The 72089-nt window shown below is 41.5% G+C and overlaps 1 long non-coding RNA gene and 1 pseudogene across 1 annotated transcript; one reads left to right on the forward strand and one right to left on the reverse strand.

Moving 5' to 3' along the window:
- Nucleotides 1–9908: 9908 nt before the first annotated feature.
- On the reverse strand, nt 9909–40457 carry LOC102915471 (serine/threonine-protein kinase PLK1-like; annotated as a pseudogene).
- Nucleotides 40458–47737: 7280 nt separating this feature from the next.
- Nucleotides 47738–68903, forward strand: LOC143270509 (uncharacterized). Its single transcript, XR_013047690.1, has 3 exons — nt 47738–48132; nt 52387–52516; nt 68576–68903. It is a non-coding gene; the product is annotated as an uncharacterized LOC143270509 (long non-coding RNA).
- Nucleotides 68904–72089: the final 3186 nt, after the last annotated feature.

The raw sequence follows: 72089 nt of genomic DNA on the forward strand, positions 1-72089 counted from the left end.
CAAATTGGGAGCTGTCTGGGAGAAAGACTCTGAAGAAACAGAAGTGACAGATTTCTCCCCAGAAAATGCATGATGTGTGAAAAGCTGCTAGAATTTGAGGCAGATTGGGGTGGGGGTGGGGGAATCCCTACTTCCAAAGGCAGCTATCAGAGGTACAGAGCTGCAGACAGATACCTGAAGCTCTGCATCTGGGGGGCGGGGAGGAACAAGCAAAATGAGAATAAAATCAGTGGGAGAAAATCTCTCTGAAAGAGCTATGGAAAAGCTGTTGTACATGATCTTGTTTTTCACTGACTATCAGTGCTGGCTAATGAGGCAGGTGCGGTTCTGATCTGGGGCCAGTGTCAAATGAAGGAGAGATACCTGTTAAAGCCAGCTGAGGAAAGACCAGAAACCTCCCAGTGTCCCATAATTGAAAATGTAAGATGCTTGTTCAAATCTCCCGTTGCAAAAGGAAAAAATTTTGTTCAAACCTCCCGGGCAAGAATTTGTAAGCAAGTCTGGTAAAAGAGAACCAGTTGACTCTCAAACCCCAAAAGAACTATGGGAAATGACTGATATAAGGGACTGATATTATTATGGACTGATAGAAGGGAAATGCATTCTGGGAAAAGTAGTTTTTCTGCTAAAGATGGCGACTTTGTCCTGAAACACTTTTGTCAGGTTGAAAATATGTTCATGGTAAACTTAAAATACAGCTTTTAAAAGAATAAGGAAAGTCGTCTAAGAGTTTAAGTGTCAGTTCCAATGAAAAATTGAAAGGATACGGAACTAGGTGCTTCGCGGTTTGGGGCTCGGTTGATAAAATGCCTTATTTACCCTAATAGCTGTGCAAAGTTTTTAAGGTAGTTGGATGACAAAAAGCTACCTTTAAGAGCAAACAAGCCACTTTAAAATCCTTAGGAAAACAATAGAAAGCAGTTTATACACTGAACATTGTTTTAGATATGAAGAAACTTATGGGAAAATAAAGTTCTTTGCCTTTTAAACCAACAGCCTTCAATGAGTAATTCCTTTGCAAATCTAGTAAGGAGACAAGGAAACAGCCATTCAAAAAATGACTGCTTTAGAGACGGGAAACTTCAGAAAAGCTGTCTTAAAAAAATAGTTGTTTCACCTGAAGTTCCTTATAAGAAATCAATGCTAAATATCACAACGGATAATATCAGGAGTTAAAGCTAATGAAGTGAAAATACTAAGTCCTGAAAATGCTTTTTCTCAAAGTAAGCTAATGAAGGATATGTTTCATGAAAGAACATCTATGTTCTTGACTCCTTTGAATAGTAACAGTTTTGGTGAAAATATTGGAACTGACAACAATCAAGTCAAAATGTTTCAACAAATTCAAGATGCTATTCACAAAAGAAAGCTGCTATGCTTTGTGGGCCATATTAGAGCTCACTCCAATCTTCCTGGTCCTTTAGCTGAGGGGTAATGCAATGGCTGAGCATTATCCCAAGTGGAAATGGCTCAACAGTCACATGCTCTTCATCAAAATAGCGAAAGCTTAAGAGAAAGCAATTCAATCTCACCAAAGAAGCAGCTTGTTAAATAGTTAAACGATGTGGGGGTATGTCCAAAATATTTTCCTGTCCCTCACTTAGGGGTAAACCCTCAAGGTCTTCTTCCCAATCATCTATGGCAAATGGATGTTACTCATATTGTAGAATTGGCAAATTAAGATATGTACATGTGATCATTGACACTTATTCAGGATTTTTAATGGCTAGTGCACAACCTGGGGAAGCTACAAAACATGTAATTATGCACTGCTTGAAGTGTTTTTTGTATATGGGTATACCAAAAAATTATTAAAACCAATAATGTTTCTGGATATAGTAGTAAGGCATTTCAACAGTTTTGTACCCAATGGGAAATCGTACATAGAACAGGTATTCCCTATAATCCTCAGGGACAAGGTATTGTAGAAAGCACTCATAGCAGTCTTAAAATACAACTTCAAAAAATAAAAGGAAGAAATTTACTCTCAATCTCCACATAATGTATTAAATCATGCTCTTTTTGTTCTGAATTTTTTGAATATGGATGTCTATGAACAGCCTGCCACATATAGATTTTGGCACAGTGGCACCCAAGTGACTTTTGCTCAAGTGAAATGGAAAGATTCCCTGCTCAGGATTATGGAAGGGTCCCAATCCTGTTTTAATATGGGGGTCAAGGACATGTTTGTTTGTTTTTTGTTTGTTTTTTCACAAGAGGAGAATGAAGCTCAGTGGTTACCTGAGACTCTGGTAAGGAGCGTGGAACTAAGGAAGGTCAGCTCCAATGACGTTCCTTTAAAGGAACCAGAATGAAAGTGGCTTGATTAGTGTTTCTGAGGTTTTGTCACTGGTTAATGCAAACAGTGAGGAAATAGAGTTTCCAGCTGGGCTGCTTTTGGCTTTACTAGCTCTTTTAGAGGAATACTTTATATCACCTAATAGATGTGCAGTGTTTGGCGAAGAGCTTTACAGCAACTAAATACGGTAATTTCACTCAGCGTGAAGTGAAGTTTTTCAGTAGAGCAAACCAAAAGCACTGCTGTAATAGAAACATTTATCTGAATTGAAGCACTTAGGGGAGCTATTATGAATTTGGGTGAAGGGACAGCCTCTAGTTACGAACCATCTACCACGGTGCATCTCTGCCAGTTCCGGAAAGGCAGAGAGAACTCAACTTTAGGGTGTGGCTTCACCTCCCCCAACCCTAGAATGTTACGATCCCATAGCAACAAGTATCACAACTCTATAAGGACTACACTCAGTAAATCCCAGTGCTGTATAGCAAAGCTGACTATAAACTCTAAACTTTAGAAATGATGTACATACTTCCTGTCTAGTTAAGAGAATCTTTCTGATACAGATAGTGATGATAAGAGTAAAAAGTAGAAAAAGATGAAAATAAGATATGTGAGTTTGTAGAAATTATTCTGTCTTGTTAGATCTGTGTTAAGAAATCTTTGGGTGTTTGCTAATTTATATATATGCTAATGGTAGCCCTATATAAGTTTGTAAAATAGGTCCATAGAGTTCCTTTAAGAATATAAGCTTGCAAAAAATATCTAAGGTAGTCTTAAGACATGTAGTAATAACCTTGTAAGAAGTAAAGATACTAGTTGTAAATGTAAGTTTAAATAAGAAATAAGATAAGAAGTGTAAAAGAAGTAATAAGAAATATATTTGCTAAAGTAGTTCAATAGTTTCCTTAAGGAGTATAAATAAGTAGATGTTAATACGTTATATGTGAGTTTGTAAAATGTAAAGGTTGAATGTGAGTCTAAATGCTTTGCAAGGCAAAAAAATAATGTTATATGTGAGTTTGTAAAGTGTAAATGTTAAGTGTGAATCTATTCTTAATGTATATGGTGAAAGAACCTGAGACACAGAAGGTTAGTGTCCTAGTAGACTGCAAATTAGGCAGTCTGAATAGTTTTAAATGCTCCAGAAGCCGCTAAGAAGCTAAGAATGGCAGATGCCAGAACCAGCACAACAAGGAATCCACAGCTGAGATCCGTGAAGAATCAACGCAACACAGAAAAACCTGAGCTAACATCAAAAAACGGTGCTGTTTAAACTATTACTGTAACTAAAAAGATCTCCAGCTTGAGAATGAAAGTTGCAGATATGCTTGTTTTAACTAAAATTGTTAACTGCAAAAAGTTTTGGTTGTAAAACATCTCTTCATATTTGGAAGTGAAAGTCTGATGCCAGAATTTACTTTTTTGAACTTTTTGAACTTAAAATGAGATAAAACTACAGAAAGATTTTTGTTATGGATTTCTTCATATTTGGAAGACTTGTACCAGAATTATTTGAATTTAGAGACTTAATGAAATGAACAATAGATTTCAATGCAATGGGACAATTTTGAGTTTACTTATAATAATGACCTAGAAACAGTTTTCTGCAACTGGGTTAAAAATGGAACTATTTAAATGAAGAAATTTATTGTTTCTACCTTGACTCAAGATGCAGTTTTGTGTATGCATATATGCTGGTGATTCATGTACTGTTCTGTGTTAAAAATGCAATTGTTTTGTGGAACTGTTTATGTAAAAATGGAATTACGTACAGAACTGGTTTTGTGTTACAAATGGAACTGTTTAAATGGAAAAGTTTGGTTTTTCTAACTAGGCTTGAGATTTTGCTTAAAAAATTATAAAGAAAAGTGAGAGTTAATATTCCTTAGTTTAATTTAAAAAATTGTTTGAGTGGATTAATGTCATGTTTTGATTAGTAAGAAATGCAAATGGGGTATACTAAGAGACTACTTTTAAAGTGTAAAGATTTTTATTAAGAAACTGCTTTTGGATGTTTTGCTAAATATTTTCAAAGTGTTAATGGTTAGATTGAAAATATTGCTTTTCAATATGGGTTTGTAGGAACTGTATAAGTTTGGGTTCCTCTAACTAGGTTTGAGATTTTGTTTAAAAAATTATAAAGAAAAGGAGGAATTATGAGATTGAATTATGTTTGCAGAAACCTATTGGTATTAATGCACCCTGGTTTTGTGGAGTTAAGGAAGTTTGATGTGAGTACAACGAAGTTTTTCCTATGTTCTGTTAGCAAGAAAATTCAAATGATTGAGTTAAAGTAAGACGGAGAAAACTGTTAACTATATATAGCACCATACTATGTATAGCAATATTTATGTTAACCTGTTAATGGTAATGATAAAGCTAAGGGATTCTTTAAGTTTGTAGTCGCCTTAAGAGTTTTTGGTTTAGAAAGGGCTTGAGGCAGCTAAGACTGCTATAGTCAACTTGGACCTAATTCAAAAGAGAAATGCCATCTTTATCACCCTCTACTCCCATACTGGGAGGTGTAACAGCTATGGAGATTGCTGTAAGCCATTAATAGTTATTTTTTATATATTAAGAAAGGGGGACCTGTGGGAGCCCGTTTTCGGGTTCCTCGTGGCTTTACCCAGCAGGTCCGCATAGAGGATAATTAGGACCATGGACTTGAGTGCAGGTGTCTGAGATGGTCTGCTCTTGGCTGAGCTGGGGGAGGAGGTCATTTGCTCCATCCCTTGGCATCTCTATAAAAACCCTGGGGCAGAGACAGTAGGGGTCATTGGAAAAGGTTCCAGGCCCTCTCGAGGCTATCCTTTATTTTCTATCTGTTTATCTCAGCAAGATTCTCTGCAAATAAATCCTTCTCTCTAATATTTCCTGCTGCTCACACTCAAGAAAACTCTGGGGAGCTGTGGGGTTGGTGGGAAAATGCCCCCACACTCTTCCACACACCTCTTTCTCTTATGTATTCTTACATACCTATAATAAACCTCCAAACTTAGGAGTAGTCATGTCTCCTTCCTTCCTATCATCCTTCCTTCCCTGCCTCCCTCTTTCTTTCACAGAGGATCTGGATTTCATTCTCAGGACCCTCATGTCAACTCAGAACCACCTACACTTTTAGATACTCATGGTCTAATGTGCCCTGCTCATCTCCACAGAGATGCATGTAAGCAAACACTCATCCATATTAAATAATCATAACATATCTATATAATTAAGAAAAAAGGAGGATGGGAAACCAGAAGGATCAAAGTGGCCAAAACTGAATAACCACTAACATATAAGCCGTAGTATCCCATTGCTTCATCATTCACACTGAAAATGTAGTGTCCAACACCTAGAAAATTTGGTAGTCAGGGGTGTCTAACAACAGCAATTGCTACTGGTCAACATTTGGAGTACATGGCTTGGTACACACACACGCACACACACACACACACACACACACACACACACACACACACACACACACATTTTAAAAGAATATATCAAAAAAGGTTTGTTGGGCCCTGATCCCCATTCTTTGGGTAGCTGTTGCCTTGCTTGCTGACCTTGATCAGATGACCTCCCTATGCTAATTCCCTGCCCCTTTCCTTCCTCCTGAAGAGCTCCTGGAGGTTCCTTGTTTGTGTATCCTGCATATTTGGTGTAAACAGCTAGGATGCAAATATGTAAAACATCTGTAGGGAACTTCTGCCCTCTAGGGTTCTCCCATTGTGCTATAAGCCTTTATTTAAGGCCTCTTCCCTCCTTCAATAAACAGCATTGGCATTCTACTGTGACGAATGACCTGCTGTCTTGTCTCTGTTTTTAATACTCAGCCCATCGCTCGGACATGGTGAACGGGTGGTAATACAGGTACTTCAAAGATTGAGTTACAATAGTATAACAGTTATCTGAAAGCCTAAGATTCTGGTAACTTGAGGCTGGGTACCTCAGCAGATATAGTTGTCCCACAGTGGCTGTCTCCCATTTGGAGAGACCCACAACCCAGTGGTTGCTCAGTGCATGAATCTGGACCTCAGGCAGCATCAGCTGTGCCCTGTGCATTCTCAGGACGTACACATTCTAATAAGTGGTTTCTAACCATGTGTTCTCTACTGTGTGGTGATGTTTTGGTACTATCCCTATTGGGCCTTGCCCATCCTTCAGGCTTGACTTCCCCAGAAGGAGCTCCGGTTCTGTTTTAGAAGAGTCACATAAAATCTTTTTATCAAATATTAAGATGAAGGGAGGTGATATGATGGTACCTGTGTGTTCAGCACTGGGCAGACACTTACCACAGAGTTACAGCCCCAAGCACTCAGGAGGCAAAGGCAGACAGATCTCTGAGTTCAAGGCCACCCTGGTCTACAGATTGAGTTCCAGGACAGCCAGGCTGTTACACAGAGAAACCCTGTCTCAAAAAAACAAAAAACAAAAAAACCCTTATGTTTTATACTGAGGACAGTAATAGATTTGACTGTTTGGCTTTGGACCTGTACCCTTCCAAGTCTGCACACTTAGGGACAGCCATGCTGAAGGTGTAATAGTGAGGTGCAGATTGCTTTGGAAACCTTGGCCTAATGTGTTTACCAGTTCATGCCCTATGTAGCTAGGCGATATCATATAAGCCAGTAGGGCTGAATTGTCAGGAAGGCAGGTCTTCAGGGGAGAGATGTGATAACCAAAGCCACTGAGACAGAAATCCCTGAATTATAGATCTGTGAGCCATGTGTTTTATTTACTTGTTTTATGTGTCCAAGTGTTTTGCCTAATGTGTGTCTGTGTGCCATGTGCATGCTTGGTGCCCTTCAAGTCCAGAATAATGCCCCTGGTAATGGAGTTACAGGCAGTTATGAGCCACCAGGAACTGAACCTGGATCTTCTGCAAGAGCAGCCAGTGCTCTTAGCCACTGAGCCATCTCCAGCCCCCCCCATTAGCTCTATTATAATTGAGATTTAATTATTTTTGTCTTCTACATTTGATGTAACAGTGATTTAACTAATGTTAGTGTGATGGTGTATAAACACACATGCAGGCAACACTTTGTACACATAAAATAAATTTTCTTTTTCCTTCTTATTTTTTTTTAAAGAAAAACAGGAAGACCAGGAGCAGAATGCCATCCTGGATGCACAGGTGTGTCTGAGCATGCTCCTGAAGCCAGGGGTACATGAGGGAGCAAGGATCGGGGTGTCACCTCTTGCATTCTGCCCCCTCTGCTTAGGCTTCTGATGTTAGCATAGACTGTGTACGGACACCTGTGTCTGCCACAAAGTGTGCAGAATCCTTGGCACCTGCCAGCTGATGGCAGCAATATTAACTGCCATCCCACCCTGGTGCCTAGCACAGCAACAGTATCCCATCAAGGGCAGATCAGAGGGGATCCTGTTACCTGGATGAGATGGCTAAATCAGCCTCCAACCTTGTGACTTTTCTGTGGCCAGGAAACCTGAGGCTGGAGGCTGCCCGCACCCTGTTGGCTGCATTCTCAATCTGCGAAGGAATGCTGGGGCAATTTTTTAAAGCTAAGCACATGGCTTCCATGACGATCCACTTAACACAAATGCCAGTGTAACCATTCCCATCTCCCGAGTGCCAGGATTAAAGGCACGTGTTACTTCCACCTGGCAAGAGCCTCCAAAACATGCATAAACCTGCATTCAGATTGTTAGCTCAGCCTACAGAGCAAATTAGAGTGTTTGATGATTGGGTGTCTTTCAAGGATTTGAAACCTATGGGTCTCAAACTGAATATTCCCAATTCATAAGTGCTTGCATGTATGGATATCTGACAATTTTCTCTCAAGTTTCATAAAATCTAGTGAAATTATACAGAAACTTGCTGGAGTTGAGTGACTTCATTATAAAGCTTATTTCTGAAAAAGTTTTATTTGTATTTCATAATTGTTTTCTTGGAGTTTTTTTTTTTTGTTGTTGTTGTTCTTTTTTTGAGACAGGGTTTCTCTGTAGTTTTGGTTGTCATGGAACTCACTCTATAGACCAGGCTGGCCTCAAACCCACAGAGATATGCCTCCCTCTGCTTCCTGAGTACTGGGATTAAAGGGGTGTGCCACAGCCTGACTGGGAAAGTAATTCTGTTGGTAGGGTTCTTGCCTAGTAAAAACGATGCCCTGGGTTCTATTCCCAGCACTGCACTGAATCTCACATGGTGGTGCATGTCTGTACTTTAGAACATGAGAACCGGAGGCAGGAGGATCAGTAGGTGCTGCTATGATATTAGTTCACTTTCCCACATTCTTAACTTTAGCTGAACACTGACACTTTGTCCTACCTAGCTCATTAGGTAAGAACAGGGGAGAACCAGCATCTTTTTTTTCTGCGTAGCTTGAATTCAGGATCTACCTGCCTCTCCTTCCTGAGTGCCACAATTACAGACTACCTACCCAGCTACAATCATGTGAAGCATAGTGAAGGTTAACAAGTCATTTTCTAAGCCCGACATTATGCTTGTAACCCTGGCACTCAGGAGGTTGAAGTGGGAAGGTAGAGAATTCAAGGCCAACCTAAACTAGGGAGTAAGACGCCATGTCAACAAAATCATTTTCACGTCATGGTTTCTCAACAGGGGTGGCACTGATTCAGAGAAGAAAACTGTCAGGGAAAGGGTGGGTGGTGCCCTGTATCCTGTGCCTTGTTACACTGCTTGTATGCATGCTTAGCAGAATCCCTGGCCTCACAGGTTGACAGAGGTAGTTTCTTCCCAAGGCAAGCCAGCCAAAATGCCTCCAGACTTTGCCTACTGTCCTCTCAGCTGCAGATCAGCCCCTGATGGAGACTGCCTTGGGGAAGAGGGAGTGGGTTATCCCCTGGTAATAGATGAGCAGGCTTGGAGGGGCCTCTTCCTGAGAGGAAGGGACCCATTGGGATATCCCCACAGCCCATTTCTCTGCCCACATCTCTGAAAAGGTTCCAATGTTAAAAGGGGATATCAGTGCAAAGCCTGCTCCATGCCATGAATAAATTGTGTTCTAGAGCCTGGGTGGGACATGGATCAGGGATGGCCTGCCATAACTGAGTCAGTGTCCTTGTCCTGCCCAACCCAAGAAGCACCACTACATGGAGCTTCCAACTGAGGTACAGCAGGCTCTGGGCCAACTCCCTGCTGGCTACATCCTTCACTTCACACACTCCTTCCCCAGGCTGCTGCTACACACTCACCATGCCAAAAGGGCCTGAGCTTTGAGAGCTTTTTCCTGCCCTACTAGTCACCAGCTTTGGTTGCTGGGAGGTCCTGCCAGATGTCAAAGACCTGAGACAACCAGGTGCCCCAAAGGTGGACCAAGGAGTTAAGCCTGTGGCTCAACCTTGTCTAGGGAGCATCAAAATTTTGGACAGCATCAAAATATTGGACAGCAGTTTAGCAGCCTGAGGCTGTTGGGACAGAGAAATACTCTGGGTTCAGAGTACTCACAAAAATACAGGATAAGAAAAGATATGCATATATATTGAATAAATATAAAGCAAAGGAAACAACAGTCTCAAATTCAATAGAAATTCACCTATACAAGTTAAACTGTAGGCTGAGGGCAGGGGAAGAGGTTATAAACTCAGATCCAGACATATGCAAAAATAACTTACACAGCAACCCCTTCCCTACCCAGCCTCATGGACAGGGGACACTGAACAGCAGTCCCGGAAACCCAGCAATGCAGTCCCAGGCAGAGCTTGCAGAGTAAAGGGGCACCAGCCCAAATGACAGAGTCCTAGGAGTCATCCTCCATCTGTTGCAGGTAGACTTTGAGCTCAGCAGCCTGTCTACCATGGTGTGGGCATAGCATAGCTGTCTACCCAGTTCCTCGCAGCAGCCATATTCCTCCAGAAGGCTCAGGCAGTATGTGTGGAAGTCCCCGTTCTTGTTGATGTAGGTCACAGCTGCCATCAGGGGACACAGGATAAGTTTGCTGTGGTCCTTGGAGGGAAGAAGGGAGTGAGGGAAGAGCTAGCTGGTGCCCGAGGTTGAGGCAAAGCGGAGGAAGACCCCCCACCAGGTGAAAGGACAGCACTTCCACCCCACCCAGCCACCTCAAATACAGGCCCCAACAGACCTGGAAGAAACCAATCTGTATAGTGCCGTTGCTGAGGTGCAGGGTGATGGTGTGTCTTGTGCGGAGCCATTTTTTCAGGTAGGGCAGCCGGGCCAGCTCATCACCTTCCTGGGCTGTGGTGTTGGCCCCTGCCTTCTGCAGGTTTTCATTCATGTAACTTCGGAAATGCTGGAGGAGAGGGATCTGGTTCGAAAGTTGGGGCAGGGATTCCAGAATAAGGGCCTGACCCCAAGGCAGTCCCCATACCCTGCCACACTGCCCCTCAGCAGCCAGTTCCCACCTTCTTCATCAAGGAGTCAGGGTGGGAGCTCATGGTGGGGTGAGACTCCATACCATCACGGTCTATGTACTGGAGGCTGTCGCCATCATTGTAGAGGACGAGGCATGCTGAGTCATTAAAGAGTGCCCCTGTATTGTTGTCAGGGAGACAATATTCTAATGGCAGGGGGAGGGCTATCTTAGAAAGGCAGGAGGAGGTGGACAAAGGCTGGGAAGAGCTCAGTAGTAGAGCGCTTGCATGCATAAGTTAGTAACATAGACACACAATTACAGACATCACTCAGTCATTCACTCAAAAGCTACCATGGCCACACCATCCTCTGCCCATCCCACATTCTGGAGACACCTACCAAGTCCATATTTCATTCATTGGTCTACCCACAGGCTGACCCAGAAAATGGGGATGCATGCAGGATCCTCAGCCTCCTCTGGGATAGAAACACAGCACTGGTTAGGCCAGCCCCTTCTCCTATCTTTTCAGATAGCCCTCCGCAGAGCTGGGGGCGGGGCACCCCATGAAGCCTGGGGAGGGCTCTGAAGGCACAAACCCAGGCACCCAAATGGAAAAATTGCAGCCCAGGACATCAAGTCGCAATGCGTTAAGTGGGCCCCTTTACTGTGTCCCAGGAACTGTGGTAGGTATGGATAGGAAAAGAAACCCGAGGCTTCTGGAAGGACCCATGTATAACCCACAAGGATGAAGAGTGATCAAAGTCTCTCAGCTGCTCTGTCATTAACATCAGGGCTGGTGAAAAGCCTAGTGCCCCATATTAAAGTGGTGAAGACACTGAGCAGACCCAACCATTCCTGCAACGCTAGAACCAACTCAGTGTACACGAGTCCCAACTGCAGATACATGGATGTGTTGGGAAGAAATGTTACGGAGAGTTAAGTCAGGTTAGGAAGTGCTGGCAGTGGGGGTCAGGGTGGTGACAGTGGGCACAAAAGCCCTGAGGCTGGAGCTGACCTGAGTCTCTTGAGGACCAAGGGATTAATTCCCTGGGCAGAAAGGAGACAGAAGATGCAGCTGTGCAGAGGTGACCTATCAGTCACCTACAGAGTGAGATGGGGCAGAAATAGGCAGAAGGCATACCAGGAGGGCCTTGGGTGTCAGGCTAACTCATCTGGATGTTGATCTCCAGGAAATGGGTGCTGCTTGATGACTGAGATGCCCTGCCTTCTCCAGATGGGAAGCCCCTGCTGGACTCACCTTACCTCACCTCCTTCCCTCTGAGGGCTTGGAGGCATTGACCCTGGTCAGCAGCTGCAGCATGTCACCAAGGTGGCTCTTGATGGCATCACTTGTCCCCCCAACCACTGGCTCCTCCTTTTCCCAGGGATGGTCAGGCAAGGGTCTCTCTACACCTGAGAAGGTGACATGGCCATTAGCCAGGCACAAAACCACTGGAGGGAGCACAGGCTGTCTGCCACAGCCAGCACTCTTCCCACAGTCCCATTAGCTCTCACTGCTGTTGGGAACTGAGTCAGGACCGGGTTGGTGTGTCAGGTACATGGTGCTTACTGAGAGGCCACAAAGCTTCAGGTGCTCAGGCCTCTGCTCCAACAGCCTGTCTCTCCAGGACAGCAGCTGTTGCTGTCCCTTAGGGAGGGAACCTGGAGGCACAAATTCAAGCAAAGAATGAAGGGCACCTTGTGCATCCAGGAAGTCAGGAGGATGGGTGAAGCGCAGTGTAAGCCTTTTGCTTTGAGTGCCTACAGATAACAGTCTAATGAAAGCCACACTGAATCATTAGTTGGCCTATGGTGACCGGAGCTGTGCTGGTCACTGATGCTGTCTTTATTATTGAACGATTCACTTCCCCAAAGCAGCATGTATCAGTTCTCCCATGAAACAGGACATTCCCTAAAGTTTCAACTAAAAACAACAGCAACAAAAATCCCACCATGCTGCACTAAGAATTTAAGTGTGAAATAAAAATTTAAAACTAGCTAAAAGGGGGCTGGAGAGATGGCTCAGCCACTAAGAACTCTGGGTATTCTTGTCAAGACCCTGGCTTTGGTCCCCAGCATTCTCATGGAGGCTCACAACCACCTGTAACTCTAGTTCCAAGGAATCCAAGACAATCTTCTGGCCTCTGTGGTCTCCAGGCATTCATGTGGTGCACATTCATATATGCATGCAAAATACCCATTCATAGGAAAAACAAAATGAGTGTTTAGAATATGTAAAATCACACCTGTCCAAATATAACTATTGGAAATGGAGGAGGACTACCCCAGGATCACATAACACATGATACAATTTTCTACATTTGGATAATCTGGAAAATGTCTATAATATATCTTCATTTATTGCTACTTACTAAAAACAAAGAATCCTTAAAGTAGCAGTATTTTAATACCTCCCATAGGATAGGAATCCACAAGTCCAGCACTACAGGAAAGGGTCACAGAAAAGGGGGCTCAGCAATAGTTCAGTTAATAGAGATCTTGTATAGTGTGAAGCCATGAATTAAGATTCTCAGCTCCTTATAAACTGGCCATGGTGGCCCACACCTGTAATCCTAGCACTCGGGAGACAGAGGCACAAGGAACAGAAGTTCAAAGTCATCCTTGGCTACTGGGAATTCTAAGCAGACTGGGCCACATGAGACACTGTCTCAAAAATTAAAAGGGAAAAATAAAAATTACAGTAATAATTACTATACCAAGACCCACATGTGCATGCCAAAATTGATGGCCAATAGTTTTTCAAACAACTTCCTGTAAGATACTTGTCAATTACGGAAGAAACAGTATCTGTAGCAGAGACAGCCTTGTCTCCCTGACACACTGAAAAGAGCACATCCTCTCTGCAGAATTCCTGCTCAGAATGTAGAATCTTCCCTAAATCATGAGGAAGCAACAAATCCAACAGGAAACACACTCCTCAGCAACCTCTGAGCATGTCAAGGTCACAAGACACAAGGAAAAGCCCAGAGACTGTCACAGGCTGGAGGAAACTAAGAAGCTGAGGTCTCTAAATGCCATGTGCAGTACTGACTTGCATCCTGATACAGAACAAGGTGATGTTAGTGGCGAATCTGATTGACAGGAGGACTGGAATTTGTTGACAGGATTATCTGGTGGTTAACGTTTTTGTTTTGGTAATTATTCCATGGTAGAGATGTGCTGAAGTGGAGGAACCTGGGGGAGGATGCTGGGGAATGGTACATGGGAAGTCAGCCCTATTTTGTTTATAATATTTTTGTATAGCCCTAAAAAATTTCAAAATAAACCAAGTCATTGAGTCAGGGGTGAGGCACACATTTGTAACCCCAGCATTTGGGAGTTCAAGGCTAGCCTGAACAACATGAGACTGTCTCAAAGCACCAAAACCAAAACTAAATCATTGCAAGTCATTTGCCTAAAAATGTAAATCTAATTGAAACAGATGAACTGAGAATTTTATATTACATTGGAAGTATATCCACACAGAGAAACAAAGTCTTTCAAGCTACTTCTCAAAGACTACAACCCTTAATGAAATATATTAAGGTCAAATAAAACTGCAAGAAAAAAATAGTAATTCTAAAAACAGTGGCACACTCCTATGAGCCCAGCACGGGAGGGGGGGTGGGGGGAAGAAGGGGCAGTGAGGCCAGAGATTTCAAACCTGAGGCCACTCTTGCCTTTTTAGTCTGTTTCAATAAAAAGGAAGGAAGGAAGGAAGGAAGGAAAGGAGGGAGGGAGGGAGGGAGGGAGGGAGGGAGGGAGGGAGGGAGGGAGGGAGGAAGGAAGGAGTGAGTTAAAAAACAAAACAAAAGAATGCTACCAGGTGAGGTGGCACACATCTTTGATCCCAGCACTTGGAAGACAGAAGCAGGTTGATCTCTGTGTGTTGGAGGCCAGCTTGAGATACATAGTAAGATCTTGTCTCAAAAAAAAAAAAGAAAAGAAAAGAAAAGAAAAACAGAAAAAAAAAATTGGGAAGATGTATGGGATTAGATTAATGCTGAGTGTCCTGAAGGTTGTGCTGGTGTCTGTCATGTGTTTTTTCCAGAAATATACACAGAAGCATTAGCAGCAGAAGAAAGCTCACTCTCAATTGGTTAAGAAAGAGAAACATATAGAGGACTAATGATAAAAACATCAAAAGAAATGTAAACAGACCAGGAAAAGAGGGTCAGAAGCTTCCTGTTCATTCTTCTATTTAATCCTTTGTTTTCTTTTTCAGACAGGGTTTCTCTAACAGCTCTGGCTGTCCTGGTACTTGCTCTGTGGACCAGGCAGGCCTCGAACTCACAGATGTACTTTAGTTCAAGTGTAAAATGGCAGACTGCTGGAGTTGGCTGTAGTGCCATTTCAAAAGTGAGATGTGCTGACAAACCTGTAATCCAGAGCCCTAGGCAGGAGGACTGACTCCAGAGCAGCCTGGTGACAATGAGAGACCTTCTCCTGACAGACAAAGCACAAGCCCTCAAAGGGGTGAAGGTACACAGTGAACAATGGTGGCTGAGAATAAGAACTGAGGACAGGTGCCGTGTTATACTCCATGTCTATACCTGACAAGTTCCAGCATTCTCAACAGAACATGCAAGAGAGATGATAGGGACTTCTAAATGTAATAAAAATAGAATTTCCTGGGCATGGTGTTCAGTCCATTTTCTCCTTATCCAGTGCAATTGGTTGATTCAGTCTGTTTTTCCTGCCAAGGCCAAAGGTCAGAAGAGCCCAGGACTAGACCTCAAGGATAGGACCCAACTCTGGGGGCAGAGTAAGGTGCATGTACCCTGAAATGCACCCTAGAAATCTGGGCTCTCTGGGGTCTACCCTACCAAGACCAAGCTTCACCTTTCTCGAGGACTTGCTGGGATCCAGGCTGCTGGGAGCTACTGAAAACCTTGGTGTGATGGGGAGGCAGGTGATGGGGAGATGCACAGGGATATAGCCAAACGTGAAGAACTCATCATTGAGCAACTCGTGAATGGTGGGGTGGGCAGTGGTTTCTGTCTGAAGCATCTTCTAGATGAGGGAGGCAGCCACGGGATTGATTTGCTGGAGGGGAGAGGCAGAGCCTAAGTGAGATGAGACAGAAATCCCACCTGACATGCGGCTGCTCCAGTCTCAAATATGCCACAGCTCAGTGGCCATAAGTTCTACCAGGTCCTCCAGCCTCAGCTTTAGCAAGGACCAATGTCACCCTGCTGGTGAGAAGGATCATTTCCTGACACTTGGCACTCAATATTAACTGGGGACCATTTCGTCAGCTTGCCCTTGCAAAACACATTTTGTTATTTACCACCAGAGGGGCTTCCAGGTCCCCCAGACGTGTGTTTAAATCCTAGTTCTGCTTCCAGGATTCCAGCTCTGACAAATAGCCTGGGCTTCCTGGGCCCACCAAGGCATATCTGTAGAATGGGGGAGGAGAACCACACCTGGGGCCCCACCAGGTGGGACACCTGGTGTATGGGATAAAACCTAGAACAGGCCTGTCAGTCAGAGCATTAACTCTAGGCTTCTTATGTCCCAGGAATGCAGTCTTGTATATTAATTCATTTGGCCCTCACAAAAACTCCTAAAAGACTCTCTCCCCCTATATAGTTTGAACTGAGACAGGATCTCACTACATTGCTGAGTGTAGCCTGGAACTTGTGATCCCCCTGCCTCAGCCTTACAAAAGTCAAGGCTACTCCAGGAGTTCCCCAGCTCTGGGCTGCAGTAAGAGAGGACTCCCCAAGGACCCCAGAGGCCACTGCTATCCACCACAGGCCTCTGTGATAGGACTTCTGCCTACCATCAGCCTTTAGGCTGATCTAATTCTCCCATCAGTACTCATCAGTGCTTCCATAGCTTTATTGAAAGTCAACCAGGGACTGAATTAAACCCAGGTTCAGAACTGAGATTCCACAGTCCTAACAAGTCCTCGGGTGTTGATATTTTGGGTCTGTGCATGCTTTTAGTAAGCAGCAAAGAGCTGGAGGAAGAAGTGAAGAAACTTTCTGGTCCATTCTCTGGATCATAAGTCCAAGCTACAGGAGGAATCCTACAGCCTACACCAGATTGGTAGGGAAATAGGACTTCATGTGGGCAGCCTGCTCGCTGAAATAGCCTTTGTATAAGGGGCACTCCAAAATGACCCTTTGCCAGAAAGTTTCCGGTGTGGGCGCCCCAGCCTTGCAGCAGAAACACCCACTTTATCCCGACAGAGCTCCAAAATCACAAACACAAAGTCACTGTCCTCGAAAACGCTGTGGAAGCCTAAGACGTGTTGATGTGTGAGGCTGCGGCGAATGGAAACCTCTGTAGACATCTTCTTCTGGATCAGCAAAAACTTAGGCACGACCTTGCCTGTGAACACCTCCTTAGTGTCTGGGTCTGAGATTTCGAAGCATTTGGCAAAGCCTCCTTTACTCAGAAAGCGGCCCCTTACATACTGGTGCCTGCTGAGTGGGTCCAATAAGCCCTCCGGAATCTCAACAGTGGGGCAGCCACTGGGACACTGGGAACTGCATCTCCCTGGACCCTGGTTTTCTGGAGGTGGGCTGGTGCTCAAGCCAGCTTTCCAGCTTTGGCCTCTGAGGAGGATGCTGGGAAACACCAGCCTTGGATTATATTTCCTTGAAAACTAGGGTTTCCTGAGAGAAACCTGTGGTAGCTGGCTCACCTCCTCCTGTGCTGGACACAGACCCTTCATGCTGGGGAAATGGGCACACTGCCATCTGGACTTACTGCAGAGCTCCTACATCTGCTGTCTCAGGCCATGCCTGAAAGTCGCCACCCTGTGTCTCCTGGTGTAAGGAGCTCATCACTTTAAATAGGACAGACATGGGAAAGGGACTCTAGGAGAACTTGAAATATGCAGCACTTAAGCTAAACCTACTGTGCATCCCTCTCTCCATGGCTCCTCCCTCTTCCATCCTCTCCAGATTCCTCCCTTAGCCATCTTTAGTGCTGCCTCTGAAATCTCTGGTTCTCATCTTCTGCTCAACTATGTCACTTTATTTAGAAGCAGGTTTGTACTGTGGCACTGGTGATTTTAAATTCAGACTTTTAAATTTTCACACCTATACAGTGAAACAAGATAATGTGCCAATTGCAAAGGACAGGTGACAGTATTAAATACAAAATTAGTGTGGTAGCTTAGCCTGATGGGGTCTTGCCCTGAAGTCACCACTCCCCTTATTCCATTTATCAGCAGTCTTTTCTTTAAACATTTTATCTCCTTGAGCCCTGGACTTGGCTCCAACATTACATTTCCGGGTGTTCCTTATCTCTTCAAACTATATGTTTTATTTTTCCTTGCTCATCTTGCTCCTGCACATCTGCTTAAGACTGGCCACTAATAACCACCAAACACACTCTTGGAAAACAATTCAGACTGACTTGAAATCTCCTCCCCCAAGGCTGTTAATTCAAAAGTCTTCAGTTCAGTTTCAGACCGATTTCAGGACAAGGGCAAAAGAAGCCACATTCTTTTCCAAAACATCACAAGAATGGTCTACAGACCTCTTACCCTCTGAAACTTTTTTGAGCTGGGCTTCCATAGTTCAAATCATCCTGAGCACTGTCTTCCACGCTTCCACTAGGATGACCCATTAAGCTCCACCTAAAGTATCCAACCATTTTTCTAGTCCAATGTCCCAAAGTCTTCCACATTCATCCATCAAACATCATGGTCAGGCCTGTCACAGCAATACACCAGTCCCTGGCACCAGTTTCTATCTTAGTCACTGTTCTATTGCTGTGAAGAGACACCATGACCAAGGCAGCTTTTATAAAAGAAAGTATTTAATTGGGGGTTTGTTTACAGTTTCAGAGGTTTAGTTCATTATCATCATGGCAGGAAGCATGCTGGCATGCAGGCATGCTCTGGAGCAGTAGCTGAGAGCTATATCATGATCAGTGGGCAGAGAGAGACCCTGGGCTTGGCATAGGCTTTTGAAATCTCAAAGTCCATTGTCAGTGGCACACTTCCTCCAAAAGGCCTCACCTCCTAGTTCTTTTAATCCTTTCAAATAGTGTCACTTATTCCCTGGTGACTAAGCATTCAAATATATGAGCCTATGGGAGCCATTTTTATTCAAACCACAACACAAGTAATGTGTAACTCAGGTCTTTGTGCTTGGAAGGTGTGATGGCTGATCTTGGCTGTCCTTATAGATTGCTGGTTGACGGGGCAAAGGGAAGCACACTGTGGGCAGTACATTCCCTAGGCAGGTGGGCCTGTATGTATAAATAGATGGCTAAGCAGAAGCCACCAGCGGGTAAGCCACTAGGCAGAATTTCTTCATGGTTTCTGCCTCAAGCTCTTGCTTTGAGTTCCTGCCTCAGTTTCCCTTGATGATGGACTAAACTTTAAGCTTCAATAAACCCTTTCCTTACTGGTTGCTTTTGGTCAGGGTGTTTATCGTAGCAAAAGAAAAAGAAGCAAACACACAAAGCAATGACTTTACTCACTGAGCCATCCCCAGCCAGAGTAGTGGGTTCTGAGGGGAGGCTTCTCGATCTTCAGCACAAAAAACTGAAAGTTAAAATTTTTTCATTTTATTTTTTATGTTTATGAATACTTTGCCTGCTTGCATGTCTGTGCACCATGTGTGTGTTTTGTCTGTGGAGTTCAAAAGAGGGTGTCAGATCTCCTGGACCCCAGTAGGAAGGATGGCCATGTGTATCTATAACCCCAGTTTGGGGAGGAGGTGGAGACAGACAGACTATGGCAGCCTGCTGGCCAGCCAGCCTAGCAGAAGTGGTGAACTTCTACTTAGTCAGACCCTGTCTCAAGGCACAAAGGTGGATCCTGATAGACAAGCCATATGACATCCTACTCTGGTCTCTGAATGCATGTGCATAGGTGCACACACCTGCACATTCATGTGTTTGTGTGCCAACATACCATGCATACATATGTATACAACACACACACACACACACACACACACACACACACACACACACACGTGTGTGTGTGAGGATGAGCAAAGAGTCCCCATTTTTAACTCTTTGTGTGGCTTTCAATGAGATATAATTTCACATGATAATTTTTTATTATGTAACAAAACCCTCCAGAACTTAATGGCTTAAAACATCAAACTATTTATTTGGATATATGTTTGTGATAGTGTTTTAACTTGTGCAGGAGCACATGTCCATGTGAGTATGCATGCATATGTATGAATGCATGCATGAGGGAGTCACAGAACCTTTTGTAGTGTTCCTCAGGTGCTGTCCATGCTCCTCCTATTCTGAGACAGAGTCTCTCTGCTCAGAACTCACCATGTAGGCCGGACTGGTTGACCAGCGAGATCCCAGGATGCATTTGTCTCTGCCTCTTCAGTGCTGGATTAGTCTTGCACTAACAACATCCTCGGGTCTTTTCACATGGGTTCTGGGGCTAAAACTCAGGTCCTTGTGTTTGCAAGGTAAGGACTTTACCAACATGGTTCTCTCCCTGCCACTGTTTCTTTTTAAAAATACTCTTAGCTGATACTTAAAATGTAAAAATTGTCTTTTTAATGTAGTACTGTGTTATATTCAATGCATGTATCCATTGCATAATTTAAGTCAGGTTAAACATACCTGTCTCCTCAAACATTTATTTATTTATGGTGAAAACCTGCCAGTTTTTTTTCACCATACACTCCCAGTCTCCTGGAATTCACTGTTTAGATCAGCCTGACTCTGAACTCACTGAGATTTCCCTGATTTGGCCTCTCGAATACAAAGATTAATAGTATTCAGCACCTTGACTGGCCCTTCGAGCTTTTATTTTTATTAGTATTTTTTTTAATTTTATAATTTAATTTAATTTTACATATCAGCCACGGATTCCCTTGTTCTCCCCCCTCCCGCCCTGCCTCCCCCCCAGCTCACTCCACATTCCCATCTCCTCCAGGGAAAAGACTCCCCTGGGAATTGAGTTCAGTCCCCTCCCCTGGGAATTGAATCCAGTCCCCTCCTCCCAGGCTGAGCCAAGTGTCCCTGCATAGGCCCAGGTTCCAAACAGCCAGCTCATGCACTGAGGATATGTCCTGGTCCCAGTGCCTGGATGCCTCCCAAACAGATTAAGCTAATCAACTGTCTCACTTATCCAGAGGGCCTGATCAAGTTGGGGGCTCCTCAGCTATTGGTTCATAGTTCATGTGTTTCCATTCATTTGGCTATTTATCCCTGTGCTTTTTCCAACCTTGGTCTCAACAATTCTCGCTCATACAAACCCTCCTCTTTCTTGCCAATTGGACTCGTGGAGCTCCACCTGGGGCTTGGCCATGGATCTCTGCATCCAGTTCCCTCAGTCATTGGATGAAGTTTCTAGCATGACAATTAGGGTGTTTTGCCATCCTGTCACCAGAGTAGGTCAGTTCAGGCTTTCTCTCGACCATTGCCAGTAGTCTATTGTGGAGGTATTGTAGAAGGAACCTTAAAAGTTCTTATTAATAAAATCAAACCTGAGGCGAGTTATTGGGGTCCATGCTGGTAGATCAGAGAGACAGAACAAGCCACAGCTAACCTCACCTGGTCAACTTCTCAGCTGGTATTGTTTCCTCAGACTGGAAGCTTCTGTGTCCTCATCCCAATGGCTCTCAGCTGAACTGCTGCTGGAAGGCCTGAAGCTTAACCAGCCACATGCTTATCCAGCCAAATGCTTAACCAGCCAAAAGCTTAACCAGCCAAAAGCTTCTAGTTTCTGGTCCTCACACCTCATATGTCTTTCTGCTTTCTACCACCACTCCCTGGGATTAAAGGCTGGCTTTCTGGGATTAAAGGCATGTGTCACCATGCTTGGCTATTTCCAATGTGGCCTTGAACTCACAGAGATCCAGAGGGATTTCTATCTCTCAAATGCTAGGATTAAAGGTGTGAATGCCACCATTTTCTAGCCTTTGTATTTAGTGACTGTCTGTTCTCTGACCCCAGATAAATTTATTAGAGTACACAATATTTTGGGGAACACAATACCACCACATTTCCTCTCTTTTTGTCTAAAATTAAAGAAAGCTTATAACTAATACAAGAAAAACTATCCAATAAGTATATACAATATATACAGCCAAAAATTACATTAATGATGTCTCGTCCATTAACATTTGACAGATTCAGATAAAAACTCCATTATATATATTAACAATGTCCAGTCCAGTAACATCTGATAAACTCAGACCAAAAAATTTTCATTACTTAACTTATTTAAAACAAGTAGTTCCTTTTTAAAAGTAGATTCCATAATCTCCCTTTTTATCTTATCATATCCATATTCTCTTTTTTTCTTTTCATAATACATTCAGTAGTCTACCTTTTGTCATTTTTATATCTTCCCCTCTTTCTTCAGTGTAGATTCAGTGATCTACCTATTTATCCTATTATTTCTTTATCTTTTTTCTCAGAGTAGATTCGATGATCTATCTCATATCTATATTCTCTTTTTCTTTTTGCTTTCTAGGGGTGAAGATATCTTTAGGGAATCTTGAAAAGAAAATTTTTGCGTTAATCATCAAGTCCTGTATTGTTTGTCCAGTCTCTGCATAATAGGAAAGTTCAGGGCTTGTTTCAAGTCCTTGTTTGAGTAGTCTGTCAAGCTGGATCATCTCAACTAGTCCTCTCAAAATTGTTCTGACCAGTTTGTAGTCCAAAGTCGATTTTTCCATGGTGTTAATCGGCTTAATGGCTTTATCATAGTCCATGTGGAATCATCATTGTAGGATCCTGTCATCTTTTTGAAGATTTCAAAGTCACTGTTAGGCATGGTCATGGTTTCCTGCAGACTTTTTTTTTTTTGCCTCCTCTGTGGTTTGAAGCAATCACAGTGTGATAAATGTCTGTCTCTCGGAACCATGAACATTCTTCCCTTGAACAGAAAATCTTCACAACAATTTTTCTCCCCACCATTTGTCTTGCCAAACTTTTCCAAACTGACCTTTGCCGATGCTTTCTTGTAACACGATGGTCCTGGCAATTCTTCTCTGAACCAGCAGCGGTAAACCCTTCGTCCCAGGTAGCAGCATCACCGCAGTCACCAACATGATGAGAAGGAGCTGGCAACGTGGAGCATTAGCCACTGCTTCCATGGTCCCACCACTGTTTGTGGCTCAGTCCCGGCCAAAGCTTCTCCCAAGCCTCCTAGGCTGGCCTCAAACTCGGGATCCTACTGCCTCTGTCTCCTTCAGAAAATTCTACCAGCGTGCGCCGCCACCACCACTGGCTGAGTGTAGTTTGGGCTTGAGCTGGGGCTCACAAGGTCACAGGCAAACAGTTTTTTCATGAATTCGTAACACAAACGTTGGGCGCCAGATGTAGCATGAACCTTCAAAGTTCTTATTAATAAAATCAAACCTGAGGCGAGTTATTGGGGTCCATGCTGGTAGATCAGAGAGACAGAACAAGCCACAGCTAACCTCACCTGGTCAACTTCTCAGCTGGTATTGTTTCCTCAGACTGGAAGCTTCTGTGTCCTCATCCCAATGGCTCTCAGCTGAACTGCTGCTGGAAGGCCTGAAGCTTAACCAGCCACATGCTTATCCAGCCAAATGCTTAACCAGCCAAAAGCTTAACCAGCCAAAAGCTTCTAGTTTCTGGTCCTCACACCTCATATGTCTTTCTGCTTTCTACCACCACTCCCTGGGATTAAAGGCTGGCTTTCTGGGATTAAAGGCGTGTGTCATCATGCTTGGCTATTTCCAATGTGGCCTTGAACTCACAGAGATCCAGAGGGATTTCTATCTCTCAAATGCTAGGATTAAAGGTGTGAGTGCCACCATTTTCTAGCCTTTGTATTTAGTGACTGTCTGTTCTCTGACCCCAGATAAATTTATTAGAGTACACAATATTTTGGGGAACACAATACCACCACAAGGTATCTTTGTAGATTTCTGTGGACCTCTCTATCACTTTGCTTCTTCCTATTCTTATGTGGCCTTCGTTTATCATGGTCTCTTATTCCTTGTTCTCCCTATCTGTTCTTGATCCAGCTGGGATCTCCCGCTCCCCTAAGCTCTCTTTCCCTCGACCCTTGCCCTTCATTACCCCCCCTCTCACGTCCAGGTTGTTCATGTAGATCTCATCCATTTCTCTGTCATTGGGAGATCCCTGTGTTTTTTTGGGGGAGTGTACTGTTTTCTAGGTAGCCTCCCTGGAGTTGTGAGTAGCAGTCTAGTCATCTTTGTTTTGCATCTAGTATCCTCCTATGAGTGAGTACATACCATGTTTGTCTTTCTTAGTCTGGGTTACATCACTCAGGATGATTTTTTTCTAGATCCATCCATTTGACTGCAAATCACAGGATGTCATTGTTTTTCTCTGCTGAGTAGTATTCCATTGTGTATATGCACCACATTTTATTTATCCATTCTTCAGTTGAAGGGCATCTAGGTTGTTTCCAGGTTCTGGCTATTACAAACAATGCTGCTATGAACATAGCTGAGCAAGGGCTTTTGTGGTATGATTGAGCATTCCTTGGGTGTATGCCCAAGAGTGGTATAGCTGGGTCTTGAGGGAGAATGATTTCCAATTTTCTAAGAAAGGGCCATATTGATTTCCAAAGTGGTTGTACAAGCTTGCATTCCCAACAGCAGTGGAGTAGAGTACCCCCAGCTCCACATCCTCTCCAGCATAAAGTGTCTTCAGTGTTTTTGATCTTAGCCATTCTGACAGGTGTGAGATGGTATCTCAGAGTCATTTTGATTTGCATTTCCCTGATGACTAGGGGTGTTGAGCAATTCCTTAGATGTCTTTCAGCCATTTGAGCTTCCTCTGTTTAGTTTGAGAATTCTCTGTTTAGTTCAATAGCCCATTTCTTAATTGGACTGTTGGGCATTTTGATGTCTCATTTCTTGAGTTCTTTATATGTTCTGGATAGCAGTCCTCTGTCAGATGTGGGGTTGGTGAAGACCTTTTCCCATTCTGTAGGCTGTCACTTTGCCTTGTTGGCCATATCCTTTGGTCTACAAAAGCTTCTCAGTTTCAAGAGGTCCCATTGATAGATTGTTCCTCTCAGTATCTTTGCTACTGGTGTTATATTTAGGAAGTGATCCCCTATGCCAATTCGTTCAAGACTACTTCCTACTTTCTCTACTATTAGGTTCAGAGTCGCAGGATTTATGTTGAGGTCTATGATCCACTTGGACTTAAGTTTTGTGCATGTTGACAGATATGGATCTATTTGCAGCCTTCTACATGTTGATATCCAGTTGTGCCAGCATCACTTGTTGAAGATACTTTCTTTTTTCCATTGTACAGTTTTGCCTTCTTTGTCGAAAATCATATGTTCATAGGTGTGCGGATTAATGTAGGGTCTTCAGTTTGATTCGAGTGGTCCACATGTCGGTTTTTATGCCAGTACTTGAAGTGCTGATTGGATTCTGCCTTGAATTGTTTGGGAAACACCCATATCTGGAGCTTGTACATTTTATACAGTTGCAAACAAACAAGGAAAGGCAAGTTACATGTCAAATAATTTAAGTAAATTGGTTCAAAGTCCTTATAATTCAGTTCAAAAATTGGAATTATATGCTATTCTGTTGGTATTAATGGATTTTTCTGAACCTCTCAACATAGTTACTAGCTCTCAGTATGTTGAAAGAGTGGTATTACATATTGAGACTGCAGAATTTATCCCTGATGAGTCATAAATAACTTTGTTACAACATATATACTACAGGATATAATCAGGGATAGGAAGCATTCTTCATATATAACACACATTCAATCCCATATGAGTCTCCCAGGCCCTCTAGCATAAGGAAATGATGAGATCAATAAACTATTGATAGGAAATGTGCTGCAGAAAGAGGAAATTCTATGATCATGTTAGGTTTGTGTAATTTATTTCAATAATTTTTGTCAATATAAGTAAATACAAATTATCACTTAATTGAAAATATATTGAAGTATAACACTGTAAAGGATAGATTGTTCACTTTATTCCAACAAAGTAGATGGGCAATACCAATCTGGAATGGTTAATTGAAAGCATTTGGGAATTTTCGCTATTGAGCAATGATTTACTTGAGTCTGAAAAATCAAAGGAAATGTGGGCAAATGCCAGAGAGCTGGTGCAGAGAATTGGCTTGAAGTAAAAGGGGAACCTGAGCAGAAACCCACAAGTACTTTTGTTCCTAGTAGATATGAATCATTGTATGACATGTCCAGAAAGTCATATGCAAACACAGAGCATAACCACTGCCTCCAGAAAGCAGTAACATGAAGAACCTTTGGGAAAGACACTCACCTACTTGGTCCTGGGTGTCTCTTCACTAACAGCTGGTGTTCTAGTGTTTTTGTGAAGTACCACCACACTCCCATTGTCAAGGCCAACAATCAGGTTCTCACTTACATCCTGATCATCACTCTGACCTTCTGTTTTCTCTGTCCATTGCTCTTCATTGGCCGTCCTAACACAGCCACCTGTATCCTGCAGCAGAGCACATTTGTAGTTCTGTTCATGGTGGCTCTCTCCACAGTCTTGGCCAAAACTATTACTGTGGTTCTGGCTTTCAAGATAACTGTTGTAGGGAGACTGATAAGGTGGATAATGGTATCAAGAGCACCTAACTTCATAATTCCCATCTGCACCATTATCCAACTTGTGCTCTGTGGAATTTGGCTGAGCACCTCTCCTCCATTTATTGAGTCAGAAGCTTACTCTGAGCATGGACACATAATTATTATATGCAACAAGGGCTCCACTATTGCCTTCCATTCTTTCCTGGCATACCTCTGTGGATCTTACAGATTACTCCATGTTTTTCTTAATTACATAGACGTCTTCAAGCCTGTTTAGCACAAATCCAATTGTCAGAGATCATATAGCAATTTGAGATTTTATGTTTGTTGGTTCTGTTTATTGATGAAATTGTTCTTCATTCTCTCCTCTTCTATTGTTTTTACATAGTTCTCTTAATTAGAAAGCCTGTTTTCATAAAAATCAATTCTCTCTCTCAATCAATATGAAAGACAATATCAATGGGATGCTTATGTATTCGTTACCTCTTCCAAACTGCATAAGTTTGCCTTTACAGCATCATATGTTTTCATATGTATCCAGGTGTTTTTGATGCCCTTGGTATGTTTCCTGGATTCATCGTGCTTACATTTCATGTATGCTTGGCTATGAAGAAAGGCACATTTTTTAAAATGAATATAATTTTGACATGAAGGAATTACTCTGCAAAAAAACTGCACAATTAGCTGCCTACTAGAATAGAATAGACCAATTAATTTCTTAATTATAACCCAAAGTCAGATGTCAGTTAATAAGATATTTACCCAATTACATGAAGCTTTTGTTAAATCTGTACAGATTGTGAAATGTCCTGCTGTGACCAGTTCTGTAGAATCTGTGCTCATGTCTATCTTTCACTATAGATATCAAAATGGCTTTTCTACTCACTCACTCACAATTTTTCAATTTTGATAAATTACCCTTTATTCTTTATTGTGTAACTCCTGCGTATTTATGAGTACTCATTTCTCCATATTTTATCAGTATTGCTTAAGAGATTTGTAATTCTTTGGGAACAACATTTCTGACTCTTCTTATTTCATGTGCAGTGTACATTTGCATAAAATGTAAGACATTATGTGTTGTCTGCCTTGTACCTTGTCGTTTGTCAAATTTTTTGTAGTTTACAAGCTGTAAACTTTCAAGAATAAGGTAGAGGAAAACTTATACCAATCACTACAGGTAAACTGAAAACAAGCCAGAGTCTATCTTTGTGAATGGGCTCATCAGGGTGACTTTTATAAATACATTTTCTCATACGATAAGTTGTTATCATGGTTTCTCTTCCCTCATCTCCTCCCAAATCCTCCTTAAAGCCAACCAACCAGCTCCCTGACCCCTTTTTCTCTCTCTTTAGGAAACAAACAGGAAAAACTCCCAACCAGAACAAAATAAAACAAACAACAGCAAAACTAGGTAAAATGTGTAGAACACATGGAAAGGTAGGCACACACACACATAAACACACATTTACACACACAGGTGTCTTGCCTGCAATATAAGCTAGTGCAACTGTGGCATAGATTTTGAGGGAGTAATCAGTCAACATCTGATTTGACTGTAGGTCCACTCTATGGAAAACACACCTGACACTTTTGTGTGTGTGCCAAACACCTGAAAGTAAACGGAACAAGGGAGGAGGGTAAAACCAAATACCACTGTTCTATTAAAAGGCCATAGAAATAAGATGACTCCTAATGACATTCTGCAATAGATCAGTGCCTTCTTCAACCACTGTCAGAGAAGCTTCCTCCTGCAGCAGATGAGAGCAAATAGAGAGACCCACAGTCAGACATTATGCTGAGAATGATAGACCTTGGAACTCTCAGCCCTGAATGTTATGTCTCCCTCTAATCCCTCCCCTCAGGATGTAGGGATCACTGTGGTAGATGAGGTAGAAAGAGTGTTGGAGGGAGAAGGACTAGAGGACACTAGAAGAACAAGGCCCTCTACATCAACAAGATAGGCACACATGTGATCTCACACAGACTGTGACAACATGCACAGGGCCTGCACTGGTCTGTACCTGATGGGGCACAAGTGGATGTGTTCACATTCCTCCATTCCTAACCCAGTATCTGTTTCCCATTTCTAAGCAATTGCAAATGGAAAGTCTACTTTTTTCCAAGAGAGTCTCACTAAGGAAACAAAAGCTCCTTCTAAGTATAGGATACAAAACTAACACTGGATTGCCAACAGAAAAAATAACTCAGTGGTGTCTTTGAAGCATCCTTCTGTCATAATGCCCTGTCAGGCTTTTCATTTTTTCTCTTTTGTATTTTATTATGTATTTTGTATATGTATTATGGCTTCTTTATAAGTGGTTTTATGAGATTCCTGAGAGCATGAACAAGTGGGTCACTGTGTCTATATCTGTTTTTTGTGTGTTCTCTTGGGCAATTTTCCTCTTGTGTGGTAGTTTTCTACTATTCTGATGTGCTAGTTTTTTTTTTTTTTTTTTTTTTTTTTTTTGGTTTTTCGAGACAGGGTTTCTCTGCGTAGCTTTGCGCCTTTCCTGGAGCTCACTTGGTAGCCCAGGCTGGCCTTGAACTCACAGAGATCCGCCTGGCTCTGCCTCCCGAGTGCTGGGATTAAAGGCGTGCGCCACCACCGCCCGGCTTGATGTGCTAGTTTTTGTTTGATATACTGCCATATTATATTATATTTTATAAATATTTTTTAGAAGGCTAATGTTTTTTAATGAGAGATAGAATGGAGTTAGATCTGAGCAGGAGGAGTGATGGGGTGGAACATGGAGAAGGACAGATTGGGGAAACTGTAATTAGGATATATCATGTAAGAAAAAAAGATATTTTCCATAAATGAAAAGGAAAGATAAAAAATATAATTGGAAACCATAATATCTAAGCAAATGTGTGGAAGCTAGATTTTGCAAAAACAGAATATTATGAGCCCCAAAACTTCCAAGATATCATAGATTTCATTTTTTAATTTTGTTGTTTATTGAAAATAGTTTTTTTTTCCATACACTATATTGTTATCAGGGTTTTCCTTCCCCCACTCCTCCCAGATCTCTTTCACCTTCCTATCCACCCCAAAATACATCTTTTCTCTTGCCCTCTCATTAAAAACACACAGACATGTAAAATAAATAAGTCAATAAAAATAATCCAGAATAGGAAACAAACAAATAGAAAAAGTCATCATTCCCCGTTGAGTTCATTTTGTGTTGCCATCTACTGCCGTGCATATGGCCTGCCCTTCAGTGTCCTTTGTGTATCCTGTGAGACCTCATGGGAGAAACAAAGTTTTCCTTTCATTTCCTGAGCAAGTTTAAGTTTCTGCAGTGATTAACTGAAAAAGAAGTAACAAAAAATTGGTCATAAGAGAAGAGGAAATTGTCTTTTTCTGTTTGTTTATTTGAGACAGGGTTTCCATGTGTAACAGCCCTGGCTGTGCTGGAACTTGCTTTGTATACCAGGCTGGTCTCAAACTCACTGAGATCCACCTGCTTCTGCCTCCTGAGTGCTGGCATTAAAGGCAAGAGCCACCACTGCCCAGGTGGAATTCTTTAAAATGAGCTTGTTCATGATATATTGTGTACCACACTAAACTTTGTCAGAAGATCAGAGGGACAAGGGAACAAGCCACTGCCAGGTCTTACCTCTAGGACTCCTCAGCATGAAAAGTCCTCAGCTGATAGGATTCAGGGTGAATGAGCTTCCTCACCCAAAAAGGCCACCACTGTTTGACTCTGTTTATCTCCTAGATTGACTCAATCTTATGTAGTCCAGGGTGGCTTTGAACTCACAGACATCCAGAAGATCTCTGCCTTAGGAGTGCTAGGATTAAAGGTATGTGCCACCACTGTTTAGCATCTATGTTTAATCTTGGGGCTTGTTCTGTTCTCTGATCTTCAGGTAAATTTTATTAGGGTGCACAATATATCACCACATTTCCACACTTTTGTCTAAAATAATAAGAGGAGGTGATAGCTAATATAAGAAAAACTATATACAATAAGTATATACAATACATACAGTCAAGAATTACATTAACAATGTCCAGCCCATTAACATTTGACAAATTCAGACAAAGAGCTCCATTATTTATCCTATTTTAGTGAGTCCAAAATGTTGTATCTAATTCATTTCCTACCCTAACTTGTGTTACTAACCGAAAACTGTCTTTTGATGTCTTTCAGACTTGTACACTTACACCTCTTTAGTGAGTTTCTTTTCTACATTTGTTAGCATGGAAAACTATAGCTGTAACTATCTAGTCTTCAGAGCTCATGCTCTTTCTTTAAAATGTAATAAATACTTGATGCTGGTAAACAAACCTCGACAGATTACCTCCCAAAAGATAGCTTTTACTCTAGATCAAAATTTATTAAAATAAGCAATGTTCAGTTTAATTCTTATAGTAACAACAACAAGTACTGTGGAGAGAGACATAAGGTACAACAAAGACATTTACACACTCAGACCCCACACTTTAACCTAAAACTTCTTTAAAACACACCTCTCCAGTTCTAGTATTCCAATATTCTAACAGAATCCAAAAATACATATCAGTTCATATATATAAAGAATTACATATATTGATTTCTGGACAAATAGTTGCTCATCATTTTTATAATTTACTTCTCTGTTCCCTGTGAGAAAAATTACCTGAAATGAAAATGTAATGGCAGATAGGCTTATTTTGCTTCCTTGTTTTTAAGAGATATCACCAATATTAAAGAGCAGACATTGTAGGATTCAGGAGAGCTGCAGGTGGTGAGATGTGAGTGTATCAACTCTTTACAGAGTAGAGTACAAGGAACCTGAACTGGAGGCCAGAACCTGAGGTAGGTAGAACCCTCAAAAGTCTGTGAATAATGACCTACTATCACCATAGAGGCCCAAACTCTTCAAAATCCTCCAATCTCCTTGTATCACCAGAACCTCAGTATCACAATCAACTGAATTAGAGAAAGAACAGCAGCCATAAGTAAAAATATCCCCAATTTCAAACGCACACCCAACATCCAAGTGTAGTATTGAGATGATATGGTCCACAATGCACCATCCCTTAACATCTGGTCTGCTTGCTATATAACACACAATGCCTCTGTGTGGGTTCAACTCCACACCATGCATATGGCTTTCCTCAGCAAAAGACGTCCCAGATGCAATACCCTCTGAGGCCCTCCCTCCTCACAGGACTCTGGGCATGCCTCAAAACACTGGTCAGTTAAGTCGGAAACCCTGATGCACACTTCCTTGGAAGAGTCAAATACCAAGGAGCCTGGGGATCACACTGACTGAGTTTGTGTGTGTCAGGTGGTCCAATAGACAGGCATGAACATTGGCCTGTTCACATGCAGATACTCTGACTAAAGTCAAGAAGAAAGAACCACAGATGACTGTATCTGTCAGGGCACCTAAAATGTAACTTGACATTCCTGACTAGAGACACATGTTTGAGATTGCATTAGTGCTACTTGGATAGGTCAAGGAAATGTCAGAAGAATATTGAGATGACAAATGCCATATAACCAACCGGACAACTCTGCTGATGTCCATGCCATTATTTCCTCCCATTGGGTTGACTTGTGTTTCTATATCTGAAGTTCAATAAACCCTGCCTCCTGTAAGTAGATCTTTGCCAACTATTAGATCATAACCAGGAAAAAATTAGTAGTAGAGTGGCTTGACACAAGAATGTGAGAGAAAAAAATTTAAAAATCACTATGGATTTTGCCAAGCCTTGATTGGACCATTGCATGTGACATCACATGGAGTCCAAGTGATATAAGCTAGATATCAGCCAATAAAAGGGCGCCACGTAGGGCTGGGTTTAGTCTTTGTACTTCAAAGAAGCAGTTGGTTGGTGGGAGAGCAGTTGGATTCAGTTGCTTCTGCTAAATTTGGACTTTTCAAAGCCTGTTGGATCTCGACTTAGTGAGTATATTTCCCAGGCTTTCAGTTTGGGCTTTTGTATCTATTGGTATCTATTCATTGCTTTATTTACATCTTTGGTTTGGGTTTTGATTTGTGCCTGTAAATGCTTTTTCCTTATTTCACCTCATTTTCCTTTTATCAATTTCTTTCTTTGTCATTTTTGCCTTCGTTCTTGTGGAATTTACACATATCATGGTATAGATTAACTCTATAGCATGAGGAATTTGATCATGACTTCCCATATGTGACTATTTTGCATTTTGATTATATTTTCATGCTATATTTCACTTACCCACACATTGAATGTGACAAGTACTTCCAAATGATCTAAGGTTCTCTCCTCTGCTTGTTCAGAATGCCTAGGAAACAAAATTTGACACTGGTATTTGTGGAACTGGAACATTTGAAGTAGCACTTTCTCCAATTCCAAATGTTTTCCTGAAAAAGGCATTTCATTCCTTTGATGTACGATTATAGGACTTACCTCAGTGTTGTGTGTGTGCTCTGCTTTGTGTCAGTTTGTATGTGTGGACGAATCCTAATGTTCCTGGGTGATCGAGATGTATGGTCTTAATGTGTTGTTGAATTTGGTGTGAGCTATCTCTCATTAAGGATTTTTATAATCTGTTAGTCCAGGATATTGCCTGACACCACCCTCTTTTTAAGTTGGATTTACTTGGTGTGAGAATAAAAATAATGCATCTTTGATGAGAAAAATTTGAAAATGTTCCTTCCCTCAGACTTATAGGATACTGAAATATCTGGAGAACATTGCTGTTAGATGTTGAGATGACAGAATTCATCAGTGAATTGTCCTGGTCACTGTATGAGTCTTTCTTGATACTCAGTACTCAGAGTGTTTGTCTAGTTTTATTTCCTAGACTTTAATATTTCTTTTGACTTATTATTTCCCTCCTTCTTGGATGTATTTTTATTTCTTATCAGGGGAAAGAGGGAATGGCCAGAGCTTACAGAAGGACAGTGATGCATGGACAGATCTTCCTTTCAGACAAAAGGTCATTAGTAAAGATGGTCTGGACACTATGTGCGTGTCTGAAGGAGTTTTATTCCCACCAGACAAAGTGTGTCTCCATTAACTTCATGGTGTCTGAGGGGAAAGGAGTTGCTTCGACATAAAGAAGCAGGCTTGGTTAATATGAGACCTATGCTACATGACGGAGGATGGGATCTGGAATTTAGGCTACTTGAAGAGCTCATTGATTATATTCACAGGGTGGGTGGGAGAGATATGTTCAATGTGTGACTGTGTGACAGCAATGTATCTGTCTTGGCTTCTGGGAAAGTAACAGGAGTGGGGTTGGGAAGGATAGCAGCCCTCTCTGCTAAGGGCATTTCCTTGGAAACAAGAACATGAATGGAAAAAAATTTTAATAATTTAACAGAAAATAATTTTTAAAAATCACTGTGGTTTTTTTCTGAGCCTTAATTGGTCCATAGCATGTGACATCACACGGAATCCTTGTGAGGTGTGCTAGATACTAGCCAATGAAAAGGCACTGCCTCAGGTTGGGTTTTGTCTGTACTTCAGAAAATCTGTTGGTTGGTGGGAGAGCAGTTGGACTCTGTTGTTTCCCATATACTTGACCTTTGCCCTGACCTGTTGGAACTGTACATAGTAAGTACGTTTCCCAAGTTCTCAGTTTGGGATTTTGTAAATTGTATTTAATTATTTCTTTAATTACATTATTGGTTTGAGTAGTATTTTTTTTCTGTAGTTCCTTTTTCTTCCTCTCAACTTATTTTCCTTCTATCACCTTCTTTTCTTTGTCATTTTTGGCAGTGTTCTTGTGTATTTTACAAATTTATTGTTATATATTAAATGCATAGGATGAGGAATTTGATCATGACTGACATCTGGCTGTACTCTATTTTGATCATATTTATCTGCTATATTTTACTTCCCGACCCACTGAATTGGACAAGTACTTTGTCAAAGGGACCCATTTTACAAAGGCTATCCCCTTGCCTGCTCATGTACTGGAGTGAACAAAATGTGACACTTGTGTTTGTGGAACTGACATATTTGTAGTAACACTTTCACTAATTTTAAGTTTTTCCTGAATTAGGCATCCCATTCCACTGATGTCTGATTTAGGACTTACCTCAGTGTGGTATGTATGCTATGCCCTTTGGCAATTTGTGTCTGTGTACGAATCTTGAGTGTTCCTGGTTAAAGATGTCTTGATCATGAAGTCTGGTCTTATTAGTGTGGTGTTGAATTTGAGGTGAGCTATCAATTATTCTCATTCAGGTTTTTTCCAATCTGTCAGTCAAGGATATTGGCTGATACTAGGATCTTTTTGAAATGTCTTGTATGTTTTGGAAATTGGGGTAATATTATTAATAATATTAATAATATTAATGAACTGTGCTTGAAAGTGTGCCTTCCCTCTGTTTTAGGAACTACTGAAATGCTACAGATCATTGCTGATAGTTGTTGAGATTGGACAAGTTGATTTCCAGTTTGTTAGTTTTGGGTCCTGAGATTTAGATTTGGTGCTTCATATTTATATTTATTTTTTTCAGTTTTCTTTATATTTATTCTTATTTTGTACACTACATCCTGACTGCATCCTCTCCTCCCTCCACTCCTCCCAGTTGCCCCTCACCTGCTCTCTCCACCAGATCCAATGCTCCTCAGTTTTCCTTGAGAAAAGAGCAGGCCCCAAGGGATATCAACTAAACATGGGATAACAAGACTCAATTTGATTATATTTAAATTTTGTTTTTTCTTTTTTTTAATGTGTAAATTCTTTTGAAGTAACATTCATTTTTTGTTCTTTCAGAATTTCATTTTATTTTTATTATTATAAATTTTTCTTTTCATTTTACATACCAACCACAGATTTCCCCATCCTCCCTCCTCCCACTCCCAAGCCTTCCTCCCAACCCACACCCATTCCCATCTCTTCCAAGGCAAGGTCTCCCATGGGGAGTCAGCATAGCCTGGTACATACGTTGAGGCAGGTCCAAGCCCCTCTCCCTGCACTAAGTCTGCACAAGGTGTCCCATCATAGGCACTGAGTTCCAAAAAGCCTGCTTATGCACCAGGCATGGATCCCAATCCCACTGCCTGGGGGCCCCCTAGCCAGTTCAAGCTAAACAACAGTTTTGCCTATCCAGAGGGCTTAGTCCAGTCCCATGGGGGCTCCTCAGCTATTGGTCCACAGTTCATGTGTTTCCTCTAGTTTGGCTAGTTGTCTCTGTATGTTTTTCCTTCGTGTTCTCAATGTCCCTTGCTCATAGAATCCCTCCTCTCTCTCATTGTTTGGACTCCTGGAGCTTGGCCTGGCCTTGGTTGTGGATATCTGCATCTGCTTCTATCAGTTACTGCATGGAGGCTCTATGATGACAGTTAGGCTATTCACTGTTCTGATTACTGGAGTAGGACAGTTCAGGCACCCTCTTGACTATTGCTAATAGTCTAAGGTGGGGTCATCCTTGTGGATTCCTGAGAACTTCTCTAGCACCCTGTTTCTCTGTATTCCAATGATGTCTTCTTTTATTATGTTATCACTTTCCTTGCTCTCCCACTCTGTCCATTTTTCCAGCTCAACCCCCCCCCCATTCCCTTATGTTCTCATCCTCCATTTCTTGCCCTCCATTACCCCAACTAACCCCAGTGTGCTCATGTAGATCTCATCTATTTCTCCTTTGTTGGACTATCTATGAGTCTCTCTTGGCATCTTCATTGTTAGCTAGCTTCTCTGGAGCTGTGGGTTGTAATCTGGTTAACCTTTGCTTTGCATCTAGTATCTACTTGTGAGTGAATACATACCATGTTTATCATTCTGAGTATGGGTTATCTCGGGATAATTTTTATATACATTCTCATAAGCAATTGCATGATACATTTCCATACATGCCTATACTGTACTTTGATCATGTTCCTCTGTACTGTGTCAGTCCCCCACCATATCTTTGTGACTGATACTGTGACTTTACACAAGCCTAGCCCTCTCCTTCCTGTGACCAGGAGAGACAAAGTAGATCCTGTTTCTGTCTGTGGACCTGCCTTGTCTCCTAAAAACTATATCTAGTTTAGCTACTTTCCTTATAACACAGCAGTTCTCTAGTCACTGTGCTGAGTGTGGATTCTTCCCACATTCTCCTTATGTGCTATGCTGTTGTTCCATTTGTTACAATGTTACTTCTGCCATTCTGAACTTGAACAAAGGCTCTTTAGTGTGTTGCTGAGATGGAGGTGAAGTATGAGGGACTCTCATGAATGATTTTCACATCTATGTTCATCAAAGAAAGGAGCTCACACTTGTTCCTTTTGTTGAGCTTACTTGGTGGTGGGATCAGGCTATCACTGGCACAGGGATGTGGTTGGATGTGTTCCTTTGCTTTTTCTTTCTTGAAGTATTATCTATGACCCTGGTCTTCATTCTTCTGCAAAGCTTTGAATGATTCAGGGAATCCATGAGATCTGGGCTCTGCCTTATTTGGAGATGTTTTGGTTGCCAATCTACACTGGTGTTTATGACTTATGTGTTTAAGTGTTTTTATTTTATTTTAACTCAATATCCACACATGTCTAGGAATTCCTTTCATATTTTATAATTTTCTGGACTATAAATACTGTAACATCCTAAAGACCATCTGGACTGTAGTTGTATCAGTTATAACATCAATTTTTCTATATTGTTATTTTTATCTGAGCTCTCTTTGTTTGCATCGTGGCACATCTGTGAACAGAGCAGATCATTCTTTCAGGATTCTCAGGATTTTCCTTTACATACCAAATTTATTTATACCAATTCTGATCTTTCCTAAGATTTTTTATCCACTGCCTTGGGTTTGGGTTATTCCAATATTTTTATATCCTTTAAGAGCATCATTAGATTGTTTGGGATATCTCAATTTCATAATAGAGAATCCAAAGCTATGTCCTCCCCTTCTAAAAGTGCATTAATCTTTTTCTTTTAGCATTGTGTGGGTCTGAGATTGCCCACAAGATAAAGTGGTTGAAATTGAGCAGAACACCATGGGCAGCCACATGGATGAGGATATTCTTGAAAAGGATTTCAGGATGTTAACATCTCTAGGTTGTGGTTCCTTCGGGGAGGTGAAGCTGGCCTGCCACCTTCCCACACATACACGAGTGGCTGTCAAGGTCCTTGAGAAAAACACCAACAGTGTGGCTGACATCAGTACTGAAGTGAACATCCTTCAGTCTTTAGAACATAGGAACATCGTTCGATTTTTTGACATGATTGACACACTGACAACCACTTATCTGATTATGGAGTATGTGGCAGGAGAAGATCTGGAGAGCTGCCTCCAGGCACTGGGCTGTCTAAAGGAGGAGGAGGCTAGAGTGATTTTCCGGCAGGTGGTGTCAGCGGTTCACTTCCTCCACCAGAGACACATTGCACACTGTGATATCAAATTAGAAAACATCCTAGTTGATGCAGCAGGAAATCCAAAACTTTGTGACTTTGGTATGGCAATTGAAATCACAGAGGGGCAGATGTTAGAGGAGATCTGTGGCTCCTTGCTCTATTGGGCCCCAGAGATCTTGGCCAGAAAGCCCTATGATGGACTGGCAGGTGATATGTGGAGCTTGGGTATTGTTCTATATGTCTTAGTCACAGGGCACTTTCCATACATGGAAGAAACCCTTGAAGGTATGCATAGGGTCATCACCACCACAATGTGTCCCATTCCCTACCATCTCTCAAAACCCTGTTATTTCATCATTGCCCGACTACTCATGGTCCCTATCTGCTACAGATTCACAATCTGTCAGCTTGTGAAAACAGCATGGCTGGGCCCAGTTCAAGAGCATGTACTGCCTGCCACCAAAGAAATCCTGCCCAAGGTCCTGGAGACTATGTGCACCATCGGCTATACATGTGAGGAGATTGTTTCATCCCTAACTCACAGGCAAGAAGGTAATCATGTAACAGCTACTTGCAACATTCTCAAATATCAGCTGAGTGGTGGGGACAGCCATCAGCAAGAGCAGATGCCCTGGTTAACCAACAGCCCTGCGGTTCCTGTGAGGAATTGTGTTGGAATTTTGATGGGGATTGCATTGAATCTATAGATTGCTTTTGGTAAGATTACCAATTTTACTCTTAATTCTACCTATCCATGAGCATGGGAGATCTTTCCATTTTCTAATATCTGCTTTGATTTTTTTTCTTCAGCAACCTAAAGTTCTTATCATACAGGTCTTTCACTTGCTTAGTTAGAATTACCCCAAGGAATTTTATATTATTTGTGGCTATTGTAAAGGGTGATGTTTCTCTGATTTTTTTCTCAGTCCATTTATCATTTGTATATAGGAGGGCTACTGATTTTTTTGAGTTAATCTTGTATTCTGCCACATTACTAAAAGGAGTTTATCAGCTGTAGGAGTTCCCTGGTAAAATTTTTGGGGTCACTTATGTATACTATCATATTGTCTGCAAATAGGGAAAGTTTGACTTCTTCCTTTCCAGTTTGTATCCCCTTGATCTCCTTTTGTTGCCTTATTGCTCTAACTAGAACTTCAAGTACTATATTGAATAAATATGGGGAGAGTGGACAGCCTTGTCTTTTTCCTGATTTTAGTGGAAGAGCTTTGAATTTACCTCAATTTAATTTAATGTTGACTGTCAGCTTGATGTAAATTGCCTTTGTTATATTTAGGTATGTGTTATGTATTCCAGATCTCTTTAGGACCTTTATCATGAAGAGTTGTTGGATTTTGTCAAAGGCTTTTTCAGCATCTAATGAGATGATCATATGTTTTTTTTTTCCTTTCAGTTTGTTTATGTGGTGTATTACATTGACAGATTTTTGTTTGTTGAACCACCCTTGCATCCCTGGGATGAAGCCTAGTTGGTCATGGTGGATATTTTTTATTGGGTTTCTGGACTCGGTTTTCCAGTATTTTATTTGTTGAGTGGTCTTCAACATTGGTAAAAATAGCAACCCCTCAGCTGAGTCGTCTTCTAGCTATTTGCAAAGTTCCCAAGGTAGAAGAAAACGTTGCTGCTCTGAGCATTTCAAGGAAGTATTTGGTTATGAGTATTCCTCTTTCACTGAATTATTCCAGGATTCCTATGTCTGGATGGTGACATTATGTGCCATAGTCACTCATATTAAGTCCATTTATGTATGGGGTGAAATTTAAGAATGAGAACATCATCCTGAACATTCAGGTCCTGGTATTTTGTCAAACATCATCAGATCTAGAGGCAGTTTCAGGTAAATAAAGGTTCTAGATTGGGTTCATACGTCAGTGGGAAGTTGTGGCCACTTTTCCAGCAGGGGCCCCATCCATCTACTCTTTCCTATACATAGCAGCATTTTCCATCAATGCTCACAGAGATGGATGTGCAGAAAAGCCATGCCAAGAATCTGCTCAAGAAATACATTTCACGTGGAGGTGCACACCCACAGTGTCATTTACTCAGGAGGCCCAGGCAGGGGTAACCCTTGAACTCGGGGCTTTGAGATCATCCTGGGCATCATAGAAAAGACCAGCCTCAAAATATACCCATGATAAACTTAGTGTTGAAATACAGTTTTTCTTCCTATTGTATGTTTCTTCCCTAGTCTAGGGATGTAGGTCAATGGGTCGGTTGTTTACCTAGCATGCACATTGTCCTGGGCGCCATCCTCAGCACTCACACAATAGGGCATGGTGCTGCCTGCCTGTAATTGAAGGACATGGGAGGCGAAGGCTGAAGGATCAGAAGTTCTAGGTCATCCTGGCTACACAGTGAGTAAAAGGCCAGCCACGAGTACACGAGACCCTGCCTCATTAAGACAAACACTGTACTATCTCTCACGCAGGTATCCTGGCTTTGAATATTTTCTTTTGTGTGTTTTGGAGTACATGTGGAAGCCAGGTAATTAGAGACAGGCCATTGGGGATGGACTCGTGAGGCATGTAGATACGGGTAAAAAAAAATAATCAAGGTAGAGAGGGGAAATGCTCAGAGTGGAAAGGTTCAAACATGGATGGGGAAGTGACACATTCGGAAAAGAATTAACTAGAATGAAGGGCATATAAAAAAGCTAAAAGAAAACCTACATCTTTTGACAGGTATGGTATGGTAACTCAAAAGAGGGGCTCTGAAGGATGAAGAGGAGTTTGTTAGTGAGACTGGGCAGTAGAAGGAGGGTGTGGTAGCCCTCACTGCCTGCTGATTTCTTCTCTTTCCTGGGAACAAAGCACTCCTGGAAGACAATGGTGTTTGGACAAGCCTTGAAGCAAGCTGCTTCCTTCTGCTGCTTTGGTTCTTCCTCTAGCTGTTGCTTCCACATCTGAGCCTTATAGGCACCTCTCTTGTCTGTCTCCAGGGAGAAAACTCCGCTTGAGTCACATTCTTTACCTTTTTCTCTGACAAGTTAATGGTGTCAAAATGGGGCACAGGAAGGACCTTGAACTTCGGCACCTCCCCTTTCTGCATTTCTTTTATTTTATTCTCCTTCTGCAACTGGCGCTCTTTGTCCTCCATATCAAAGGAAAAGGGCCACCTCCATGTTTCTTACCTATGGGAGGTGGGGCTTATAAGTCGCCCCATAATGTGGCACAGTTTGAGCTCTTTTCTATCCTATACATCTAAGTGGATCTTTTAACCATGTGTGATTTTTCTATTGCTGTATTTTGTTCTTTTATAAAGTATTTGTAAACAAGTCTAATCACACAATATTAGAGAAATTCCTTGTATTAATGTTACCACCTTCCTCAGAAATGTAGTTAAGTACCAGAAAGTGCTAAAATTCTCATGAGAGATGGTTTTCCAAAATTGTTAATAATTTATATTTAATATTTTATTTATTTTCTCATTTATTTTTGAGTCATGGTTTTATTATATAGTCCTGGCTAGCCAGGAACATGTTATATAAATCTGTATTCCAACTCACAGAGATCCTCCTGTCTCTGTTTCCTGAGTGCTAGGATTAAAGTAAAGGCATGTACCACCAACCCTGGATGGAATTCATTTACCAAAATATTAATTTTTAATTAGAAATTTAATTTAACAACTGTGTAGCCATTTGTTGATTGTTTTCCTTAAATACCAACACCTTCTTGGTACACAATCAACAGGAACCAGATCTAAGAGTTGGGAGCAGAGGCATAGGCTAATATGTCAGATTGCCTTTTAAATCCACCTATGTGAAAATTTGATTCAGTGTGTTGTACCCCCAAGTAAGACCACCTCAGAGCCAATATCTGACTAAAGCACACAGGGGTTTGTTAATAACAAAACAAGCCCGAGCTTTGTCCAAGGCCATCACTTAACACAGCAAGTAGAGTAGGATGGCCCCGAGCACTCACTTCAAGGAATTTCTATAAGAAAGATTTATGTGAAGAGAGTTACATATCTCGGGATTGGATGAGAGGCCTAGGGGTGAGGTAGTTCTTTGAAGTTACTGGCTGAGCTATAAGCATGGGGTTATTGATGGCTAACAGGATGCAGGGTATCTACAATGACATAATTTTTTACTCCCTATGTCCTGCTTTGCTGAGCCCAGGATATATATATATATATATATATATATATATATATATATATATATTCAGATTTATTGTTCCAATCCTATTCTCCCATGAGATTAACTTCTGGTCAGTTGAGTCCATTACTCCCCATATCTTGTGTTACCAAATCCAGGATATACAGATTTATTATTCCAGCCTTATCTTTCCACGAGTTCAACTTCTGGTCAGTTCTAAAATTGCTGGATTTTTAGAGGATGGGGAGGGAGCATCTCTCAAGAGGGCTACTGATTTTTCCCTTAAATTCCCTCCTCTCCTAGTAACTCAAGGACACACAGTCATGGGCTGTCAATACCTAGTTTGCAAATATGTACCTTAAGTCTAATGGCCCATTTTTAAATCTTGGTTGAGGATCTCATATTGAGTTTGAATCTTTTGCACCATTATTTTGTTGGTCTCCAAACTTTTTCTGATGAACTTCATCAGCTTGTTAATGAGGTAAGGCCCAAAGGTTAATATGAGGGCTAGTAGCAGCAGGCGTCCCAAAAGAATGGAGGTTAGAGTTGTTAGCCAGGGGGAACTGTTATACCAAGATTCAAACCATCCCTGGCCAGCTTCCTTGTCCCTCTTTCACTTGTTGAGGCCTTTTCTTACTTTGGCCAGAGAGTCCTTAACCAGCCTGGAGTGATCTATATAAACACACCATTTCTCTCCCAGTGCTGCACATAGTCCCCCTTGTTGTCAGACTTGGAGGTCGAGCCCTAGCCTATTCTGTAACATGACCTCAGAAAGCAAGGTGAGGGATTTTAGCATCATCAGTTTAGTGGCATCAAACAGGAATGATTGTTTAGATAAGACTTCAATGATGTAAGAGCCAACAGCAATTAGCAGAAGCAGAAGGGCCAAAAGCCCTGTGTTGGCTGACAGAGTTCCTTATCCTGAAGGAACTTGGAAATGAAATAGGGACCAGTTATTATTTTATCTCAGGTTCTCTATGACAAGAATGTTTTTTTTTTTTCTATCTAATGTTCCAGAAGGGAATAAGGGAGATGTTTTCGTTGCTGTAATTACTTCTTGCTGATGTTGGGACATTGTTGGGTCCTAGAAAGCCAGAATGTTAGTCAGAGCAAGGAGGGGATTTAGAAGCATCTGGTTCATTGACCAGCTGAAGAAACAGCATAGTGGCTGGATTGGTCCATATCAGTTTTCAGCAACTCCATGTGTCACAGGCTGAAGTCAGTAGCTGATGCCTGGATCTGTCTGCCAGCCAAATGGAAGCCCACAGAAACAGATGTAGACTAGAGACAAAAGTTAACTTATTTGGAATTTTTAGGTCCACAGCCTTAGTAAATAAATTGGTGTTATCAATCAGTAGTGAAATACATATTGTAGAAAAAGCAGGTATCAGGAATCTGTCTGTAAGTCTACAATCAGAAGATAACCATAAGAAATCCAAAATCTTGAGCTCATAATCCAAACAGTAAGCAGTTATTGCTCTATTATCTTCTCAGAATTCTATTAATGTTAAATTCTGACCTTTTTAAGTTTTAATGCAATGACAGTATAGTAAAGGAAAGAAATTTTGTAGTATCTTTTATAAGAACAGCCACTTCAAATTATGTTTAAAACCTGTTTGTCCCTTAATATGAAGCTTGTAAGGCAAACCTGTTTGTCTCTCTTTTTTTTTCAGGAGACCTAGTAGCTTTAATTATTTATTCATTATTCAATGAATTAATAAGGTAGCTGCAACCCCATGGAAGACTTTGGTTGCCTGATGTTGCTAAGCTGACAAAGTTGTAGCTACCTAATCGTCAATGCCATCAGAGATCTGCGAAAGATAAATTTTACCCGAGTACAGACTTCCAAATCTATTAAAGAATGGCAGAGACTATTCATTGCCCAGACTGTCATCATCCCAGGCTCCTGTAGTCTTCATAGTCTTGGCAGGACAGGTGTCAGGACAGCATCAGTCTTGGCTGCTGGGCCCATACCATTAAAGTTCCCTGTGTAGGGGCAACTTTGGGAAAGACTGAGCTTATCTTCTCAGTGTCTCATATGTCCATTCTAGGCCAGATCCCTGGCAGGTGGTGTTGAGTCTGGGTGTCATCTTTTCATTGTTCCATGACTTCTTGGAAACCTTGAGAGTTAAAGCTTGGAGCTTGGAGTTTCTGTTTGTTCTAGTGAGCTAGTAAGCTTTTTATCAAATAATTTAAATGCCATATTCATCAGACCTTTGACAGGTTTGAGGACCATTGTGTAACAAATATATCTGAGCTAAACAAATCTAGTCCTAATCTTGAAAACATCTCCAAGTTTGGTAACAATAACCAGGTCAATTTGTTATCCTGTAGATATATTAGTCAAATGGACCTCTCAGGTTCTGTTTTATTTCTTTTTTAATAGCTTATTGTTACATATGAGTTAACAGTTTATGCTTTATACTAGTATCTGGAAACCCTCAGATCAGGGTCTAGGGGTAGCAGAGGATCCAGGATGAGCCCCTAAATGTTGTGCCTGCATCACAAGACCCCTGAGCAAGACCACCACAGAGCCCATATCCTATGCAAGCACATAGGGGGTTTATTAACAACAAAGCAACCCCAGACTTGGTCTGTGTCCAACACTCAACACAGCAGGTAGAGGAGTGGTGTGGGATGGTCTGTATGTCAAATTGCTCTGATTGGTGAATAAATAAAACACTGATTGGCCAGAGGCCAGGCAGGAAGTATAGGCGGGACTAACAGAGAGGAAAATTGAGACAACAGGAAGACAACACTGCTAGCCGCCCCCAGGACAAGCAGCATGTGAAGACACCGGTAAGCCATGAGGCAAGGTATAGATTTATGGAAATGGATTAATTTAGCTATAAGAACAGTTAGCAAGAAGCCTGCCACAGCCATACAGTTTGTAAGCAATATAAGTCTCTGTGTTTACTTGCTTGGGTCTGAGTGTTTGTGGGACTGGCTGGTGACAAAGATTTGTCCTGACTGTGGGCAAGGCAGGAAAACTCTAGCTATAGAGGAGGGCGGCCCTGAACATTCAATTTAAGGGGTTTATATAGGAAAAGTTTATGTGCAGAGGGTTACATCTCGGGATTGGATGAGGGGACTAGGGGTGAGGTAGTTCTTTGAAGTTACTGGCTGAACTATAAGGTAACTATGAGGTTATTAATGGCTAACAGGATGCAGGGTATCTACAGAGACATAAATTTTACTCCCTATGTCCTGATCCCAGGATATATACATTCAGATGTATTGTTTCAGTCCTATTTTTCCATAAAATCAATCTCGGTTGGCTCTAAAACTGCTGGTCAGCAAATACCTTTAGATGAGGAGGGCAAGAAGGCATCTTTCAAGAGGGCTCCTGATTTTTCCTTACATTAGTAGTGTCTATTGTAATTCCAACAGCGAAAAAATACAAGGCCATAGCAAATAGGCAATCCAGAAGAGAAAACACAAAACCTGGTGTTCTAATGAGCAACATTCTTAATTTGGAATGTAGTATTATGAAGTCAGAAATAGATTGGGTAGTAAATTCTTTTGAGGAACAATTCTTTTAGTGTCCCATAACTTAACTTTGATAATATATAGATTTACAGCATTCAATTGGAAACAGTACCTCATTCAATATTACATTAAATTATAAATAGAAATAAGAAAATAACACTTATCTGTTTAATGTATGCATTCTCATTTTATTAACAAATTGAAAAAATACCATTTATGTTGAATTTTATAATTTTATATTTTTTAAAGCTGAAGGGAATCACACTAAGACCAGGCTCAAATTTATGATCATCCTGCCTCAGCTTCCCAAGTTGGTAGCTTTGGAAATATGTGTGAGACCAAAATAAGCCATCTTAGAAATAAGACCAAAATGCTTTCACCCTAAAATTAAGGCCTAAGATTTCTTCTTTTGGGAAGAGGCCATTAGTTACTGAAACCAGTCAGTTCAGATTCCAGAAACCAGGTAGAGTAAACGTACAGAGTCACAAGATAGTCACAAGGTAATGCCTGCCAGACTATGGAATGTCCTCTCCCTGGTGTCCAGGGTAACTGACCACAGAAATGCCACCACCTGAGGGCAGCCAATGAGAAATGATGGCATGCAACCACTCCCTTAGAAGTATTTTCTAGAAGTTCCTAGAAGCGAGCCAATCAGAATTGTACCCGTACTAGCACCCCTAAATGATGTAACCTTGTGATTTTTCCCTTTAAAACCTGAGCTTACAGATAGGTGGGCACTTCCTCCAGCCTCCACTGCGTTGGATGTATTGGACGAAGTCCCTGCCTAGGCTTGTATATCCAGAATTAAACCTTGCTTTTGCATTTCAGCTCGTCTTTGGTGGTCTCTCTGGGGGTCACCATCTGGGCACAACATATGCACCGCCATACCAAATAAAATATATTTCTCAAACTGGATGGTCAGATCTATGTACTTGCATTTATAAGGTATATGTAATTGGAGTTTATATAGCTACTGCCAGGTTGCCCTCTCTAGAAGCAACTGCAGAGCTTAAAATGAAACATAGGTCTATTTTCTAGTTTACTCTCTCAACCCTTGCACTTGTGTCTTTCATAGGGTCCTACTGATATTGAGTGTAAGTTTGCATGAACAAACACTAGATGAGATACTTTGATGAAGGTGGAACTTGCTGCCTCCTTTCAAAATTATCCCAGCCCCAAATTATTTCCTATCTTGGCAACTGATTCAACAACACATTTGTTGGGATTTTGCCAGGCTCCAACTGCATGACCACACATGCGCAGTTCAGGACCTATACAAGGGGTCTGGGATCTTATGTCTTAAGTCAGTGTGCACTCGTGATTATGTATGTGCAGAGTGGTCAAGCAATCTAGCATGCATGGCGTAGCTCTGTAAGCTCATCTGCACCTTAAGTCTGTTCTGTTCTCCCCCCCCACCTCTCTCTCTCTCTCTCTCTCTCTCTCTCTCTCTCTCTCTCTCTCTCTCTCTCTCTCTCTCTCTCTCTTTCTCTCTCTTTCCCCAGGCCTGGTTCTCTTGTTCTCTCCTAACCTTCTTCCTCCTAATAAAGCTCTGATACTGATACTGGGGTTTGTTGTGGCCATACCTTTCCTCACAGGAACCAGCGCTGGTAACCAGTGCAGATTATCATTATTACAACCTTCAGGATCAACAGTGACCCTGATGGAAGACAGAGGAGGCACAACTTGAGAAGCCTCACAGTAAGACTAAAGTAAAATCTATTTTCCTGGACACAAACTGTTTTCCTCCTTTCTCTTCTGCATGACAGTTCTTATCTTAAAAATGATAAAATCACTCAAACATATGCTTTTACATTTCTCAGCCATGAGTCACTAAGCCATTTTACATGCCAAATGTTTACCAAACCATGTGGCAGGTGAATGATAAGGGTGCAGTCCCGCTGATGCAAGTTCCCTGTTCATGCTGAGTCACAGGAATGCCAAGCTGATGACCTGATACAAAATCAACATTGTTAGGTACTGCTTCCTCACTGGGATATACAGAGCCAGTTCTAAGGAATAGAAGTCAACTCTAATCTAGCTGTCTGTGGAATTGACTTGAGTAGGGTCCCTGTCCCATACCAGCAGCTGTGTGATTTTGAGAAATCTGGTTGTCTTTTTTTTTTTTTTTTTTTTTTTTTCCGAGACAGGGTTTCACTGTGTAGCTTTGCGCCTTTCCTGGAACTCACTCTGTAGACCAGGCAGGCCTCGAACACACAAAGATCCGCCTGCCTCTGCCTCCCAAGTGCTGGGATTAAAGGCATGTGCCACCACTGCCCGGCTCTGGTTGTCATTTTAATTATCTCCTCTTTGCAATAAAGCAGCGCTATCTGGTGGCCTCCCAGAGGACCAAATAGGTTTTCTGCTAAGGTAAGAGGATGTGAGGCTAGGTCAGTAAGATGAGGCAAGGTGAGACAGAACAAGAACTATGGGATGGTAGGTGTGTAGCTCTGGCCACAAGGCCTCCCTCTGTAACTTATGAGCGTCCCACTTGTCCTGTGCTGAGGTGGGAGTCTGAGATGTACAGACCCCAGTTGAGGGGCTCTACAATATCTGTGCCTTTGAAACACTGCAGACCTTTCCCACCAAAGCCACATCCCACCAGACAATGCCAGCCTCCAAATAGAGCCACATGCAACACATCCAATCATAAATGGCATGTGAGGCTTAAGCCCGCCCCTGAAGCCCTCTGGCCCAATGAGCAACCGGGCAGAGACTCTAAACCTCCCCCATTCCACCCTGGTCTTCCTGCCTGGGACATTGAGCATGCTCAGACTTGAGGACGTTAAGGAAATGCTGAGGAGCTGCTGAGCTGTTGTGGAGGAGGTCTCTGGAGTTCATCTGGTGAGGGCAGTCCCAGACCAGGGTGGCCAGGATCTCCTCAGAGTCTGGACTTCCTCACAGCCCCTGTTCTGGGGCGACTGAGGTGAAGACAAACCTGCCTTCTTGACAGCAGTCTCCTCTTAGACCAGGTCTAGTGAGTCTGTCTTCTCAGAGCCTGGAGACTCCTCACAGCCCAGTTCTCATGAGGCTGAGATGCCCTCAGTGAAGATCCAGGATGTCAGGATGCAGTTCTGAGAAAAAATTATAGGCTTTCATCCAGATTATTATGGGCTTAACGTTTTCCATATTTCTTTACTTCATCTTAGTACCTGTGGGATCTGCAATATCCCCCTTCTCATTCCTTATGTGAGTAACTTTAATAATCTTTCATTTTTCTTTGCTAGTGTGCCTAGAGATTTATCAGTGTTGTATAGATATACGTCTTTTTCTTACCTCATGTCATGTTTATTTTCAATTGATTGAATTTTAAATATTGACTAGAGGCTTCTTAATCACTTTGTTTTAGTATTTATATAAAATTTATGTCATAGATTACAAATCTACTTAAGTCAGGTGTTAAGTATTTCATGTCTATAATCCAAGCCCTTGGAAATCAGGATTCCATGAGGTTGAGAACAGTGTGGGTTACACACGTAGCACTGGATACACTGCTACAGAGTGAGATTTTATTGTAGAACATGCAAACAAAATCCAAATGTATTCACTTTCATATAAAGTCATTTAATGTTTTAGTTTTTTTCTAATCATGGTTTAGCTTATTCCATAAATTTGGTTATATTTTATTTCCACTTCAATACTTTTACTTTCGTTATGACTTTCTCTTTTAATTTATTGATTATTTTAAGAATGAAATATTTAATTTTTTATTATTGGGGATTATCAAGATACTATTCTGTCATTAACTTGCCTTTTAATTTCCCTGTAGTCAGATTGCACACATCACTTTATATCAGGTCTTCTATGTTTATTTAAACCTGTTTAATAGCTTGTAACGTGGAGTATGTTGAAAAGTGACTTGTGTGTTCTGGAAATGCTGTCTTAAGCTGTCATTTGAGGAGGTGTTCTGTAAATGTCTGTCAGGTGAAATTGATTGACAGCAGTGTTCATGTTCTCCTTGTCCTTAATGACTTTCTCTGCTTTTCATTCTTTCTTTTCCCTTTTTACAGTAATAGAACTTAATTTGGTTGTAATTTAATTTTTTCTTATTACCAAATTATTGCCATATGTATATATCAGGAGTTAAATGGAATTTTCTATTCCAAATACAACATCTTGAAGTCTTGTTATAGAGGAACTTCTGTCCCTATGTCAAAATTGCACTGAATTATTCAATATGTTCATTTTTTTTTAAAGTTTAAAACCTCATTCATTTGACAACTTCTTATTGTTTAGTTCATATAAACAAATGGTAGAAAGTGAATGTTGATTTTTTACATATGCATTGTATTTTTTATTGATTCTTTGGGAATTTCATACCATACACTCTAATCCCACTCCTCTCCCAGACCCTCCATATCTGCCCCGACCTCTTGTAGAGTCCCACCACAAAGGAAAACAAAAAAGGAATAAAAATAAGATAAAAATAAACAATAACAATAAAAAAGAAGAAAACAGTAAAGCACTTTGCTCCCCCAGCCCCCATCTTTCCCACCTCTCCATCACCTCTCCATCACCTCTCCATCATCTCTCCATCATTAGTGGCATTGGCAGCTGCTGTGTATCATGCAGGTCTAGTATTGATGGTGTACTGAAGCCAGGGGCCTTGAACCTTACCAACATCCCATTACACAATGAACATTTGCAAGTGAAGCTGTTGGACTTTCCCTCCTTTTGTTCTGTCGACTCCCATCTCCAACTTCAATTGTGGATTTTTCAGTTTCCATCCACTTTCTCATCCAGGTTGCAGGATTCATAGTTAAATAATTTTCAAGTTTAGTGTTCTGTCTGCCTGGAAAATTGATCCCTTTTCACCACACACATGTATATTATCGTATTTGTGTTATTCAGAATATATACTTTCCCTAGTAAAAATTACTGTTCAGCAGGTTACTTTGGTAGCAGCATGGGTACTAGGGCATTTTAAAGAATTCTGCCTTTTCCTGCCTCATTACTCTGACACTCTGCCCATACATTTGTTTTCTATGCATCATAGAGTGAAATCCTGTGTGGTTGTTATCTTCTCTGGTGATTTGTCCCATCTAGAACTTTATGTTTAATGCAGTTACATGGTTAGTTTGAGTCTTCTGTCTTGATTGTTTTCAGTTCACTGTTTTTGTCCAAAGTGTCTTTTGTGTCTGGTTTTGGGTTCAGTTTATCATTCTATTTATCCCCTTACCTAGCTTGTTATTTAGACATCTTTTTAAAAAAATTAATAGCTGCTTTTCAGGCACTGAAGGCCTCAGAGCTACTAAACTCAGAGCTCCTTCCTTGCTAAAAATGCCAGAAAGCTGCCAGACCTCTGGAGCTCATCCATTGTGTGTTATATCAGCTGAGCCAAATAATAGTTTATATTTTACAGATTATTTGTGCCAAAATTTCTGTCTTTTGTTATGGTGGAATTCAAGACTTTTGTAAACCTCTCTTAATTAAATACACATTATGGATGACAATATGGTGATGGAACACTGTGCCTTTTAGTGACTAAAACTAATGAAATGCTAAGAAATCCCTTATAAAGTTTAAATTTTATGCAGATTTATTTGCATCAACTCTGTACAACTCAGGTTTCTTGCATGATCCAATTGTTTTATATTTCCCTGGCACTATCTTTTTATGGATCTGGGTTCCAGAATCACCTTATAGTCCTTACATTATGTTTGGTCACAATCCTTTTTCTTACAACTGAGAGTAGGAGAATGAACTGACGTCATGTACTGCATGGTTGCATGCCTCTCTGCCTCCCTGGGTCCATAAAATAAACCAAGAAATTATGAAACAATGATTTGAAAATTGCACATATGTGATTAGACATGTAGGTATGTACACATGAGTGCAGTTCCCACAGAGATGAGAAGAGGCTCCAGATTCCTTGGAACTAGAGATGTTGGTGATTGATTATGGGTCACTGTGATGGGTGATGGGAACTGAACTCAAGTCCTTCAAAAGAATACAATGTGCATTTTTCTGTTAGGCTGACTCTAGCCCCATCATTCAAAAACATTAATAGAAGTTTAGAAGAGAGTAAAAATGTAGTCATTATGTTTAGTTGCATAAAAATATGTCAGGGACGAGGACAGAATCTCTAGTTAGTGGAAAAATACAGACCCCCGATAAGACAGGGAACTAGATCATCTTACAGTCAGGTTGCCTAGCAACAGGACATTGAGTCAGAGCCCTTGACCCTTTCACCCTGTAAACATCCTACATGAACATCCTGTTATCTTGCACCACCTTGTGCAGATAACAGCTTCTTGCTCCCCCTACCCTGCAGGAACTATATAAACCCTCCTGGAGAAAAATCAAGTGGCACCTTGATCAGAATCCTGACTTGGTGTATTTCCTTTGTGTCTCCTGTCCCTATCATTCTCTCCTTAGGGTGGTCGAGAACCCGTTGAAGCCCTGCTGGCTGGGGCAAAAATATATGAGCCCTTGTGCAAATAAGTAATTCTTTTTCTGTTTTGTTACTTCTAAAGTTAATCTTATTATTCTGTACATTTTAATTATATACAATAAGTCATTTGTTTCTGTACACCACATTGTTTCCCAGTTATACTCCCTTCATTTAAAATATTTCCCCTCACACTTCAAAATTTTTAAACCCTTTTCTTATTTTTCTAGATGCCATTTATGAGAGAAGATATGTGTTAATTGTTTTTGGAGAGTTGTCTGTTTCTAAACTTGATGATACATAGTTGGAACAATTTTCTTGAGAATTATGCAACTTTTTTTCTATAATTTTATTTTGAATTATCTTGCTATATTTATGCATATTGTGTGGTCTTTAGTCATTCATATAATGGTGGTCGTCTGAGCTCATTCCCTGAATCATCTATTGCAGGTAGTGCCGTGATAAAATATTACACACAAACTCACCTTACATATGTAGTGATTCATCGTCATTCATTTCGATAAGTATGCACACCCAGGAGTGGTACAGCAGGCATGACTATGTTAAATTTTCATTCATAACCATCGTTAAAGCATCCATTGTACCTGGAATGTTTTAGTTTACAATGAACATAACGTATATGTTCTTTTTCCACCTCCTTTGCAGCATTTAAAAAATTAGATTTGGTGAAAAATGTAATCATTTAAAAGACACTTAAAGCTGGAATTATGGGGCAATCTGAATATTATTTTACCAATGTGACAAATGGGTCTGGGCCCCAAGAAAATGACCACAGAGTCTATAGTATTTGAGTCAGGCTGTAAGTCCTGCTGACAATTTATTCTATTGAAATGGTTACCATGCATTGTTCTGAGTGGTCAGACCTGGACCTCATATTACTGCACGGCTGGTGAACTCAAAGTGGTCCATTTGGTAAGGAGAATGTACTTGTGAGTACCTAGTTTCACTTTGCACCCATATTTGTAGTTCATATATTTGTTGGCATGTGAGATACTGTCTCAGATATGCTGATTGTGAAAACTTGTTTTCAGCATGCAGAAAATGAAACTCTGCTCTCTATCTTCTACCAAACACAAGCTCTGCACCAAATGTGCCATAGACCAGATACCCTGAAAATGCCAAAGGACACAGTAGAGAAAATACTCCCACTCCTAAGCACAGGTAAGGATTTCCTGAATAGGACTCTTGTCCAATAGTAAATGAGACCAAATATCAACAAATAGGATCTCATGAAATTAAGACTTTTTATTTCAGCATAAGAAAATATAATTTAAGTGGTAGCATACAGAATATGAGAAAATCACTGGTGTAATATTGGCATCAGAGTTATTGTGTAATTAACTTCCTTCTGATCTGGTGAGGCCTACACTATAGGAAGGATTTAGTACCTGGTACTGTGTACCTGGTCAAAAGACACTGGCTTGACAGGTCATAGCCCTTTAGATGATGATACTATTGTTACTTAGTGTAGAAGCAACTGCTTTATAAATATTTTTGTTTTACACATAGATCTCTTCAGCTCTCAGTCTTGGCCAGGGTTCTCTTTCTGTGGTATGCAGCAGCAAATGCACAGCCTCATAACTTCAAAATGTTGAAATGATCATGCATGCTCATTCCTAAATGGGACCTGTAGATCAAGCACTTCCCCTAGGATAGGAAACATCCTGGAAGTGGGTCCTGAATGTCCTGACTGAGCAGGAGGGAACTGCTGTGACATGCTGTCCTTTGGACATAACATAGCCATTGCTCACTCACAAGAACTTTGATCACCTGCAGCTTCAGGTGACCATGTTCAGTACTGACTGTGAACACACCTATCTGTCCCAAACCAGACAGCTGGAAGAGGCAGCCTGCTGGTGGAAGACAAAGCCTACTAAGCCTCTGTCTCAGTACAGAAAATAAGAAGGAAGCTAGAAGTTGGCCATTTGTTTTTTTTTCTTCTTTTTTTCTTTCTTCTTTCCTTCCTTCCTTCCTTCCTTCATTCCTTCTTTCCTTCCTTCCTTCCTTCCTTCCTTCCTTCCTTCCTTCCTTCCTTCTCTTTCTTTCTTTCTTTCTTTCTTTCTTTCTTTCTTTCTTTCTTTCTTTCTTTCTTTCTTTTTTATTTTACAATACCGTTCACTTCTACATATCAGCCATGGGTGCCCTTGTTCTCCCCCCTTCTGACCCCCTCTTTTCCCCCCAGCCCACCCCCCATTCCCACCTCCTCCAGGGCAAAGCCCCCTCCCCGAGGACTGAGATCGACCTGGTAGACTCAGTCCAGGCAAGTCCATTCCCCTCCTCCCAGACTGAGGCAAGTGTCCCTGCATAAGCCCCAGGTTTCAAACAGCCAACTCATGCAATGAGCACAGGAACCAGTCCCACTGCTTAGATACCTCCCAAACAGATCAAGCCAATCAACTGTCTCGCCTATTCAGAGGGCCTGATCCAGTTGGGGGCCCCTCAGCCTTTAGTTCATAGTTCATGTGTTTCCATTCGTTTGGCTATTTGCCCCTGTGCTTGATCCAACCTTGGTTTCAACTATTCTTGCTCATATAAACCCTCCTCTTTCTCGCTAATTAGACTCCCGGAGCTCCACTCGGAGCCTAGCCTCATAGAAGGAGTTTGGTAATGTTCCTTCTGTTTCTATTGTGTGGAACAATTTAGAGAATATTGGTATTAACTCTTCTTTGAAGATCTGGTAGAATTCTGTGCTGAAACCATCTGGTCCTGTGCTTTTTTTTGGTTGGGAGACTTTTAATGACTGTTTCTATTTCCTTAGGAGTTATTGGAATATTTAAATAGTTTATCTGGTCATGATTTAACTTAGGTATGTGGTACGTATCCAGAAAATTGTCCATTTCTTTTAGGTTTTCCAGTTTTGTGGAGTACATGTTTTTGAAATATGACCTGATAATTCTCTGGATTTCCTCAATGTCTGTTGTTATATCCCTTTTTTCATTTCTGATTTTGTTGATTTGGATTCTCTCCCTCTGTCTTTTGGTTAGTTTGGATAGGGGCTTGTCTATCTTGTTGATTTTCTCAAAGAACCAACTCTTTGTTTCATTAATTTTTTGTATTGTTCTCTTAGTTTCTATTTTATTGATTTCACCTCTCACTTTGATAATTTCCTGACGTCTATTCTTCCTGGGAAACTTTGCTTCTTCTTGTTCTAGAGCTTTCAGGTGTGCTGTTAAGTCACTAGTATGAGATTTCTCCACTTCTTTATGTGGGCATTTACTGCTATGACTTTCCCTCTTAGCACTGCTTTCATAGTGTCCCATAAGTTTGGGTATGTGGTGTCTTCATTTTCATTGATCTCTAGGAAGTCTTTAATTACTTTCTTTATTTCTCCCTTAACCCATTGGTGATTCAGGTGAGCATTATTCAGTTTCCATGAGATTGTAGGTTTTCTGTAGTTTTTGTTGTTGTTGAAATCTAACTTTAAACCATGATGGTCTGATAGAACACAGGAGGTTATTCCAATTGTTTTGTATCTGTTGAGATTTGCTTTGTGTCCAAGTATGTGGTCCATTTTAGAGAAAGTTCCATGCGGTGCTGAGAAGAAGGTATATTCTTTCCTGTTAGGATGGAATGTTCTGTAGATATCTATTAGGTCCATTTAGGTCATGACATCAGTTAAGTCCTTTATTTCTCTGTTAAGTTTCGATTTGGGAGATCTGTCCAGTGGTGAAAGTGGGGTGTTGAGATCTCCCACTATTAATGTGTGGGGTTTTATATGTGGTTTAAGCTTTAGTAATGTTTCTTTTACATATGTGGGTGCCCTTGTGTTTGGGGCATAAATGTTCAAAATTGAAACTTCATCTTGGTGGATTTTTCCTGTGATGAGTATGTAATGCCCTTCTTGATCTCTTTTGATTGATTTTAGTTTGAAGTCTATTTTGCTGGATATCAGGATGGCTACACCTGCTTGTTTTTTAAGACCGTTTGATTGGAAAGTCTTTTTCCAGCCTTTTATTCTTAGGTAGTGTCTGTCTTTGAATTTGAGATTTTTTTTTATTGTATGCAGCAGAAAAATGTGTCCTGCTTTTGTATCCATTCTGTAAGCCTGTGTCTTTTTATAGGTGAATTAAGTCCATTGATATTAAGGGATATTAATGACCAGTGATTGTTAATTCATGTTATTTTTTGGTGGTAGTGTGTGTGTACTTCTCTTCTTTGGGGTTTACTGCTGTGGCTTTATCTATTACCTGTGTTTTCAAGGGTGTATCTGACTTCCTTAGGTTGGAATTTTCCTTCTAGCGCTTTCTGTAGGGCTGGGTTTGTGGATGAGTATTGTTTAAATCTGGCTTTGCCTTAGAATGTCTTGTTCATTCCGTCTATGATGACTGAAAGTTTTGCTGGGTATATTAGTCTGGGCTGACATCCATGGTCTCTTAGTGTCTGCATTACATCTGTCTAGGTCCTTCTGGCTTTCAAAATCTAAATTGAGAAATTGGGTGTTATTCTGATAGGTTTACCTTTATAGGTCACATGGCCTTTTTCCTTTGCTGCTCTTAATATTCTTTTTTTATTCTGTATGTTTAGTTGTTTAATTTATTATGTGGCGAGGGGACTTTTTGGGGGGGTCTAGTCTGTTTGGTGTTCTATAGGCTTCTTGTATCTTTATAGGCATTTCCTTCTTTAAGTTGGGAAATTTTTCTTCTATGATTTTGTTGAATATATTTTCTGTGAGTTTGAGTTGGTATTCATCTCCTTCTATCCCTATTATTCATAGGTTTGGTCTTTTCATGGTGTCCCAAATTTCTTGGACATTTTTGGGTCATGACTTTGTTGGCTTTAGTGTTTTCTTTGCCTGATGAAGCTATTTCTTCTACTGTATCTTCAATGCCAGAGATCCTCTCTCCCATCTCTTACATTCTGTTGGTTATATTTGCATCGTTTACTCAGATTTTCTATTTCCAGCATTCCCTCTGTTTGTGTCTTCTTCATTTTTTCCATTTCCCTTTTCAGGTCTTGGACTGTTTCCTTTATTTGTTTCATTGCTTTTTCATGATTTTCTTTCAGTACTTTATTGTTTTCTTCCAGGACTTTATTGTTTTCTTCTAATTTGTTTGCCCTTTCCACTAGTTGTTTATAGTGTTCTTCCAATTTTTTTTGTCTTTTCCTCTACATAAGCCTCTACAATCTTCATGATGTTATTCATAAGGCTGTTTTCTCCTGCTTCTTCCAATTTTTGATGTTCAGGTCTAGATGTTGGAGGTATGCTAGGTTCTGGTGATGCTATATTGCTCTTCATTTTGTTGTATGTACTCCTGCCTTGACACCTGCCCATCTCCTTGTGGTTCGTTCTTGGTCTTATCAGCGCACTTGGTTCAGACAGAGCTGACAGATTCAGGAAGTCTCTTTCTCTTGTCCAGATGATAGCTCTCTTTTCCAAATGGGAACTCTGGGGCAGGATGGAAGCTCTTATCGAAGTTGGCCATTTGTATTACTTATCAGTTCCCCTTTCTTTATCTGTCTGCCTCCCAGGGAAGACTGTGATCCCTATTCCCTCAAATTAATGAGTTTATTGAGGTTAATACAAGTGTATAGGTATGGAATTACTTATAAGAATATGAATAACTCTAATGTGTGGCATCACAAAGCTCACATTAGAATGGGTGACTCATTAGGACTAGAACTCTGAATGTGGCTGCATGACTTGTTTGCAGCTAAATGGGACAGAGGGTCTCCTTTCTTCAGTTCTCCTTAGTTATCACCCATTTAACCTTGGACATGGAAGGGCCTTGTAATTCCTGTAAGTTTCAACTTTCCCAGCCATGATTTAATTGCTGGATATTATTAACCTCTTCTCTTTTTTCATAGAACTTTCTGAGACTTAATGAAATAGTCCAGAGAAGAGTACACCAGTTGGACACTCAATATCAAAGGGTCATTTCTGAAAACATATATGCTAGCTATACGGAATGATTGGTTTACATTTAGGAAATATATATATGTATATGTATTTATATACATATATATATATACATTCATACACATATATATGTATAAGCATGTAGCAACAATGAATGAAAATAGAGGTCATTAATTAGAAATAGAGCAAGGAAGAGTATTGGGAGGGTTTGAAGGATGAAAGAGAGGAGAATGTAATCTCATAAATAATAGAAAACTATTTCATGTCATAAAAAGGAAAACTGTTACACAACACTTTAGCCTTTCCTTAAAATGTTAGTTTTTCTACAAGTTCACATTCTCCCATGGAGCTCTGCAAAGGCACTGACGGCAAACACCAGTCCTGAAGTCCCTGGTGAATCAACCATTTTATGTTTGACCTCTTCTGTAAGCACAGCCCAGTGCTCCATCATGCTCAGTGAATTGGCCATAAAGCACTGTTTCTTTCATATATATTTTATCAGGAAAACCCCATTCTTCCTTCATCATCTTCCAGTCTGTGTGAGACCTTTGCCTGTGATAACCAAGCATCCCCAATGCTTCCTGTGAGCCAGTCCATCAGGAATAATCTCTCTCAGATTTCACTAGATTACATAGCCTACTCTACACCACTCAGATTGATCTCATCTGTTCTCATAGCCTACAATCTCATTAGCCAAGCTTTGGCAGGGGGTTTCATTGATCTTTTGAAAGTCTTTGGTAATTCAAGCAGTTGAGTGACAGATTACTCCCTGAGTAAGACAGTCTCTTTTGTAGGCCATTTTAAGACTCTCAAATGCAAGTTCTAGCATGGATTTTCCTTTTCTCTGTATAAAAGGTTGAACTATGTGACATCTTCTATCGCCTTTATTCCAAACAGAAAATTACATCCTAATTGTATACAAGTGTACTGAATTTTGGCCTAAGGAATTTTAATGAATACAACAGTTTCATATATGATCTTGATTTTTTTATCTTCCATAAAACGTCTGACTTATGATTAACTCTATTTCCTGGCTTTGTGTACATCTTTCCATTTCCATTTAGAAAACTCCATGGATTTTACCTGTAGACAAAAATTTATTTAGTGAGAAAACATTTTTGTGAACTTCATGGCTAATGAAGAACTAATAAACACTGAATATATCAACTCATTGAATTCATTATATCTAAATTACATTTGTCATAAAAAAAAACTAAGATGGTGTGTTTGCAAGTTATTAAAGTATCAAGTTTTTGATGCAGGTTTTTAGCTGGTTTTAAGCACAGTCACATTTTTTAATATTTTTACACAAGATTTTTAGTGTCGCAGTGTCAGAGAGCTAAGGAATGTCACATTTCAGCAAGTGCTGGGGAGGATATGGATTACAAAGATTTCAGGTGGGAAAATATGGAGAATAAAACCCACAGAGAGAAGTTTTCATTTGTTATAATGTAACTAGCATTTTATAAGGCCCTGTAAAAACTTAGGGAGGCAAAAATGAGTATAATATCCTGGATAAATAAGGGAAGAGCAAGAAGAAGGAGAAATAGAAGTGGAAGAGTAGTAGGAGAAGAAGATGGATGCATGGATACATGGATGGATGGATGTTAGGATGGATGGAGGTAGATAGACGGATAGATGAATTGAAGGATGGAGATAGCTGATAGAAAGATAGATAGATAGATAGATAGATAGATAGATAGATAGATAGATAGATAGACAGACAGGTAGATAGGTAGATAGATAAATTGGTATAAAATAGAATATATACAGTTTTTCAGGCTATACAATACAGTGGTTATTGTGTCCACTGAAGGCAGAATGGACTCAGAACGTTTGTTCTTTTTTCCCATATTGGTCAGAGAACTAGTTATGGGTGAGGAACTCTGGATTTTTTCTTTCAGCATCTGAAGCCCTTTGAATCTGGACAATGCTAGGACTTCTGGTCCCTAGAATAGCCCTCAACTTTAGTTAAAAGAAGTAGAAAAGAATTAGTGAAGCAGATTTTGGGTTAATCTGGGCTTCTTGGTAGGAAGGGTTATTCCTATGTTACTTTTCAGACTTGTTTGTTCCTAAAAATATCAGCTGAAGTCAAGATTTGGAGTTTTATCAGACCAATACATCATGCAGTATAACACCATTTGTATTATGCTATGTCCCATCATTGGTTACTCAGATGAGAGCTTGGATCATGATGAGTAGCACATCCTGGTTTGCATGTACTGAGGATGATAAGTGTAAATGGAATGTATGTGATCCACACAGTTGGTACTCAGGATGTCAACTTATATCTGTACATGAAGTCTGTGACTCTAAGATCTTCAATAAACATTCTTCTGTGTGTCTCTTTTGAGGCCTTGATTGGCTGTAAAACAAATCGCGTGAAATTGAGGTCTGGGATCAGTGTGCCTCAAGGTTGCCTCTAACTACCAAATATGTTAATGATGTCCATTTGCTTTCATCTGTAAGGGTGCCATCAGCTCAATTGACAACAATTGAGGTGTTTCTGGTTCCCTTTTGTTTAGGGTGTTGGATGAATAAGAGAATATTCTGCCCACACATCCTTAAAGTTCAGGGATTCTGAGTTTAATTCTTCCTCAGTAGGCTGCAGGTCTCCACTGATAGCAGTTTATGGTCAGGATGTTTCTTCTCTTGGATTGCCTGGACTCCTTTCACACAGGGCTTGGTCCTTGGCTACTTGATATCAGGGTTTGGCCTAGGAAGAGTTCTCCATGGTGGTTGGAGCAGGTTCCATTTAAATTGTCTCTTCAAACTGTGCTTCCTAGGGTCAACATTAAGTCTGACCACGTATCTCTCATTGGGTTGGCATGAGCTCCATCGATTTTAGAGTTTGTGGTTGACCTTCATGAAGGTCTATTGTTGGCCTGTAATATTTCCACTTTTGATTTTGCCTGGCTTGTTCTATGAGTTTTGTATGAGCTCCTAATTTTTCCCAGTCAATATTTGCCCCAGACCTGCTTCTTCATTTGGTCCTTGGAGAATGTCCCAGGTGATCCTCTCTCCCTGTTTTGGTTCATGCTTTTGTCAGGGTAAGTGTTAGCACTCTTGCATTCTCCTTTTCCTGCTTTGCCCCCCCCCCCCCCCCCCCCGGCCTCTTTCATTTGAGGGATTGGTCTGGGCCCATGTCCTTTCTTAGTTTGGCCCAGTCTTCTTCAGGGTCAGAGGTATGCTGAGGCCAAATTCTCATCTTGGTGAGTGCCCTGGCTTCATTCCAGGTAAAGTTGGGGCTTGGATACTCTCCTTTTCTTTCTTTGAGCCAGGTCTTTTTCTTCTGAGGGATAGGGTAGGACTCATCTACCTCTTGGTGGGCCAGCCTTCTTCAGGGTCAAGGTTAGGCATGGGTGTTCTTTTCTTTTCTTTTTGTTTCATTTCGTTTTTTTACTTTTCCTTCTTCTCCTTTGCCCTTGGCTCTTCCATTTAATGGACTAGCCCAGGGATACCTCTGTTTTTCCTCTGAGCCAGAGCTTATGCAGCTTCAGGTTTTGGTGAAGGCCTCTTTTTTTTTTTCTTTTTTTTCCGCTTATAAGAGTTTATTAGAAATACAGGGATAGAGAGTGCGCAGGCCTGTGGGAGAGACAGGTGCATGGGGAAGAGGGAGAGGAGAGAAGAGAGAACTGGGAATATGGCGCTCCGCTTTAAAAACCGGCTGGGGGCTTGGCCAGGTCACGTCACTACTCCATGCGTGTGTGTAGATCACATGGTCACATTGCGCGCTTACGTAGCCATGTAACGTCACGGATTCTGGTCACGCGAGATGCCTTGGCCGGAACTTGCTAGGCGGAGATGTCCGGGTCCGCCAGGTATCCTGGTTATGAGAGACGCTTTGACCCGGAAATGGCTAGGCGGAAGTGTCCGCCTGGTAAGTGGGACCGTGGGGGCGTGGGGGTCGTGTTGTAAACCCTTCATTCCCGACTCTTATTTTTTAAAAAAAAGAAAAAAATGTGGTTGACTGGGTACGGGGGCGACGTTTCTCTCAAAGACTGCTTCCAGCTGAATAGTGGGCGTTGGTTGGCTCTTGGGGGGTGGTGAGGGGTATCTTGTGAAGTCCGGGAATGATGGTGGAGGTCCTGGAATGACGTTCTGCCGTCTCCTGGTTCTGCGGCTGTCCATCTGTGCTGCTGCTGGGGACCTCCCGTTTAACAAGATACTGTTGACATAGAGAGAGCTTAGAGAGAAAGAATCATTATTATTTCATTTTGGAGTTGGCATTTGTCTGAGGTAGATTTGGCCTGCCCAGATAGAGGCATGTGACATTTACCTGAGGTAGATCTGGTCTTAGTAGTCTGCTTAATTTCTATCTGAGACAAGCCTCATTAGAGGTAGTTTATTTAAGGCACCTGTTTTCCTTAGGCAAGCCTTGCTGGAGGTAGTTCATTTAAGGCACCTGTTTCCCTTATTAGGTTAGCACTTGGGAAACACAGATGATCAGTTGCTGAGTATTGAACAATGATAGATTGTTGTATTACATTATTCCTTACCACCTGGATATTTCTGATGGTCCTTTTGCCTCCGGCTCTGTGTGGCCCTGGTTGGAAAAGGAAGAGGTGGTACCTTATTCCTCTGGAATTGGTGACAAAGCAGGGGATCCTGATATAACATGGAAGGCAGAAATGCACAGGAGGCCTGCCCATTTCTGAAGAGAAAAAAGGAGGAATGGATGGGGAGCAGGAAGAGTGGTGGGGGGGAGGGACTGAGAAGAGAGGATGGAGGGAAAATTTTGGTTAGGGTGTAAAAACAAAAATAAAGAAATAAATAAAACCAAATTTATTCCAAAAGAGAAATAATATTGATGGTTAGCATATTTAAATTTGAGATACTAAAAGAATGTCCCTCCAGGGACATTGCCACTTATTCTAACTTTATAATGTGTTTGCAGTTGTACAGGGATTGCTGGGGATGCCTTTCTGTATGCTGTGAATGTGTTGCTCTGAGTGATTGATAAATAAACACTGATTGGACATTACCCAGACAGGAAGTATAGTATAGGCAGGATAAGCAGAGAGGAGGATGCTGGGAGTGGAAAGCTGAGTCAGGAGATGCCGCTGCCACCATGAGAAGTAAGATGTAAAGTACCAGTGAGCCACAAGCCACATGGCAACTTATAGATTAATAGAAATGGAATAATTTAAGATATAAGAACTAGATAGCAAGAAGTCTGCCATGGCCATACAGTTTATAAGTATCTGTACGTTTACTTGGATCTGAGCAGCTGCAGGAGCTGGGTGGACACAGGAAAACTCCAACTACAAGGGATAATTAAATCATGTTAGACACAATTTTGAGCTGGTATAATACATAATGTCTTTGTGTTGTACTTGCAATAATTATATCATATTTAGGCAATATTAATACATGGTTATTGTTTTACATTTGTAAATTAATCATGACATAAAAAAGATATAATTGTGTGTCAAGTTGACAAGGGTTCAGATGTGATAGCTATTTTTGTTTGTCAAATTTATTACATATGGAATTAACTAAAACCCCCAAACGGAGGGGCATGTCTGTGAGGTAGTTTTGCTTAATTTGAAGAGAGAAGATCTACATGTAGTCCTGATCATTGCATTACAGAGACATTCTTTTAATCTGGATATTGATGAGGAAAGAAACAACTATAACTCAGATGTTTTGAGCCCCCAAATCCCGCCTGTAATCTCAGCCAGGCCTTGTGCTGGAAGGCCATATAAAGAAATGGAAGAAGGGGGCTTTTGCTCTTTAGCTGCTTGCTCTTACCTTGCTAGCAAGTCCATTCCTTCACTGGCATTGAAGCCAACTGCTTTGGGATTGCATACTATACTGCTGATGGGCTGAGACATCAAGCATATTGGACTGAGCAACTACTGGATTCGAGGACTTTGCCATTATAGCCAGCCAATGTTCAATTAGCTGGACCACAGCCTCTAAGTCATTCTAAAACATAGCCTTTTGTGTATATAGAAATTCATTCTGTTACCCCATAAAACCCTGACCAATGAACCAGACAGGTATAGAACTTTTAGAGTAGTTTAGGCCTAACAACAGCCTTATCTCCGTTCTAAATTCCACATGGTCACATTCTCTTAACCTGCTTTTTAGATGATGCTTTATTGCTGGCCTACTAGGTTCCTATAACTTCTGGTCAAGAAAGTAAAATAACACAACTCTGAAATTTTCTCAAATGAAACATACAGTAATCTAATTAAACAAGTAATTACATGAGATGGAGAGATTCTAGCTTATGTGAGGGATGAAAAACCAGATGTCTTAGCTTCTGTGGGCCAAGATCTGGCATAACCCCACCACATGAAGACAGAGGACACGAGGTTCTTTTTACCCTTGATATGACAGCTCCAGTATGGAGACTCATAGGATAACATCCTTTACACATGAATTCTCTGACTCACTCTCAGTCTCAGGAGTCTGATCTATTCCAGAGGAGCTTCACAAGAGTCAATCAGTCATCTGGAAGAATTTTCTCAATATAATCTGAGATCTGCTGTGGTAAAAGAGCAGCATCAACCACCTCTCTCCTGTTTTTAGTCTTGCACAGAATCACTCTGCACCAGAGACATGTGGCCCCTGATGCAGGCTCCATCCACTCCACATAGTCATGAGGTTCCTCCCAACATTGCTTATCTGGACCTTCAAGAGGGATTCCTCACCCCACCTGCACCCAAGGACAGTCTTCTCAATTCTGCATTTCATCAGTCTTAATACGTGTTGTCAACCTAGAAGAGATCTAGCAAATCTGTGCCAGTCTGACAGTGAGTGATACTGGGGCAGGGTCTTGAACCTATGAGAGCCCTGCATGGACATGTGGCAGCCTAAGACAATTAGCATGCCTGTCCCAACAGGTTTCAAGAATCTTTTGGTTGGGAGTTATCCAATCCACCTAAGACAGCACACATGACTGGGAGGACAAGGTCAGTTGCAGGGACTGGAGAGATGGCTCATCCATGAAGAGCACTCATTGCTGTCTCAGAAGACCCACAGGACAGCTAACAAACCTCTTTAACCTAAATTCCAGGTGGAATCTGCCCTCACCTGGACTCTGTGGGAATTGCATGTACATGGTGGCCAAACACCCATAAGTACAAAGAAAAGCACCACAAAATATCCCAACATGTCTTTCAGGAAATTATCTCTTCTTCTCGGTTATCATTCATGTTATATTTCAGGAAAACTAGAAGCAGATTGCTTTTCATTTTCTGATATCTTTTATACAATTTTAATGAATATTCTTATTTCCTGAGAGGCCTAGAGCAATATTCTTGTGTTTTCATTTAATTTGGTCTACATGATGATTTCATGAACATGTGTATACAGCATACCACATTTTCCTGGCAGCTAAATATATGACATCAAGGATACAATATGTGTAGTTTTTTCTATTATGTAGTGGGTATCCATGGAGTAGGCTATTCCATCCACATCCAAGGTATCATCCTCCTGTGTAGCACTGAGACCTATTGCTGGGAAATCCTTATGCAGCCAAAGCTTCCTGAAACTTAGTGAGATACATCCAAGCCTGTGAGTTCTGGGATTACAGCAGTGTGAAAACTCATCTGACTAAAGAAGAGTCTCAGAGTGAAATTTGAAAATGGATTTTATTCATAAAAATACATTAATTTTACTCAATGGGGGCATTCAAAACAGCAGTCCTTATATACAATGTATAGCCTTAGCAAACTATTAAAACAGTGACAAGAATAAAAGAAATAACAATTAACAAAACCTTAAACCAAAATGAAGAAAACCAAAATCTAAAGCATAAATATCCCAACATATAAACAAAAAAATTAAGCAAATTTCAGGATCCTTTGGAATTTCATTATGGAAGAGCAAATGAGGTGAGGAACTGTCTTATTCTCTGCAATGAATAATCTTCAGTAACACTTGCCCATGACATGGCGTCAGCTTCAGCACTGCACTGGAGAGAATCTTATGGTTTGGGTGTGGTCTGTCTGGATGGCAGTATGATGTTAACACAGTCTTCCTTGTCAGACTTCTATCACATATGGAGTCAGCTTGTCAAAGCCCTTGATGGTAAGTCGACAGAAGAACTCTTCCTCACCCACAAGTCCTCTCCATGTTGTTTTGCTCCTCACTGGGGCCACGTGTCAGGGTTCTTAGTAATGTGTGTTGTGTCCTCTGAATCTTAGACAATTTCTGATACAATCTTTTGTCTGGGAATAGTGAGCCAATGGATGTGGATCAGATTGTGGCTAGATGGCCTGATGGTAGGTTGATATTTGCCTCACAAGTGAGTTCACAGCTGAAAAGAGGTGGCAATTTCTGAGGAGGCCGTGAACCTGGAGTGTAGAATGTCATGCTTTCAAGGTGTCTCTCGCATCTTCCAGCCTTCTCAGTTTTCTGAAGAGGTGCTATCAGAGAAAATCAGCAAAGAAAATATGATTCAGAAACAGTTTTGCTTGCCACTGCCAAGAATAATCAGGGCCTATTAATCCATAGTAAACAAAAGTTAAGGAAGAAAACACACCCCATGAACAGCCTGGCTGCTGGGGATGGGAACCAATGGTGGCTTACTTGCCTGGAACATAGTGTTTCTGCACCAGCAGCTCCTTCTGCAGGAGGCTCTCTTCCTGGGCTGTGGTCAGCTCCAGTTCCTGCTGGAGGGCAGCCTCCTCTTAAAAAAGCTCTCTGTACCACAGGTTGCCTCCATTAGGCCCAAAGGAATGAGCTCAGAAAACTAGAAAATCTCTACAATCTGGCATCTATATTAACCTTTCCTCCAAGTAAGTTGATTGTGTCAGGGATTTCTTTGAGTAACAAAAGGTTGACTAACTCATGGCCAAATGACTGTATATATTATTCCATACTTAACAGTATCTCATGGACCACATTGTATGTTTGTACTCATCAGTGATGGGTATTTGAATAGTTTCTAGTTGGACTGTTCTGATGAGTCCTGCTGTATCCCTGTTGTCCCCTATTCTCTGTGAACACCACTTTCCATTCTGGAATCAATGCTCCACCCAAAGTCTGCAGTTCCACTTTCTGAATAATTGTACATAGCTTCTCACAGGGCTGCACCATTTTACACTACTAGCAATGTCTGAGAGTTCTCATTTCTCCCAACTCTCCATCAGGCTGATTTTAACTCAGGATGAAGATGTTTGGAATAAAAGCATTTTCTGAGTGCTGCAGACACAACATGGAGTGGGTACTTGAGTGTATGATGAGCCTTAGTGGTGCGCCAAGACAACCTCATCTCACACTTCAGCATAGCTGTCAGACTTTTGCTGGGCTGGGATGCAGCCACAAGCCCATCTGCAGTTCAGAATTTCTCTGAGAATAAAGTCCAGGCCATGCTCCAAGGAACAGGTTAGCTGAACCAAGGTTAGGCAGAGGTGAAAGGAAAATGGCAGCAGGCGATGTGGAGAAGAACAAAACAGGATGCAGGGAAGTCATCAGTGGTCAGCCTCCTTTCACCCAGAACAGAGAAGGATACAATCCGATGGCAGGTTTTCCTGCCTCTAAATAGCCTCTTTCTCACCGTCATGGACCCCATTACTTTGTTTTTCTCCAGAGGATTTCTTTGCAGATAAATACTTCTGCCTATACAAATAACATGAAAACTTTTAGCTTTCATCAGTTATGTGGTCTTTGGTTTTAGTTAGCTGTATGGACATGCAGAAGGATGGGCAACTCCATCTGTACTTTGACGGAGGCGAAGTGGTACTAACCAGATTAGGCATAGTACTTTCTCATTGAAATCCATCTCCATCATTCTTAAAGATGTTCCATTGTTCCGTGAGAGAGTGAACATACACATAGAGGCTCAAACACATATTCTTATTCCCCAAAGATACACATAACAACAACAACAGCAACAACAAGAACACACACACACACACACACACACACACACACACACACACACACACACACACATCTTTCTTGAATCTAGAAAGGCAAGGTACAATACTAGAATGTTGCAGCACCTTTTCTACTCCAGCGGGAGGTAGTGGGTCCTCTCTGCTGTCTACAAGCCTCTTAGACCCAGCCAAGCTCTTCTGCCCTGGCCTGAACTTATTTCCCTTCCCAGGGAAATTCTTATCACCAGACTCACTGATCATACAGATGAGTAACTACCTCTGCACAACTGAGTTGGACCACACAAAACCAAGTGCTGGGGGAAGAGAGTGGGACATGAAGCCTCCCGATAGATTTAAGTTGAACCATCATAGTCTCCTCACTAAACTTACCCAGCCTCCTCCACAGAAGACATTGACAGCACCAGAGAATGGAAGTCACCCATTGTCATTACCCAACAACTTTTGACCAGATTACAGTGCACATTATATGAAAACAGCCCCAGGCCAGTCAGTGGAAGGCTACTTAGATCATCCACAGCACTTTTCTAAAATGCAGCACTCTATACAACTATGAGTTGGACTCTGTCCTAAGAGTGAGTATCAAAATGTCAGGTTCCATGTTGTGAAGCCAGTAGACAAAATAGACCTTTCCTGGGAAGTTATCTCTATGTCATGAAAGAAAAGAAGTCTACTTTTTTATTTATAAAGTAGCTCCATTGTTTGATTTTTGTTATTTATTGTAAGAAGCATTAAATCCAAAGTAATAAAATTGTTTAAAAATTAAGAGAAACCAACAAGTCAGTTCTCTTTCTGACCAAATGAACCATTTAGCAACAAGATGAGACAGAAAAAGACAGGATGCTCTACTATGAGGAGACAGGAGATCCAAAGAACTGTGGCTATCGAGCTTAGCCAGAACAGAAATTTTCAGGTTCAGTGAGAGACTAGGGCTGAAGAGCATAAGGGAGAAAGCAACAGAGGACACTCGATGTCATCATCAGACCTTCCAAACACCCACAGATGTATGTGCCCTCTGGCAGGCATACTCACACACAGACACAAATCCCTCAAATTATCAGTGATCAGGATGCAGTGAGGAGGACATCACACTGGATGAGGATGACATTGCCAGTTGGTTTTAAACTCTTCACAATAGCTGTTATAAGTGAGTCCCACAGTTCTGCATAATTTTGGACTAAAATTGCCTAGAGAAGCATGCTGTGTCTCTGCAGACTATGTTGATGTAGTTGGCTCAAATCTGTCACCCTGAACACCGCCTGTCATAAGCCCTTGCCACATCCCTGATCATCCAGTGAGTTTCAGAATGTAAGATCCAGGATTGGAGAATGGGCCAATGCCACTCACAGCAAACACTACTGACAAGCTGTTAATTTAGTTTCTGTCACTGTGAACCAAGAGCTTGGCCAGTTAAAGAGGACACCATGGCAATCTGGGAACAAGAGGGTAAAATGCCATATGACACCCAAAAAGATGTCAATGTGACACGGTCTTTGACTTTTTCAGGGGGCGTTCCTTCTTCCATGCTGTTTCTGCTCTGATCACACATGACCCCTGCCAAGCAAAGGAGACCCAGACCCTTGACCTGACTCACTCAGATCTCTGTGACTCCCATCACAGCACGGCTCCTCCCATACTGACATACAGGTGAGTGATATGTGACTTACTCGTCTCCCTGAATGGACTGCAGCTTCCAGCAGAGCAGTTGGGTTTGCTTGCTATCAGAGGCTAACTCCCAGAAAGACTTGTGAATGATCACAGAAGTGAACTATTGGATGGGATGGATCAATTGGGTAAGTGAGTAGATGGTTACATGAGTGTGTGTATATGTGTGTGTATGGTCAGACTGGTGGACAGGTTGGCCCTGCTGCTTCAACCTACCTGCAGCTGCCTTGTCCAGAGGTCATAGATCTTCTCATGGGCCTCTTCATGGAGCCTCTTTGCCTCCGCATGTGACTCTTGTAGTAAAATCTGCTCCCCCTGCAGCTTTTTCTTGTCCTCTAGCAACATTTTCACTTTTTCTTTCAGCTGAGTCTGTTCACTCAGTTGCTGACTGTAGAGGGTGCTGAAATATCACCAAAAAAATGATGAGCTCTGCCTCCATCTGCCAACCCTGCCTGGTATACCATGATTCCTGCAAGGTCCCATGTCCCCATCCCTGACAGCCCTGGGCTGGAGCCCTCATTATCCATGCCAGAATCACTCAGGTGCAGGCCAAAGCCAAAGAATAGCCAAATTCCAGAAAGATTTATACTACTTCTGAAGACCCTGACTGAAAAACGGATCCATGTACTTCGAAGACTTGATCTGCTACCTCACAAACACACATCCTGGTACTTAACTATTCACAGTATTGGGAAAACAAGAGCAGGTAGAGGGAAACCATGCTCTGAGGAAGACAGAAGACCCATCTGGAATATATTCCATCCATGTGTCCCATAGAAACCAGCTCTCAAAGCTCCTGTCAGAGCCACAGAAGCAATGGTGCAAACTATGTTTTCTGTCTAGAAGTTCCAGAAACTGACAGGATAATGTTGGGAGGGGCTCTCAGACTTTTAACACTTAGGAGAACTCAGTCTAGGAGGCACAAGTCCAAGAGCTATAAGGCAGGCTGCTTTCTAAGAGGTAAACAGACTAGAACCACAGCCCTCACTTTGGTTCAAAGGTGGAGAAAGGAAGAAGATGCTGTAGGATGTCTTTCTGTATGCCGTGAATAGGTATTGCTCCCATTGGTTAATAAATAACCTGCTTTGGCCTATGGAAAGGCAGGAAGTAGCCAGGCAGGAAAATCCAGGAGAGACAGAGAAGAAAGGCAGTGGTGGAGGAGATGCCAGCTGCCACCCAAGGAGCAACATGCCAGCAGCTTGGCAATGTAGCAGCCATGTGGGAAAACACAGATGAATAAAATTGGGTTAATTTAAGATGATAGAGCTAGCTAACCTGAAACTTCAGCCATTGGCCATACAGTTTGTAAGTAATGTGAGCCTCTGTGTGTTTATTGGGGCCATTTGGCTGCAGGAGGCAGGAGGGACAGATTCCTCCTGACAGCAGGGTCGGGCAGGACTGGAGAAACTTCAGACAACAAGAAGCAGTCCTTACCAAGTTCTGGAGTCCACTCAAGTCAGGCACTCACCGGTAGATTTTGGTCTTCTCACTCAGCTCTATGCACTTGTACAAGGCCTCACTAATCTCCTTGGGTAATTTCTTCACATCTGACATATCCTTCTTGTGCTCTGTGTTCTGCATCTCATTCCCTGAATTCAGCCTTTTGTAGGGCATTGCCCCAGGAACAAAGAACCCTGTGATCATAGGCCTCAGGGACCCCATGAATTAAGGTTGTATTTTGCACTACCCTAGTCTACTGGATGTCACACACTGAATCCTATGTACTGGGAACTCCTGGTGTGCATTAGACTTGCTACCCTGCTCCAGGACCAGGAGAGGCTGGGTGTCAACAGGGAGGGAGACAGGGTTCCATGAGCTTCCTTATGGGCCCGGAAAGGTAGAGTAGCTCTCTAAGAAGGTCCAGCGGCATGGGCTTACCTAAAATCTGCAATGACATTTCCACTGTCATGAGAACAGAAATGCTTTGTCCTTACAAGGATACCCAGACTCATCATCAGTATTGCCATGCATGAGGCACACCATGAGGCTGACTATATAAACTTCCAAGGGGATTCCAATGAGGCACCAGGGTGAGCACAAAGACTGAGAACAGTGATGCTTAAAGTGGAGCTCTGTGGTCTCAGCACTTATATCACCTGACATCTTTGAATCAGGCAAATTCTCAGGCCTACTATCAATATCTGACTCACAAGATCTGAAGGGACCCCCTTCCCCCATACACACACAGTGTAAGGGAGCCTCTCAGAGACAGTACAGAACACACTGAGACACCAAATACTTAGCACAAAGAGATGCATTTCCCCAGCAGGGCAAGCATGGCATTGGGAGCCTGCCTCTGGATCAGGCAAAGGCAGACAACATGCAGCAGGCTTTTTTCCACAGTGGGATTTTAAATAGAAAGGTTAAGTCTGTGCTAGGGTGAGTTGCTGAGATCTGATTGGTCAGGTTGGCAAGTGTAGCTGAGAAATGCATTTTTATGGTTGGACTTTGATGCTTAGTTTCAAGAATGAGTTGGTGTTCACAAAAGGGAATGAACTCTGGAGACTAAATTAAGAAATGTAATCTAATGGTTTTTCAAGGGAGAGGGAGGTGAAAAGGGCAAAACCTGCCACTGCCATGTTTGCAATGTTTGGGCCACTTAGAGGGCAATTCACATGCACACAAACACACACACAGTATGTCAGAGAAATGCAGCTGGGTGGCATTGTCTCCCAGTACAAGGAACAATACCAGAGAGGAGCAGGGATGGACTCTAGGCCTTCCAGACACACACAGATGGAACAAGTAGGACCACCAGGCCCTTCAAGCTGCTCCCAGAGCAACAAGCAAAAGTAAATATCTTGTCAAATACAGAGACTCAGGTTAAACTCAGAGCACCCAGTATTTCCTACAAGCCAACATCTGTCAAGGCCTCTTGAAATGCATGTTGTGATCTTACACCCTACTGCCCCTCTCTGTGGATTGTGATTCAGGCCACAGGCTCTGGTTTTCATTAGGAGGAATCAGAACAGCCTGTGACCCATCTCACTCCTACAGGCTTCCGTTCTGCCTCTCAGATGCATTCAGGAAAATTTTTGTGCAGGTCACCCTGCAGGTGAAGCTTCCAGTGACCTAAGGACTGCTGGAATTGACACAGTAAGGTCAAGACAGTCACCAGAGAACAGGGCATGATGAATACCTGTTGTTCAACTCATTGTTTTTGTAGTGGGCCAGGAATTCACGCAGTTCATTCCTGTCATTGGTCATCATCTGTAGCTGAAGTTTCAGTTTTTCGACCTGGTTCAGCTGCAGTTGCTGCTCAGTGAGGAAGAAGGGTGTGGATGATGCCTTCCTAGCCGTCCCTGTAGGTACATAAACACAAGTGAATTTCTACAGATGAATGGCATAAGCCAAG

This window comes from Peromyscus maniculatus, chromosome 23 (assembly GCF_049852395.1).
Source record: "Peromyscus maniculatus bairdii isolate BWxNUB_F1_BW_parent chromosome 23, HU_Pman_BW_mat_3.1, whole genome shotgun sequence".
In the NCBI taxonomy this organism is placed as follows: Eukaryota; Metazoa; Chordata; class Mammalia; order Rodentia; family Cricetidae; genus Peromyscus; species Peromyscus maniculatus.